Consider the following 72,089-nt stretch of genomic DNA (forward strand, 5'->3'; position numbering starts at 1 on the left):
TCCAACTCTGCCTGCCTCTCTGCCTATTTGTGATCTCTGTCTGTCAAATAAATAAATAAAATATTTTAAAAAAAGAGATTTTATTTTTAAGTAATCTTTACACCCAACATGGGACTCAAAACTTACAACTCTGAGATCAAGAGTTGCATGCTCCAATGACTGAGCCAGTCAGATTCCCCACTTTTAATACTTTTATATTTAATCCACCTGAAATTTATTTTGGGGTATGCTGTGAGTCATGGTTTAATTTCATTTTCTCCATGTGGATAGTCATCCCAGAACTACTTACTGGAAAGCACATTGTTTCTAATGATCTGCAATGTCCCTGTGTCATATAACTTTCTCTACCTTTTACTTTTTTTTTTTTTTTAAACATAGAATGTATTATTTGCCCCAGGGGTACAGGTCTGTGAATCATCAGGCTTACACATTTCACAGCACTCACCATAGGTTCTACTTTTTACTTCTGAACTCAATTCACATCTTCTTGGGTACTCCTGACACTTTGATATTTATTTTATTTATTTATTTATTATTATTTAGTAGGAGATAAAAGGAGAAATCTTCAAGCAGACTCCCTGCTGAGTGGAGGCCCTGCTGGGGTTCGATCCCAAGACCTTGAGATCATGTACTGAGCAAAAACCAGACACTTGAGAGAGGGAACACAAGCAGGGGGAATGGGAGAGGGAGAAACAGGCTTCTGGCCAAGCAGGGAGCCAGATGCGGGGTTCTATCCCAGGATCCTGAGATTGTGATCTGAACCAAAGGCAGATGCTCAACCAACTGAGCCATGCAGGTGCCCCAACCCTTGGTTGTTTTAAAGAATCTCCTTCAATTTGGTCCTTTCTGTGTCTTAGGATTACATTCAGGGTGTGCATTTTTACCAGTAATACCACACAAGTGTCATGTCCTTCACAATGCATCCTTTCAGGAGGCGAATGATACTTATTGATCCCATTACCTCTAACATAAAATTCTATCATTTTGCTAAGTTGGTCTGTCAGGTTTCTCATTGTAAACTTACTATTCTTTTTTCTGTAGTTAATAAATATTTTGTAAGGAGATATTTTGAGCTTATGTAAGTCTCCCTGCTTCTTTTCAATTTTCACTGATGAGTTTTAGAACCTCTCAGGGAAGACTGGTGTTTGTTTCCTAGAAATGGATATGCCAGGCTGTAGGAAGGGGAACCATCCCTAGAGGTGGAATATGCTGGTCGGGTGGGCTAGGTTATGCCGCCGCAACAAAGAACCCTCAGATCCCAGTGGCTGTCGGTCTCATACTCCATGTTCGTAGTGGGCTGTTAGGGGGTCTGTTCATTCAAGACACAGGCTGACTGAGGCTCATCCTGATGACCTAGGCTTTCATAACTGATGAAGTACAAAAAGGAAAGGAGGTTAATTATGCATTGTCACTTAATGCTTCTGCTTGGAAGTGAAATATCACTATATTTCACATGGCTATACCTATTATTTTTTTTAAAAAAATTTAAGCAATCTCTACACCCAGTGGGGGGGCTCAAACTTACAACGCCAAGATCAAGAGTCACATGCTCTACCATCTGAGCCAGCTGGGTGCCCCCATATATCTATACCTATCTTTAAATGGGGGGAGTGAGCACCGTCCTAGAATGCTCCGGAGAGGGGAACCGAAAGAGTTGTCAACAGGCCCAGGGACTCCAACGTCATGTATTCCAGAGTTCAGGTTTTTGCCAAAGAGAGTGTAGTAAATTGGACTATTCTTGATATTTTATCTCTTTCAGAAGACAGATTATACACTTTTTGAATTCAGATTTGGTCCTGTGACTGCTTTGACCAATGGAACATGGGAAGAATGACAGGATGCCAGTTCCAGGCGGAAGCTTTAAGACACTGGGCGTAATTCATCGCAGAGCTCCTTTGCTATGAACCGAATGTCATATCCCTGCAAAATTCATGTGTTAGAGCACTAACCCTCCATGTGATGATATTTGGAGTTGAGGCCTTTGGGAGGTAATTAGGTTGAGGTGAAGTTATGAGGGTGTGGCCTCCATAGTGGGATTAGTGTCCTTATAAGAAGCGGGAGAGCCTGGAGCCCATTCTATCTGACTCTGAGGACACGGGGAGATGGTGGCCATCTGCAGCCAGGAAGAGAGCTCTCACCAGAACCTGACCACACTGGCCATCTGATCTCAGACTTTCAGCCTTCAGAGCTGTGAGAAATAGATTTGTGTTGTTTAAGCCACTCAGTCTGTTTCATTTTGCTATGGCAACCTGAGCTAAGCCACCCTTCCTCTTCTTCTCTACCATGAGAAGAGAATGTCCCACAAAGAGACTACTTCTTCATCAGGGTTCTGGAAAGAGAGGACATGTGCAGCCAAGTTGAGCACAGCCCAGCTGAGCCCATCAGAGTTGCAGTGACCTGTAACCCCAATGAAAGGCGAATAGGAAATAAATATTTTTTCTTATAAGCCACTTGTTGTTATCAGGGCCAGGACTAGGGTGATGGGAGTAAGGCACTCTCCCTGGGTCCAAAATTCATAAAGGTTTCAAACAACTCAATAATTAAGATGAATGAGGGGTTTCTGGGTGGCTTAGTCAGTTAGGCATCTGCCTTCAGCTCTGGTCAGATCTCGGGATCCTGGGATGGAGCCCCACAATGGGCTCCGTGCTCAATGAGGAGTCTGCTTCTCCCTCTCTCTCTGCTCCTCCCCCTGCTTATGGGTTCTCTCTCTCTCTCGCTTTCACCCTCTTTCTCTCAAATAAATAAAATCTTTAAAAAAAGATAATTGATACTTTCATGCAATATTTGTGTTAAAATGTCAAAATGCAGAAGAATCCACAGTGAACAAAATATCCAAAATTTGAATACAGACAAGATGAGCAGAGTAACCTAGCAAAAGCCCGTTAAAGAACTAAAGAAGTTTTTGGTTTCTTGGTTTGTTTTGCTTTGTTTTCCTTTTATGAAGGGTTTTGATGCAACTAAAACAAATCCCAGCTAGAGTTTGGCAACAGGTAAGGAATAGAAAATCAGTAGGACATAATGAATGAATGTCAACATCAGTTAGAAAACAGATTCTGAGTTAATGATCCATTATCACATTTCTTTCTTTGTTTTTAGTGAGTTTTAAAAAGGTTTAAATAAACAAATATCTCAAACAACAGATTCGAAAAGAAGAACAAACCAAAAAGACAGAATACCAGCAAGATGCACTTTAGAAATTGAGGTCCAAGGCGTACATTCCTGGCAGGGCAAGGGGCTAATCTGGGCAGGGTGCTGCTTTAAGGACGCCCCTTCCAGCCTGAAGAGGGGCCCTCTTAGGTTATGTGGTTTTCAAAAAACAAGGCTTCCAGGCACCTTCCAGGCTTCCCTGGCTCTCAGTCAGTTGAGTGTCTAACTCCTGTTTTTTTTTTTTTTAAATTTTTTATTTTTTATAAACATATATATTTATCCCCAGGGGTACAGGTCTGTGAATTGCCAGGTTTACACACATCACAGCACACACTAAAGCACAGACCCTCCCCAATGTCCATAACTCCACCCCCCTTCTCCCAAACCCCCTCCCCCCAGCAACCCTCAGTTTGTTAGTGAGATTAAGAGTCACTTATGCTTTGTCTCCCTCCCAATCCCATCTTGTTTCATTGATTTTTCTCCTACCCACTTAAGCCCCCATGTTGCATCACCACTTCCTCATATCAGGGAGATCATATGAGAGTTATCTTTCTCTGCTTGACTTATTTCGCTAAGCATGATACACTCTAGTTCCATCCATGTTGACGCAAATGGCAGGATTTCATTTCTTTTGATGGCTGCATAGTATTCCATTGTGTATATATACCACATCTTCTTGATCCATTCATCTGTTGATGGACATCTAGGTTCTTTCCATAGTTTGGCTATTGTGGAGATTGCTGCTATAAACATTCGGGTGCACGTGCCCCTTTGGATCACTACGTTTGTATCTTTAGGGTAAGTACCCAGTAGTGCAATTGCTGGGTCATAGGGCAGTTCTATTTTCAACATTTTGAGGAACCTCCATGCTGTTTTCCAGAATGGCTGCACCAGCTTGCATTCCCACCAACAGTATAGGAGGGTTCCCCTTTCCCCGCATCCTCGCCAGCATCTGTCCTTTCCTGACTTGTTGATTTTAGCCATTCTGACTGGTGTGAAGTGATATCTCATTGTGGTTTTGATTTGTATTTCCCTGATGCCAAGTGATATGGAGGACTTTTTCATGTGTCTGTTGGCCATCTGGATGTCTTCTTTGCAGAAATGTCTGTTCTTGTCCTCTGCCCATTTCTTGATTGGATTATTTGTTCTTTGGGTGTTGAGTTTGCTAAGTTCTTTATAGATTTTGGACACTAGTCCTTTATCTGATATGTGGTTTGCAAATATCTTCTCCCATTCTGTCAGTTGTCTTTTGATTTTGTTAACTGTTTCCTTTGCTGTGCAAAAGCTTTTGATCTTGATGAAATCCCAATAGTTCATTTTTTCCCTTGCTTCCCTTGCCTTTGGCGATGTTCCTAGGAAGATGTTGCTGCGGCTGAGGTCGAAGGTCGAAGAGGTTGCTGCCTGTGTTCTCCTCAAGGATTTTGATGGATTCCTTTCGCACATTAAGGTCCTTCATCCATTTTGAGTCTATTTTCATGTGTGGTGTAAGGATATGGTCCAATTTCATTTTTCTGCATGTGGCTGTCCAATTTTCCCAGCACCATTTATTGAAGAGGCTGTCTTTTTTCCATTGGACATTCTTTCCTGTTTTGTCGAAGATTAGTTGACTGTAGAGTTGAGGGTCTATTTCTGGGCTCTCTATTCTGTTCCATTGATCTATGTGTCTGTTTTTGTGCCAGTACCATGCTGTCTTGATGATGACAGCTTTGTAATAGAGCCTGAAGTCCGGAATTGTGATGCCACCAACTTTGGCTTTCTTTTTCAATATCCCTTTGGCTATTCGAGGTCTTTTCTGGTTCCATATAAGTTTTAGACTTATTTGTTCCATTTCTTTGAAAAAGATGGATGGTACTTTGATAGGAATTGCATTAAGTGTGAAGATTGCTTTAGGTAGCATAGACATTTTCACAATATTTATTCTTCCAATCCAGGAGCATGGAACATTTTTCCATTTCTTTGTGTCTTCCTCCATTTCTTTCATGAGTACTTTATAGTGTTCTGAGTATAGATTCTGTGCCTCTTTGGTTAGGTTTATTCCTAGGTATCTTATGGTTTTGGGTGCAATTGTAAATGGGATTGACTCCTTAATTTCTCTTTCTTCTGTCTTGTTGTTGGTGTAGAGAAATGCAACTGATTTCTGTGCATTGATTTTATATCCTGACACTTTACTGAATTCCTGCACAAGTTGGAGCAGTTTTGGAGTGGAGTCTTTTGGGTTTTCCACATATAGTATCATATCATCTGTGAAGAGTGATAATTTGACTTCTTCTTTGTCGATTTGGATGCCTTTAATTTCCTTTTGTTGTCTGATTGCTGAGGCTAGGACTTCTAGTACTATGTTGAATAGCAGTGGTGATAATGGACATCCCTGCTGTGTTCCTGACCTTAGCAGAAAAGCTTTTAGTGTTTCTCCATTGAGAATGATATTTGCGGTGGGTTTTTCATAGATGGCTTTGATGATATTGAGGTATGTGCCCTCTATCCCTACACTTTGAAGAGTTTTGATCAGGAAGGGATGCTGTACTTTGTCAAATGCTTTTCAACATCTATTGAGAGTATCATATGGTTCTTGTTCTTTCTTTTATTGATGTGTTTTATCACATTGACTGATTTGCGGATGTTGAACCAACCTTGCAGCCCTGGAATAAATCCCACTTGGTCGTGGTGAATAATCCTTTTAATGTACTGTTGAATCCTATTGGCTAGTATTTTGTTGAGTATTTTCGCATCTGTGTTCATCAAGGATATTGGTCTATAGCTCTCTTTTTTGATGGGATCCTTGTCTGGTTTTGGGATCAAGGTGATGCTGGCCTCATAAAAAGAGTTTGGAAGTTTTCCTTCCATTTCTATTTTTTAGAACAGTTTCAGGAGAATAGGAATTAGTTCTTTTTTAAATGTTTGGTAGAATTCTCCCAGGAAGCCGTCTGGCCCTGGGCTTTTGTTTGTTTGGAGATTTTTAATGACTGTTTCAATCTCCTTACTGGTTATGGGTCTGTTCAGGCTTTCTATTTCTTCCTGGTTCAGTTGTGATAGTTTATATGTCTCTAGGAATGCATCCATTTCTTCCAGATTGTCAAATTTGTTTGCGTAGAGTTACTCATAGTATGTTCTTATAATAGTTTGTATTTCTTTGGTGTTAGTTGTGATCTCTCCTCTTTCATTCATGATTTTATTTATTTGGGTCCTTTCTCTTTTCTTTTTGATAAGTCTGGCCAGGGGTTTATCAATTTTATTAATTCTTTCAAAGAACCAGCTCCTAGTTTTGTTGATTTGCTCTATTGTTTTTTTGTTTCTATTTCATTGATTTCTGCTCTGATCTTGATGATTTCTCTTCTCCTGCTGGGCTTAGGGTTTCTTTCTTGTTCTTTCTCCAGATCCTTTAGTGTAGGGTTAGGTTGTGTACCTGAGACCTTTCTTGTTTCTTGAGAAAGGCTTGTACTGCTAAATATTTTCCTCTCAGGACTGCCTTTGTTGTGTCCCACTGATTGTGAACCATTGTATTTTCATTATCATTTGTTTCCATGATTTTTTTCAATTCTTCTTTAATTTCCCGGTTGACCCATTCATTCTTTAGAAGGATGCTGTTTAGTCTCCATGTATTTGGGTTCTTTCCAATATTCCTTTTGTGGTTGAGTTCTAGCTTTAGAGCATTGTGGTCTGAAGATATGCAGGGAATGATCCCAATCTTTTGATACTGGTTGAGTCCTGATTTAGGACCGAGGATGTGATCTATTCTGGAGAATGTTCCATGTGCACTAGAGAAGAATGTGTATTCTGTTGCTTTGGGATGAAATGTTCTGAATATATCTGTGATGTCCATCTGGTCCAGTGTGTCATTTAAGGCCTTTATTTCCTTGCTGATCTTTCAGTGAGGGGAGTGTTAAAGTCCCCTACTATTATTGTATTATTGTTGATGTGTTTCTTTGATTTTGTTATTAATTGGTTTATATAGTTGGCTGCTCCCACGTTGGGGGCATAGATATTTAAAATTGTTAAATCTTCTTGTTGGACAGACCCTTTGAGTATGATATAGTGTCCTTCCTCATCTCTTATTATAGTCTTTGGCTTAAAATCTAATGGATGTGATATAAGGATTGCCACTCCTGCCATCTTCTGATGTCCATTAGCATGGTGATTTCTTTTCCACCCTTCTCCTGACCTCCGGCCACGCTCTGAGCTCACCAAGCCTGTGACCGGTTCAAGGTAACCCGGAGCTGTGATCTTACTGTCGGCTCTGTCTCTGTAGCCGGTTTTCCCGTTCCAATACCCGCAAGCTCTGCAACACTCAGACACCACCGTTCCTTCTGTGAACCTGCAGGACCTTAGGCCACGCTGACCCCGTGTGGGCTTCACCCCGGTTTAGCCTCTGGAGCGATGACCCTCAGCAGAACAGACTTTTAAAAGTCCTGATTTTGTGCTCCGTTGCTCCGCCGTTTGCCGGGAGCCGGCCCCTCCCCCCGGGGTCTATCTTCCCGTTGCTTTGGATTCACTTCTCCGCCGGTCCTACCTTTCAGAAAGTGGTTGTTTTCTGTTTCCAGAATTGCTGTTCTTCTTCTCTTTGATCTGCTAATGGATTTGTAGGTGTTTGCAATCTTTAGATAAGCTATCTAGCTGATCTCCTGCTAGCTGAAGTAGTCTCAGCCTGCTACTTCTCCACCATCTTGACTCCTCCCTCTGACTCCTGGTTTTGGCTAAGGTCATGATCTTGGGCGTCCTGGGATTGAGTCCCTCGTCAGGCTCTGTGCTTCTCCTGGAGTCTGCTTGAGGTTGTCTCTCCCTCCGCTTCTGTCCTTCCTTCTTGGGCTCTCTCTATCTTTCTAAAATAAAAAAATACACAGATAAATAGACAGATGGATAACATTACATTAAAAAAAGAAAGAAAGCAAGCAAGCAAGCAAGAAAAGCCAAAACAAGTCTTCCTTGTAGGTATATCCTGGAAGAAAAGTTGCAACAGTTGTTTTCCATTTTCATTTTGGAAAGATAAGATAATATATTTAAAACAATTCAAATATATTTTAAGCAAGATAGACGGTAGAAATCATGCTTGAACCTGAGATAAATTTAAATGGCAGGTTGATTTAGCCATCCAGATATTCTGCCTGATGGACAAACTGCAGGTTTGAAAGAAGCCTAACTTCTTTCAGTGAACAGGCTGAGAATCTAGCTTCTACATTGGGATCGATAAACTAAAACTTACAGTCACTGTTATTATTATGAAAGAGACAAGTGTGAACTCTAGGAAACTCTCAAAGACAAAGCCATCAAAGTCTCAAAGTATTTCTAAGTACTTAATTTGTAGCTTTATTTTTTAGCATGACAGACTTGGCAAAATATAAAGGCTGCTGGAGATTAATTCACAGACTCTGTGGTCCACTGCTTCGCAGCACAGTAGGTACTCAGCAGTTAAGGGTTTTAGTTTTGTCAAACTCACTCACGTATCAAACTGTCAAACATATTCACGGACATAATTTACTCCTTTTTGAAACTCCTTACTTTAGCTTTAAAAGAGGACACATAAGAATCATTGCAATAAGATGATTTCAAAAGAAGTACATCCTGATGTGGGCAAGCAGCTTGGCTTCTGGTATAAATGTAGGACGCCTAGCAACTGAGATTACAAATTAAAAGAAAGAACACACTTTCCTTTCTACTGATAACTTTAAAAAATATATTCTGTTGGAGGCAGGTCCCTGGCCAGGGCGACCTCCGCCATTAAAAGATGGCGCCTGGCTAGTTGCCAGGTTAGGATTGCCTCCTGAGACTAAGCAGAACGCCCAAAGAGGAAGTAAACAGCATTGGTTGCTAGTGAAGTTGTTCGTTTAGGTGCACAGCCTGATTCGCTCCCCTGTACCCTGCTCGTTGATTGGTCATGTAAGCGTATATAAGTGTGTAGACTTGCGGAAATAAAGAGGGAGAAAGAGAGAGAGAGAGAGAGAGAAGAGGGAGAAGATGCATCCGAACCAGGGCGTCTTGTCGTCCTTGCGGGGCGAGGGCGATAATATTCTGTATTTATGCTACAGAAAACAACCCAGCTAGAGTATATAAAACTCAAAGATACATTTTTGTTGAATTGGGTTAGTAAAGTAACTAAGGTCTTTAATATACTATTTTAACTACTATATTTCTTCTACATTTCTTAGAAACAAATGTAACTAATGACCAAATACCAATCATTGGTGATATTTGTGAAAACGAATTCTCATTATACATTTAATTAATTGTATATTTATGGATGACCTATATAATAAATTGTTATTTTTATTGAGGTATAATTGACATATAACTTTACATTTAGGTGTACAACATAATGATTCAATATTTGTATATATTAGGAAATGATCACCACAATAAGTCAACATCCATCTCCATACATAGTTGCAAAATCTTTTTCTTATGATAAGGTCTATATTAAAAATTATTGATGCCGGGGGCACCTGGGTGGCTCAGTGGGTTAAAGCCTCTTCCTTCAGCTCAGGTTAGGATCCCAGGGTCCTGAGATAGAGTCCCGCATCAGGCTCTCTGCTCAGCGGGGAGCCTGCTTCCCTCTTTCTCTCTCCTCCTGCCTCTCTGCCTACTTGTGATCTCTCTCTGTCAAATAAATAAATAAATAATCTTAAAAAAATTATTGATGCCATATTAAACTTCATATTTCAGAAGTTCTCCTTGCCAGATACAGCTTTCAAATTCTTTTATTGATTAAATAATATATTATATATATAAGATTTACTATGTTATACTTTATAATTTCCTAAATTTGGAATTAGTCACAGTAACATCATATTATTTCTGCAGCAGAAATTTGCTACCTGAAAAAAAAGTTATTTTATTTAAAAATTTTGCCTAAGCCAAATATAAGTTTGAAGAGCAGCAGAAGTACAGAACTTGGTAATTTTCTGGAAGAATGGGGAGGAATAAATAGGAATTTACAGATTCTAGCTTGAGAAACAGCATGGTTAATGACACCATTTACTGAGATTAAGGTTGAGAGAAAAGAGTTACGTGTAGGGGTGTTTTGGAAGAGGAAAACAATGAATACAGTTTTAGTTGTGTAGTTTAAGGTGCATGAAAGGCATCTAAAAGGAACTGAAAGAGTCACTTTAGGACCAGTGACACAAGGAAGACCACATGTGAGAAGCCAGACAACTTGCAGCAAGTGGGACTCCAATTCCTTCTGAGAACTAATATCCCAGTGAGCCAGTTTTCAGTGGTTCCCTCTGTGATGAGCTCACTTAATGGATGGAGATGATGGAAACCCTTTGTCTACACTGTTGGGTGGTTCCATAGACCCAGTGGCAGTTAACTTGAGTAGCTTATAACCATCCCAGAAGCCTGTTTCCTCAACCAATGCACCAGGAATGTCTCAGTTTCAGCTGATCTTAGAAGAAAAATGCTGCCCCAATGTCCTTTCACTGTGCTGAGATGCCACCAAATCTATTTATCTTTCACTTTTTTTTTTTTTTTAGATTTTTTTATGTATTTATTTGACAGAGAGAAATCACAAGTAGATGGATAGGCAGGCAGAGAGAGAGAGGGAAGCAGGCTCCCTGCTGAGCAGAGAGCCCGATGCGGGACTCGATCCCAGGGCCCTGAGATCATGACCTGAGCTGAAGGCAGCGGCTTAACCCACTGAGCCACCCAGGCACCCCTTATCTTTTACTTTTAAAAAAGATTTTATTTATGTATTTATTTGAGAAAAAGAGAGAGACAGAGAGAGAATGTGAGAGAGCACAAGCAGGGGTAGCAGCAGAGGGAGATGCAGAGGGAGAAATAGGCTTCCCACTGAGTGGGAGTCCTCCATCCCAGGACTCCAGGATCATGACCTGAGCCAAAGGCAGACACTTAACTGATTGAGCCACCCAGGAACCCCTGTATTTGTCCTTTAAATTCCGCTCAAGACAAGTTTGAATGCTTTACCCCTGGACAGACAGGTCTTTATCTGAATTCTGTTAATTCTTTGTAAATATGTCTACTGGAATTCTTAGCATGAATATTCTGTAATATCTATGTAATTTTCTCTTCCATCAGGCTGTGAGCCCTTGAGGACAGAACTTTTTTCTTTTTTAATTCCTAATATTTAAGTAAATTCCTGTATGGTATGTTACAAAATATTTAATGTTTGAATGTAGTCTGCTGCCTGGTTACCCCCTTATCGCCCTCGACCCACAAGGACGACAAGAAGCCCCAGTTCAGATGTATCTTCTCTCTCTTTATTTCCGGAAGTCTACACACTTATATACGTTTACATGACCAATCAGCAAGCAGGGTACAGGAGGGAGCGAATCAGGCTGTGCACCTAAACGAACAACTTCGCTAGCAACCAATGCTGTTTACTTCCTCTTTGGGCATTCCGCTTAGTCTCAGGAGGCAATCCTAACCTGGCAACTAGCCAGGCACCATCTTTTAATGGTGGAGGCCGCTCTGGCCAGGGGCCTGCCTCTGACACCCCTGAGGTGGAAAATTCTCTGTTATTGACAGAAAAACAATCTGAAATAATGTAGTTCCATTCCAGCATTGGCCTCAGCCTGTATTTCTGGTTTAGTAAAACTTTTCATTCAGATCTTGATAGGTTCTGGAGTATTAAGCTTTAGGGACTTCAATTTTGTAATGCAAACCATCAGAACCTTATAGGCAGATTCCCAACTAATACTAGAGACAACTGATGGCTTGGAGTTGCCTCTTAAAAAGTAAGCCACAAACTCCATAGAATAGGGAAGGATGTTGGAAAACACTGGAAAATTTCTTTCTTTTTTTTTTTTTTTTTAAGATTTTATTTATTTATTTATTTGAGGGAGGGAGAGAAAGGGCCAACAGAGGGAGAAGTGGAGGGGGAGGGAGATGGAGAGGGGGACAATCTCCAGCAGACTCCATACTGAACACAGAGCCTGACGTGGGGCTTGATCCCATGATCCAAGACCATGAGCTGAGCTGAGATGAAGTTTGGACACTCCAATGATTGAGCCACCCAGGTGCCTCTGAAAAATTTCTTTTGATATAATTCACTTGTCTGTTGCCCCGTGGTCTTGCCATTCCAAAGGCCTGGCTAGCAACAAATATATTGATGCAGAAAGCATTCTTCGCAAGGATTATGGGAAGCACTAAGTACCACAGAAAGAAAGATGGTGTCATTTTGTTGGTAAAACATAATACAAAGACTTCATTAACTGAGTCAAAGGAGGATCATGTTATAACGTCGAATCTAACATCTACTCTTATTCAAAAGAAAGGCAAATGTGGACTCCAAGAGATGAAACATATGGTCCTTGTTCTGGGTAGGCTGTTTGGGTTTGGAAGTCAGCTCAAGAAACCACGGGCAAGGAGGGATGAGGTTGAAGAAAGGAGGTAATTCTGAGGATCACAAAGATGAAATGAAAAAGCAATCTCAAAATTTATGGGAGCGGGAGCTAGAAACCCATTAAGAACCACCACAATGCCCTGGGTTCAGATTTCTCTCTCCTTGAGCTTGTCCTGAGCATTTCTTTGTTGTCCCAATACCAGGTTATGGCTCCTATTCCATTACAGCCTTTCAGTTTCTGCTCCTCTAGTTCACTGTCAGGTTCTCAGTGTTTCCTAGTTCAATAAGCCTTGAACTAGCTATTTGCCTTAGTTGTTGTTATTGTTATTGTTGTTAATATTACTTTTGGGTACTAATGTTCAGGATCATCAGGAAGCCTATCAACAGAGTGTCCTTGAATAATGTGCTGTTAGCTATCACCTGAAGTGTGGGAAAAGGGGAGACCAGGTGATATACTATGGCTCCCTGAGTGCAGGGCTATTAGCGGGGTTGTAGGTTGGTAGTTTCATCAGAACCGGATAGTGTTGTGCCAGCATCATGATGTTCCAATATAATGCAGAGGTAATGTCCTTCTTATCCTTCTTATCTTCTTATCCAGGCTGCCAGACCTGAAGGTGTGGACACCTCTGTAGGAATTCTAGGTCTAAGAAAGCATAGGGGCAATTTAGACTTGTTGAATACCTAGGGCCATTATGTATGAATTATGACAAAATTGTATATCCAGGCACCTACTCCAAGAAAAGTTGAGTGATCTAAAGGTCTAACTCTGTAAGATTTATCCACATACATTCTTGACACGGTATATGATTATTTCCAAATTATGTAATTGAACATGTATTAAAATATTTAAATTTAATCTTATCAACTAGTAGGGAGTGAAAAATGAATTAGAAATTAGTATTTATTTAGCATTTACTATATATATTGGATACTTTATATATTATTTCATTTCATATTTAAAACTTAACCTACGAGGTACCACTGTCTTCATTTCACATTGAAGGGAACCAAGACTCAGGACACTTTGATGGCTTGCTCAGGTAGTAGGTGTAGAGGCAAGATTTCAACCCAGGTTCTATCTGACTCTATATCTATCTTTCCATCACAGAACACTGCTTCTAGAGTGGATATGAATGGCTCAGAAGAGTTGATAAATGTTAAATCATCTGACTTAGTAAAAGTGAGTTTGAGTAACATTTTAACTTCATTTTCAGGAGTGACCCAACAACAGAGCACTTAGTTAACACTACATACATAATCTAGGGTCTACGAGGGTACCTCAAAGAACATTTATACACAGACACACACACACACACACACACACACATACACACGTATTAGAAATGACTTTAAAAAGCAAATCTTAGCTCAAGATTTGAGCTACCCTTTATTATTCATTAAAAATGAGCTTTCTAAAATATTAGTAAATTTCTTTTTTAGCTCTCTTTTGAAGTTCTGATACCAGTGAAGTAACATTTTTCTTCTTTGAACCTTTTCTTGCAAAATGAGAGTTTTCTCTTTTTCTAAAACAGCAGGAAGTTCATTCCAGTTCTTAATAAAGATAAAGGGAGCATCCATGGACTTGAGTAACTGCAGAGGAGCATTATGGTAAACAGATGTATTTCCACAGCTGCCAGCTGTCATTATATCTTCTACCACAGGAACAGAGCCATAGGAGCAAGCCTCATATATTCTATAACATTCTGTGTTTACTCCTACCGGGCACAATGTGAGATCACTCTGAAGCAAAGCATCTTGATAATTCTTAAGGCTTTCATTTGTTTCCTGAGGCTGCCACCTAAAAAAATCAGAAAAACAACTGTCATTTTCACTTTACTAAGCATGTTTTTGTGAGGGAAAATGTCAGCTACAGGTAATGGTGGACACATTACAGAGATGACAGGCAGAAGAAAGAAATAAAATCTTGCCCAAATAGATTTCTTGAAAATATTTAAGAGTTTGAGAAGTTTACAGTGGCATATGTTTAAATCTAATAGTCACCATGACATTTCTGAACGAACGTTAATCTAGCCAATATATATATATTTTTTAAGATCTTATTTTTAAGTAATCCCTACACCCAGTGTGGGGTTTGAACTCACAACCCCAAATTCAAGAGTCTCATGCTCTGCCAACTGAGCCAGCTAAATGTCTTCTGAGGGCCAGGTCTTCTTTTTCTAACCCACCCTCCAACACTGTGTTCTTACAGAGTTTACATTCTAGTGCCAGTGATGGAGATGGATAGCAAACCAGTCAGTATGTTCTTTAGGTTTAAATATTATGAAGAAAAACAAAGCAGAGAAGTGAGGAGGGGGTTTCTGAACTAGTAGTCGTGGTTTTAAAGAGGTAAGCGGGGAACGTCTCAATGCAGGAGCATCTGAGCATACAGTGGATGTGAGGCAGCAAAACATGCAGACATTTCAGGGGAGAACTGAGTGAAGTGTAAGTACAGTGTGTGCCTGGCAAGGTCAAGGTCAAGGTCAAGGAAGAACAAGGAAGAGCCAGGCTGGTTGAAGCAAGGTAACTGAGGGGGAGAGGGATGGAGGATAAAGTCAGAGCATTCCATCGTGGAAGGCTGTGTTCACAGGGTGACTGACCTGATCCACGTTTTATCAGAATTAATCTGGCCTTTGTGTTGAGAATAGACTGTACAGGAGCAAGGGAAGAGGTTGAGAGACCTCTAGAAAGCTTCACATTCTCTCCCGACTGTTCCTATTGTCTCCATGAAATAAGCAAAAGGGTCAAAGGAGAGAAGAAGAGAAGAAGGTATAAAACAGTCTTGTAGGAGAGGGGAAAATATATGGATAAGGGAAACACCTGATTGCTGGGCACTTGAGAGTCAAGATTGTGTATTTAAAGCAAGGTCTATTGGCACGATTCTGTGTGTGTGTGTCTGCACGGTGCAGGTATGGTGCAGGTTAAGAGAGCTGGATTTAACTAGAGTTAGGGTTTGCTCCATTAGGGAATTAGGAACTATGTGTATCAGTCATAGTTGACTATGACATTTAAGTGGGGAGAAGAAGAAAGTAAAGATGAGGTGAGCAAAGGCCAATGAAAAGGTAGTAAGAACAATGGATTATAAATCCCAGCTAACCTGTTGGAGTCAGATATTTACAGTGAGTGAGCTGGAATGATAGAAAATGGTGGTTAGAGAGAGATGCTGGAACCTGAGATCACAGAGAAGACGGAGTGTGTGTAATGATAAAGTCTAAGAAATGAGCATGACACTGAGTGGCCAAGGCCAACTGTTGGACCAGATCATTGGAAGACGGGGGTAAAGGACTATAAGACCAAGGTGAAAGAAGGACCATCTACGTAGATTGGGAATCACCAAGAATTAGGTTGGAGTAACGTGGGAGAGAGTGAGAGTGTGCCAGAACTAAACTTTTCACAGAGCGAAAGAGATAAACCCCCAGGTCAGTAAATGACTTCAAAGAGGAAGAACAATGGATGGTTTTGCTGGATGGTTGTTTGCTGATATGATATTCAAAATGGGAGGTTTTAGGAAGGAAAAAAGGAGAAGGGTCTGAAGTAGCAATGCGAAAGAAGCAAGGAGGACACCCACTCGACCTCCAGGCGCAATGCTGGAAGAGGAATTACAAGAAGAATTCTATTTCTACAATACTTTGATACTTTCTACTGTCCTCATTCATCCCTTTCCTGGTATACTGTCCTCCTGTGGCTCTTCACATTTGCTTTCCCTCTGCCTGGACTACCCTTCTCCTAAATAGAAATGGAGTTCACTCCTGCAGCTTCTTCCGGCCTGTGCTTCATACTGGAGCTTTCCTCAGCCATTCTAAAACAGCAGATGCTCCACTCCTGATGCCTAGTCCTCTCTACATCCCTCCTCTGCTCAGTTGTTTTTACATGGCATCTATCTTCTTCTGACACACAATATATTTTACTGGCTTGTCTCCTCCAACAAACATTTCAGTTTTAGGAGGGCATAGAATTTTGACTGTTTTGTTCCCTGCTGTATCCTTCAGGGCTGAGAGAGTTTCAGGCATATAGCAGTTGCTTGAAAAACAGCTGGTGACTGAATGGATACAGTATGGTTACACTCACTCTAACTCTGTTGTTTGAGTTGGCAGTTATGACTTCAAAAAGAGAGTATCTGCTACAATTAATATATTTCTAGATCTGGAGGGACATTTTTAAGGCATTTCTTCTCTGATGACGCTACACATGAAACTACATTTTTTTATTTAAAAACAAAAGGAATAATTCCAAAATTTCTCCTTTACTCCATGAACTGTTTTCATGATTACCATGCAAAAGATGGAAGAAAGTTAAATTCATCCATCCATCCAACCATCCATTCCCCACTTATCTTAGGCCTATTTTGTGTAAGGTCCTATGTTAGATCTGGGGATTCAGAGAATAGTGTGTCCTGCTCCGTCCTCGGGGTGCTGTCAGTTCTCTAAGGAGTACTTCATGCCACTCTTGGAACACTGAAACTGGTCTGCCAAACATCTCAGGGATGAACCTAAGGTCTTACTGGCATTCATAATCACTTATGTGTCAGGTCTAACTAACAAATATTGGGGGAATCTTGAACAATTGACATTTGCATAGGATAGTTACTAGCATTCCTCTAAAGGATGGACTATAGCTATAGGAGATTGTCCCAATTTTAAACGCATACAACCCAGTTTCTACAGAGCCTTATTTACTGATATATCTTCTGCAGGAAGACTGGTATTAATGAAGCTAACAATGTCTCTTTGGAGACCTGTGCTGCTGCATAAAGCAACTCATGGACTGGAGAACAAAATGGGTGAATCAAGTAAACATAGAACTTACTGTTCTCTTGCTGAAACCCAACAAAGCTTATCATTCCCATCTTGTTTCAAAATGTTCATCAGTTCTTGTCTGGATGAATTTTCATAAACAGTTCCTAAGAAATTACATAAGTAGGGCCTTTCATTATGCAGCATTGACCAAGTTGGCTCCACCAGAGGAAAATTCCTGTATCTATAAAAATAAGTACATATGAGTTAATAGTATATGACAGTAGGATTGGCAAATTATCGTATAACCTAACAACTTAGGTAGCATGATGATGCAGAGAGGAGAGATTTCAAGTATGATTTTCTAAACCTCAAACTATAATTTTCCACACTTACTTTGGAAAAGTCCCTGAATCCACTAATTTAAAAAAATAACCTCACATTGACATCTTTTACAAAACTGCCATAGAGATTAAGTGTCTGAAATGTTTTTTTAACACTCTTCAACTTCCATAACTTGTAGTTATAAGGAAGGTTGCATTCAAGACCTTCAAATTATAAATAATCCACATTCATAATGATGATGATTTAATGAATGTTTTAATGATGGAAAGATTATAGAATACACATTTCTATAGCAGAGAGCTCCAATTTCCCAAAGGCTTTTAAAGTAGATTTTTAAAAAGAGCTCTTACAGGCTGATTTTTTTTTTTTTTGAGATTTTATTTATTCTTCTGAGAGAGAGAGTGAGAGAGAACATGAGAGCTGAGAAGGTCAGAGGGAAAAGCAGACTCCCCATGGAGCTGGGAGCCCGATGCAGGGCTCAATCCTGGGACTCCAAGATCATGACCTGAGCTGAAAGCAGTTGCTCAACCAACCGAGCCACCCAGGCGCCCTTATAGGATGATTTTTAAAAAAGATTTTATTCTTTAATTTATTTATTTATTGGGGGAGATGCATGCATGCAGGGAAGGGAGGGAGCAGAGAGAGAGGGAGAGAGAGAATCCCAAGCAGACTCATGCCAAGCGCACAGAAGTCCAACGCAGGGCTGAATCCCAGGACTCTGAGACCATGACTTGAGCTGAAATCAAGAGCTGGATGGCCAACCAACTGAGTTATCCAGGTACCCCTCAAGTAGATTAAAAAAAATTGGGGTGCCTGGGTGGCACAGTCAGTTAAGTCTCTGACTCTTGGTTTTAGCTCAGGACATGATCTCGGGGTTTTGAGATAGGGCCCTGAGTTGGGCTCTGCACTCAGTGTGGAGTCAGCTTAAGACTCTCTCTCTCCTTTTCCCTCTGCCCCTTCCCCACACAGTCTCTCTCTCTCAAATGAGTAAGTAAATCTTAAAAAAAAAAAAAATAACTTACCTTTTAAAAAAATAACAAAAAATATTTTTAAAACCTCTCATGGCATATCAAAGAGGCCTTTTGCAATTGACCTATTCTTATGGGCATTTGGAAATATTAGAGACCTAACTGTGTGCCTGAGATATAACCTTCCTATAAGGGTGAAGCTTTATATAATATTCTATAACAGGTTCTTTCAACCTTTGCGTTATTGGCATTTTGGACTAGTTCATTTTTTGTTGTGGAGGCTGTTATCTGCCATGTAGGCCATTTAGCAGCATCCCAGATGCTATTGTTGCCTCCCCCTTCCACTTGTAACAACCAAAAATTATCTCCAGACATTGTCAAATGTTTCCTGGGCAGCAAAACTGCTTCTGGTTGAAAACCACCAGATCCATAAAAAGGGTATTGGTCTAGTCCAACAATAACAGAATTACAAAGGGTTTTCATCATGGAAATTGTATGAATAGGCTACATAGAGTTACTGTGAAAGAGTAATTTTGTTTCAGAGCATTTTATGAGTATGAGCTCTACTCAAGGGATGGAATTTTCAGAGTCTTGTATCTTGCTATACCTAATATAAAAAATTTTTGTCTGATGCTACCAAAAACCTACTAGATTGGAGTACTATAGGGTGGGCCCTCAAATATGTCTTGTTAATACACTTCTCTGGTGATATTTGTGTACCAACTAAGCAATAGTTTAAGGTCCCATCTGGTAACAAGTGATGAGTGAATAAGGAATATCTGATTCAGAGAGCATGTTAATGAAATTTCTTGTAATTCATCCATTTGACAAGTATTCATTGTCTACTCTGTGCAGGCTTGGTTTTAGACTCTGCCAATACAGTGAACAAGAGACAGAACCCTGGGGTTTATATATTAGTGCTGGACATAAGTTTAACTTCTCTTAAAGTCAACTAAACACACTTCATTAACAGAAAGATAAAAAAATAAGCTTCAATTTTATAGAAAGATGGTACAGACATATTTAAAAGCCTTTGTTATTACTTAACCCCTCTTATTAAAGAAAAGATTTGTGCAAGTTCAACAAGTCTCAGTGGCAGTTCTGAGCATATTATGATCTTCCCAAATCCAGGGGTATGGAATCCTTCTGACTTAATACTGCTTTTCTAAATTAAAAAAAATATTTTATTTATTTGTCAGAGAGAAAGACCGAGAGAGAGAGCACAAGCAGGGGGAGCAGAAGGCAGAGGGAAAAACAGACCCCCCAGTGAACAGGGAGCCCGATGCAGGGCTCAATCCCCAGGACCCTGGCATCATAACCTGAGCCGAAGACAGATGCTTAACCACCTGAGCCACCCAGGCACCCCTTAATATTCAAGTAAGATCTTTTTGTTTGTTTTTACTATGAATTATATAGATTGTATAGTTGTTTTAAGAATGTGTGCCTCTCTGTCATTCTCTTTTAGCCATCTCTTTATCACTACTGATAAACTTGAAATTCATCCTATGCCTTGGAGATTTAAAATACAAAAAGCTAACTTATCTGCTCTCCTTATAAAATGCTAAAATACTCTGGGGGCGCCTGGGTGGTTCAGTTGGTTAAGCATCTGACTCCTGATTTTGGCTCAAGTCATGATCTCAGGGTTGTGAGATTGAGTCCTGGCCATGGAAACTGTTTAAGATTCTCTTCTCGGGTGCCTGGGTGGCTCAGTTGGTTAAGCAACTTGCCTTCGGCTCAGGGTCATGATCCTGGAGTTCCAGGATCGAGTCCCACATCGGGCTCCCTGCTCTGCAGGGAGTCTGCTTCTCCCGCTGACCTCTCTCCTCTCATTTTTTCTCTCTCTCAAATAAACACAATCTTTAAAAAAAAAAAAAAAAAAAAGATTCTCTTTCTCCATTTCCCTCTGCCCTTCTTCCCCACTCACTCTCTATAAAACCAACCAACATCATTATTATTATTGTAGCATGAGACCAAACCAGACTTTTTCCATGGAAAAGATTGTACGTGGCCTCCCAGATGATCCCAGAACTATGTTTATTACAAACTTAAAGTTCAATATTCCTGATTCAGAAATTCAGGTCTTAAAGAATCTATAAGTACCTAATAGTATTTTGTACTTACGTTGCCACTCCTAAAGGCCACTGAAAGATATCCACATCATCAACCCAGGGGCTGTCATATATTATGAAAAGCAGCTCCACAAAGCCTCCATTTCTTTTGAGGAACTGGTTTATCCATTCATTATTACAATGTTCATTTCCAAGCAACACAACGGCAAGATGCTGGAGTTTTTTAGTTTGCACCAAATTTTGTGCATAAAGTAGCCACTGGGTGGCATAAAAAATCTTAGCCTTTTCTCTCCCATTTAGAATCAGTACCACGTTATTCACATCTATGGGAAAGTACCCTGGGACTACAGCTGGGCCAGTGATGAAGCTGTTAAAACAATACAACAAAACAAGAGCATGAGACAAAGAACAAAGGTATTTGATATCAGAATTTTTTAAAAGATTTTACATAAAAGCTACAGTGAGATGTAATCTGTATTCTTTCTAGAAACATAATTTCTATAATGCAAGTTTTCCTGAACAGGTTTGAATGATAGAGCATGGATGTAAATCAATGGGAAGCTTTGGTTGTAGTAAGATCAACTGCATATGATAATCAGAAATGTGGTAGCTTTGTTGTTACTTTAACCATATTCAAAATACGTGCTGGCCAGAGTTTGACCTGGTAAACTATTCAAAGCTGAATTGTGTGAAACTCTGTATAGTTTCTCCTCTGTATAGTTTAAGTCAGTAGTTCCCACCTCTTTTATGTGGGAGTTACTGTTTCACTCTTTATCTGAAGGAAGGGTAAGTGATGAATTGGAGGTGAGAAAGGGAGGTTAAGTGAGAGACGGAGGGTGGCATTATAAACATCCACAGAGGTTAAGTCTCAAAAAATATGATAATTCTATGTATATTTGAAAGTACAATATAAAAAATTGTGCTTAAATCTAGTATAAGTATAAATATAAAAATATGAATGGGAGGATACACATACACACCAGAATCATTACAGGGTTGCCTTTGAGGAGGAGCAAGAGAAAAGGAACTTGAGAATAGTACAAAGAAAGCTTCCCTATTACTGGGAATATTTAATTCTTTTAAGAGGAAAGTTAAATGTTGGGGTGCCTGGGTGGCTCAGTGGGTTAAGCCTCTGCCTTCGGCTCAGGTCATCTCACGGTCCTGGGATCAAGCCCCATTATCAGGCTCTCTGCTCAGCACAGAGAGCTTTCCCTACCCCCTCTCTCTGCTTGCCTCTCTGCCTACTTGTGATCTCTACTGTCAAATAAATAAATAAAATCTTAAAAAAAAAAAAGGGGAAAGTTAAATGCCTAAAGGAAATATGACAGAGAGCTAGAATTAGTTGGTTCTTCATCATGGGTAAATGAGAATATGTTCTATTATTCTCTGTGAAAAAGCAAGAAACAATATTGCATCTATAGTACAATTTTAATGACATAATGCTAGACATAGAAAAAAGACCGGAAGTAGACATAACGAAATGCTGTCTAACCTTGTTTTTGGAATTCTGGGCACAGTGGGATTATGAGTGATGAAAATGTCTTCTGACTTTTCAAGTTACTATAATAACCACTTATTAGTCTTTTAAATTATAAACCTATCTTAAAAAAGGAAAGATGTAATAAAAACTCTGTTTTACTTTAAACAACGCTATCTCTTTATTAACTACGAGCAGGACTGGCCTGCAAAGGGCAGTGGATGCTCTGGGTTCAGGGTCCAAATAGGATGTGAGGAGGAGGTGATGATTGGGAGGCTGCTTTGAAGGAAAGGGGGTGGTCTGGAGGGCAGGCCCAAGAGGCCCTTAGGCCCTTTACTTCCTTGTAAAGGAATCATGGAAAGCTATGACCAGGCCATCAAAGCAGCAGAAATTCCGGAAATCTAGCTGCCTATCATCCATTTTCTTCATCATGTGGTCAAGGACACCAGAGTCCTTCCAGTTCTTTGTGAAGGCAGCCAGTTCTGTATTCATAAATGTTAGGAACTCTGTCTTGGAGACCGTGCAGTTGTTACCCCCTTTCCAGCAATCAGAGATTTGATGCACTAGGTAGGGCTGGACATTTTTGCCATGTCTTCATGGAGTGTGTGAGTGACTGTGACCCTGCAGCAGTGGCACTGCCAGAAGTTTATTTATTTTTAAGTAATCTTTACACCTGACATGGGGCTCAAACTCACAATCCTGAGATCAAGAGTCACATGCTCTACCAACTTAGCTAGCCAGACCCCCTCGCAGGATTATTTTGAAAACTAAATGCATTAACAGATGTACAGTGCTTAGAACAGAACCTGGCACAAAGGAATCACTATAGGAGTCTTGCTGCTGTTATTAGTTTTATTACATTTACTATTACTTAAATAGGTACTGCAACATCTCCCTACCTTCCCTTCTCCTTTCTGTTTCCAGAACTGAATATTATCTCTCCTTCATATACCTTCTCAGAAACCTTATCGATACATTCTTTATATTAATATGTTCAGTTAGGTTACAAGCAAGCCTGCGTTTCATTCTGTCTCTTAAAGGAACTTTGCCTATTTCTACTCATATCTATCGTATATTGATTTACAGTTTAATTTCATAGGGCAACTTCATTTTTAATTTCTTAGGAGGAATCTTACTTTGCTCATCATGGCCTTTGCTTATCTTTAAAAGACTGCCTTCTGAGTCCTGTAATGTCCATATGCAGGAATTATCACAAGATATGAAACTAACTGTCCATCCATTTGAGAAAACAAAAGCTAGATGCCACATTATTTAATTTATTATTATCAGAGCTCAATTATGGTATTTCAATTAGCATCTGCTGTTTTAAGAAAAAGTTGAAAAAAAGTTGAACTTATTTCTAAAGATCATGACAGAGTAAGTTTTAATTTACATTTCATAAAATTCACCCATTTTGGCTCAGTTGGAGAAGAGTGTGACTCTTGACCTTAGGGTCAAGAGTTTGAGCCCCATGATGGGATAGATGTTACTTAAATAAATAAAATCTTAAAAAATATAAAAACCTGTTTACTTCTCAAGAAAAATTACTTTGAAAAGATACATGAAATGAAATTGCTTTCCACGTGTGTAAAAAGTAAACAAGAATTAAAGGAGAAGAGAAACTTCAAACGAAATTGAGATTAACCATAGCTTTTCTTTTTGATTTCTGTGGGAAATAACTGGAATCCTAATAGAAACCTGAATCTTTAGTTGACATTTTTCCCCCTAGTAGTACAATTGTTACATGAAATAATTTTGTTTATTTATTTGACAGACGGAGATCACAAGTAGGCAGAGAAGCAGGCAGAGAGAGAGGAGGAAGCAGGCTCCCTGCTGAGCAGAGAGCCAGATGCTGTGGGGCTTGATCCCAGGACCCTGAGATCATGACCTGAACTGAAGGTAGAGGCCTTTAAGCCACTGAGCCACTCAGGTGCCCCTGAAATAAGCATTTAAAATAATTTTTATTTCAACAAGAAAGCAGAATATAATAGAAAATAGCACTCTTTCATTGAGCAAAATTACCGCATTTTTTCCTTAAGAAAATAATCATAATTCTACCTTCATAAAAATTTTTAGAAAATGTGGAGTCATAGGTAAAAGTTTTATAAAAATAAAAACTTAAGATGTCTTAATGATACATTGGTTTTACTGAATCAGGAAAAAAAAAAAAACAAAAAGGGAGATTTCTGGGGGACCCTGGGTGGCTCAGTGGGTTAAGTGTCTGGCTTTGTTTAGCTCAGGTCCCAGCTCAATCCTGGGATTGAGTCCTGCATTAGGCTCTTTGCTCAGTGGGGAGTCTGCTTCTCCCTCTGTGCTCTCTCACTCAAATAAATAAACAAAATCTTAAAAAAAAAAAATTTCCGAGTAACTGCATTAAAATGGCAATATATACCATCAAATCATGAAAGAATTCATATATAAGCATTTTTATAAAATTTTCACAAGTCTTAACAATAACTTTGCTACCACTTGAGTATTATAAAGTATGTGAACATGACTAACATCTGAAAAAGAAAAATGAAAATATTTTTAAGACTATATATTATTCCTTCAAGGTATGGCATATTAAATGCTTATCAACAATCAAATGTTATAAAATTTGGAGCATGAACTTTCCCATAATCAGAAATGTTTTGATAAAAATGAAACAGACAAAATTAAAAAAAGGAAGTATCTTGTAAAATGTTCAGGTAAGCTGTAAATACAATATATATTCATGAGATTCATTTTTCTATTCACAAGTGGAAGTGGAAATATTGTCTCTAAATAAGTTTTCCTCTTATTTTTCTTCTCATATTTACATAAAACATTGTATAGAAACACCGTAAACCTTAATGTTGCACAATTAATACCTGTAACGTATTCTTCCTACAACTGAATTTCCTTCTCTCCACTGAGCAGTCACATCAGTGGGATCAAGTAAGCCTTCAAAAATGTGCTCCCAGAGATACAAACCTGGTAATTAAAAAAAAACAACAAGAACAAGCCAATTTACTATCTGGTTTACTATGGTGTGTGATGAGTTTACATTCTGCTCATTTATATAATTTATAAATTTATATAATTTATAAAATTTGACCAGGAAAACAGACTGTATTCCTTTTTGGTCCTCTGGCAGGCAGTTCTGCCAAGCAATAGCTCAAAACCATCAATATGGCGGTTAATATATGACAGAATTCAGAAGTCAGTGTGAAATGTGGCAGAATGCAGGTTATATTAAAGACAATAACCTCTCTTACTCTAAATCTGAGAAACCTATTACTACCTATTTTATCCCAACATGTGTTATAATGTTAGTTACTACATGATTAGAATGTTTTCTGTATTACAATAAACTAGGGGAATTCACCATTTTTTGCAAAACACCACTAGAGGAGCTCATGTATCTATGCATACAGTGAATATATTAGGGAGATAGTAACTCCTCCTCACTTAAACACACACCCCTCACGGCATCATGTTCTCTGCAGACAAAAGCCTTCGCATCTATCTCCTTAAGGCGTCTCCTGATATTTTACTGTCATTTCACCGGAATGAAAGCTCTGAGAGTAGAGGAAAGCAGAATGAAATAATCTGAGAGCCCTGTTTTACTTACATTGTCAGAAGTGCTTTGTTCTGGTCTCATTATGCCCCAGTACTAAAGGACACCCACAAAAATAACTATTTAAACACCTAGCCAAACAGATAAAGCTTTCCACGTGTGGTGGCCAATAATGCTTCCCTGTCCACCCAAGATATCCAGAGATGTAATCTCTAGAATCTATGAATACATTATCCTATATGGCAAAATAAACTTTTTTTTAAAGATTTTACTTATTCATTTGACACAGAGAGAGAGAGAGAGAGAGAGAGCGCACAAGTAGGGGAAGTAGCAGGCTCCCAACTGAGCAGGGAGCCCAATGTGGGGCTCGATCCCAGGATCCTGGGATTATAACTCGAGTCAAAAGCAGATTCTTAGCTGACTGAGCCACCTAGGCGCCCCTGAAAGAAATTTTCTGTGTGATTAAGGATGCTGAGATGGGAGGTTATCCTGGATTATCTGGATGGGCCCTAGGCAATCATAAGAGTCCCTATAAGGATGTAAGGGTGTCAGAGTGAGGGGAGGAGGTATTAGGATGGAAATAGAAGTTGGAGTGAAGCGGGGCCAGGAGTCAAGCAATGTCACAGAAGTCAAGGAAACAGATCTCAAGAAGCTGCAAAAGTCAAGGAAAGAGATCCTCCTCTAGAACCTCTAAAAAGAATACAGCCCTGTGGACACATTTTAGACTTCTACCTTCAAAAATGTAAGACTTAAGTTTATGATGACTATAGTTAATAATACTGTTTTATATATTTGAAAGTTGCTAAGAGAGTAGATCTTAAAAGTTCTCATCACAAGAAAAAAAAGTATAAGTGTGTGTGGTGAAAGATACTAATTAGACTTGTTATGTTGATAACTTCACAAAATACAAATATCTCAAATCATTATGTTGTATACCTGAAACTAATATAATGTCATATGTCAATTACATCTTAATTTTTAAAAAGATAATAAATTTGTATTGTTTAAATTCACTAAAGTTTTGGTAATGAATTATGGCAGCTAAAGGAAACCAGAGATTATGGTATCTGGAAATGAGATACTACTATAATAAATATTTTAAAATCTGCAAGTGCCTTTGGAATTGGGCAATGGGGACAGGCTAGAAGAACTTTGAGGAGCATGATTTTAAAATGTCTTAGACAGGTTATAGGTAGAAGTATGAGTGCTAGTGACTCAACTAGTGAGAACTCAGAAGAGAAAAAGCACAATAGAAATAAATCCCATACTGGATTTTATAAACATCTAAGCAGACTGTGAGTAGAAATATGCAGGTTAAAAGTGTTGCTGGTGAGGGCTCAGAAGGAAATGAGGAACATATTATTAGAAACCAGAGAAAAGGGGATCCTGCTTATAATAGCACCAGAATGTTTAGCTGAATTATGTCCAGAAGTTGTATGAAAAGTAGAATGTGTAAGTGATAAACTTGGATATTTAGCTAAAGAGATTTCCAGGTAGTGCTGAAGCTGTGGTCTGGCTTCTTCTTGCTAATTATAGTAAATGTAAGAGGAAAGAGTGATTGAGGGAGGAACTGTTAAGCAAGAAGGAGCCAGGACTTGATGATTTGGGAAAGTCTCAGCTTGTTGAATTGCAAAGGGTGGAAAACTAGGATATTCCCTGTCAGGAAGGCATGTTTCTGAAAGAAGGTGAAGGATGTAGCTGAATATTTTTTGCTAATGCCTCAAAAGGATAAGAAGGTTAAAATATTCAGTCACATAGGTATTAGGTGTGTAATTTGTGGGTCTTCTCAGCTATCTCAGCAGAAGCCAGAAACAGAGATGAGATTCTCCAGGAAAGACCTGGAAGAGTTCTTGTTTAATAGAGTTAATCCCTGTGACATACATAGGAGACCCACAAGCTTCTTGAAAATGTTTTATCAGCAGAAACACTGCTGGCTTGGATGAAGGAGATGGAGAGATGTTGAAATGAAAGAAGGGTACTGATTCCTAAATCCTACCAGCAGGATACTGGCTGATAAAACCACCCAGCTGCAAGCACATGCTACCATTCATGACAAAGAAAGGATGACTGCAAAGGTAGAGCTGTAAGACCAGAGGCAAAGTTTTGAGCCATAATTCCCAGCCCTTGAAACCTAACAGTTTGCCTGGCTGTAATTTAGAATTGAGTGGACCAGTGATTTCATTCCCACCTTCCCCGCTCCTTTTTTTTTTTTTTTTTTTTTAAGATTTTATTTATTTATTTGAGAGCAGGAGTGAGAGCAAGAGAGAAAGAAAGAGACAGAGAGAGTACAAGTAGGGCAAGGGGCAGAAGTGGAGAGAACTCTGCACTGAGCACAGGGCCCAACATGGGGCTTGATCTCACGACCCTAAGATCAGGACCTGAGCTGAAATCAGGAGTCTAAGAGTCTAATGCTTTATTGACTACACCACCCAGGTGCCCCCTTTCCCCTCCTTTTTGAATAGGAATGGAATTGGAATCCCATGTGCCTGGGAAATAGACTGATGAAAAGCAGTGTTTGATAAAACTCATCTGTCACTGTGCTTACTGAATGCAAAGCGAAAAGGCTGGAAACATGAAAACCTGTTAAGATGTAGAATTAATTAAAAACTAGAATGGGGAAGTAGGAACTTAAAGGATGTAATTAATATTAGAGATTTTTTAAGGAAAAACGTTGCTAGAACCTGATGATTAGAGCCTAGATCTAAATACTTGAAATTTGGAGGTCAGTAGTGGTCTTCAAGGATGCATATTTGATGCAAGCATGAATGAATTTATGAAACACTAAGGTCAAAGCATCATTCTCTGATTACTTCCTTCTCATCTGGTCCTTTCTACCATTATCCCTTATTGTAGATAAATTCAACTCATGTTTAAAGGTCTAACAAACCCCTTTTTAATTCACTAAATTCTTTCTGACTCTTGTAACCCTCATTTAGGGTCCCATTCTCTAAGCATAATATATAACTTGGAACTCTAGAATCTCATGATACTCAGAGCAAAATGCTTTTATGGGTATTCAAGTTTAATTAGCTATACCCTATATCCCCCTTACATATTTATAATGAACAGTGGCATATTAAGGGCTCTTAGAATGGCCTGGAATAAAGAACCTTGTTTAACTTTGTTCATTTCAATGTTTCCCAAACTTGTTTGGCCATCAAGGGGAGGGGTCACATCTTATACTTGCGTGTCAAGTGTCCAATAAATACATAAATTCATAAAAATTCAGTTGACATAGGCATTTCTATATAATGATGCTTATATTCTACTTTGTATCTACACATAAAGCTGTAATCTTCTCAAGACCCACAACAGATTTTTGTGTGTGTGTATTTATATAGATATTGTCTAACAGAAGTCAGAAGTGAAAATATCAATGAAAAGTAAGAAAATGTGTCATGATGCTTTAATTAACAAATGAAATAAATAATGTATTAAAATGAATTGAATTTAATATTAATAAAGTACATTTAGGATTCTTTTTACATGTCTTAGCTCTATACATTAACTTACCAATGGCAGCTTTCCCCCAGATTTGCACATGGAAGTCGGTTTTCCCTTTTGTGGATTTATTTAATATCTGAAGGCTAGTTTTAAATCTCTGTTGTTGCTCATTTTTTTCATCTCCTTCCCAAGGATTCCATTCTTCACTTCCCAGACTAGATTGTTCTGTGTTGTAAAAAGAGTTACAAACAATGTTTATCAGTAAGGTAGAGCTGTAGTTGTAGATAAGTTCAAGCCATTTAAATTAGGTGTCAGAGAGTGCTAATTTCAGCTTTTCATAGAGCTAAAGCAACTGAATTTGAACTGATTAAACACATACAATTAAAAAAAAGAAATCAGAATTTAATTTTTATTAAATCTTTATTCTGAAAGATCTTAAAATGTTAATAGGAGACACAAAATTATCTCTCACAAATGAGACCTTCTAAAATAACTGGATAATAGGTATCGTTATAAGTTTAACATTTGCTATTCTTTATAGATTGTGTATACGGAAGCTATACATAAAAACTTGACTTCAGAATGGAAAGTGTCCAACAGTTTTATTGAGAAAAATTCTGAAAAAAAGGGAGAGCTAAGTCTGACTCCGATTCTGACATAGGTCAAAATACAGGACAGATGACCACCATCTGGAGGTAAGGCACCGAGGCCTTCCCAAATCAGGACAAAATTAGAGAAGGCTCTTTGTTTCAATGAGGAAATAGAGGTCTTCAACCCAGCGGTCTTCCCAGAAATCTCTGGCATTCCGTGACAACGCCTTGCAGGTTCAAGACGTGTTTCACAGAGTGCGCGCCAGCCCGCTTTGAAGGTGGGGAGTGGGGCCGGCGTGTGAGATTCGGGCGAGGACTGAGACAGCCGCACACGCTCCGAGCCCGAGCCCAGGGCCGGCTACCCAGAGCTGGAGGGGGCGAGGCGCACCCTGGAATGGCCCCCGGACCCGCGAGGCGGGTCAGCTGCCGCCCAGTGTCCTACCTCGGCCGCGCCTCTCCCGCGCCGAGGCCGCCCCCTTCCTTAGGCCACGCAGAGACGCGGCCGGTGGCCGGCGGCGGCGCCCGAAGAAGACGTGGTAGGCGGCGTAGAGGGAGAAGAGGCAGTACAGGGCGATGAGAAACGAGCAGAGCCGCTTCCGCGTCAGCCGCATCCCACTCCGGCTTCCCGTCCGCCACCACCACCCTGGCGCTGGGCCGGAGGAGAAGCCGGCGCTCGGGACCGTGGCCCTGCGGCTTCAGGGGCAGGCCAGGCCGGGCGGGCTGGGGGGCGGGGGCGAAGTAACCAGAAATGACCCCGCCTCCTTTCAAGCCCCGCCCCGGAGCTGCCCCGGCGCCTCCGCCTCGCCCCTCGCGCCGCCCAGCTCAGGCCCCTCCCAAGCCGCTCCTAGGGCTTCGCCTCGCCCCGCCCCGCCCCGCCTTAGGCGTGGCTTCTTCCCGGGCTTTGGTAGCCTGTGGGCGTGGGTCTTCTAAACTGGACGTTGGGAGATCTCATCTTAACAGCGCTCTGCTCCTTGACCTCTGTAGTTTACCGCGGACCTCTTTCAACCCTGTCCGCCTCCCCATGTACAGAAAAGCTTACCTGTTATCTGGCCGTTAAAAAAACAACAACAACAACAACAACAACAAAAAAACCCAAAACCAACAAACCCAAACACTACCACCCACCATGATCCATGACGTCCATGTGAAGGCATGACCCATTGTAGTTTTTGTTCCCATGGCTTACCAGGACTGCCACATTACATGTCTATTTAAAACATGATATACATGTTTGATGATATACATGTCTATTTACATGTCTATTTAAAATGATATACATGTCTATTTAAAAAAGCTAAGTGGTGGAGTGCCTGGCTGGCTCAGTTGGTGGAACATGGGCTACAGGTTGGGGGTTTGAGCCCCATAGCTGGGTGTAGAGGTTGTTTAAGAATAAAATCTTTAAAAAAAGAAGTTAAGTGGTAACAGTGGCACAACATTGTCAGTGTAATTAATGCCACTCAGTGGTACACTTAGAAATGGTTAGAATAGCAAATTTTGTTATGTATATCTTACTACAGTATTTGAGAAAATTAAGTTTTATTACTGATAAGACTTGAGTGCACACAGGCATATAGTCTTTTGTCAAATAAAGGCTGTAAAATTGAATCCTGTCAATAAACTTTCTTTGTCAAGTCCTTGTGATGTTGGGCTACAATTTTTTGTCAGTTACATTTAGCATTTTTTTAAAAGTAGTATCTTTGCCCAACATGGGGTTCAACTCATGACCCTGAGATCAAGAGTCACATGATCTACCGACTGAGCCAGCCAGGTACCCCTGAGTATTGCTTTGTCCTTCAACCTGTTTGGAAGTCTTGGTAGCTAGAGAGTTGTAGAACACAAGTGTGGAGTGGGTCATCAGAGCCTTCCACTGGCTGTGTCTTGACTGATTCAACCCTCTAAACTGATTCAGTCTTCTTCTTAACATTTCTGGATAAAGGTTCCATCTCCTCCATTAGCAAAAAACTTACCTTTCCAGAATTTTATGTTCTTGGGGTCAGGTCTCTGTCTTCTATCTTGACGTGTAGATAATTTGATGAGAAAAATTTTATGGCTGGGAGGAAATTTAGGTCCAGCGGGGTGAGGTGACTTGACCAACAGCTCATACTTTTTTGATATCTGACTAAAATTCCTACATCTGTTCTCAGTTTTGTGTTCCTGACATTATTGTAGTTGTGTTCTGGCCCCTCATCACATCCTTCTTTTTTAATATGAATTTTTTTTTTGTTTGTTTTGTTTTGCTTAACAATATCAGAATCTAATAACAAACTGCTTGAGTTTAATCATAGATCTTAATGATACAATTTCCAATTTGATTCTGAATAATGTTCATTTGTTCCTCTAAATTAAATATATTATCAAAGAATGACTCTGTACCTGTACCACAGCTGAGCATATAAAACAAGGTAGTACAAAAAGGGAGAACAAAGAAGTTTCCAAAGTACTTTGAGTACAATCAATGGGATAATAATGTATATCCAACCAAGCTATTTTCTTACTCAAAACTGCCACTAAGTGAAGAGGTGAAAATTCCTTTACTTACAGATTCTCATTTTTGGTCTTTTCTCCAGAGAAATATGATGTGCTTTTTGTTTCATTTTGTTTCAGGTTTGGCTTTTGTTGTTGTCATTAAGAATCTTTAGAGTGGGGTACCTGGGTGACTCAGTGGGTTAAGCTGCTGCCTTTGGCTCAGGTCATGATCTCAGGGTCCTGGGATCGCGAGTCCCATGTCGGGCTCTCTGCTCAGCAGGGAGCCTGCTTCCCTCTCTCTCTCTGCCTGCCTCTCTGTCTACTTGTGATCTCTCTCTGTCAAATAAATAAATAAATAAATAAAATCTTAAAAAAAAAAAAGAATCTTTAGAGTGATATTTTAAAAAGAAAACAGAGCATTTTGAATAGAAATAAACTCAATGATTTGAATTTGAAGGTGTTGCTGTTTTCAAACAGTTAAGACACAGTACTGAGGAAGTATCAGCTCTGAGCCATAGTGAGGAATCAAAGAAAACTTCGTAATTTTCTAGCTGGAAGGATGGTGTTACTGCCTTTTTTTTTTTTTTTTTTTTAAATAGGCCCCACACCCAATGTGGGGTGAGATTAAGAGTCACCTGCTTTACCAACTAAGCAGCCAGGTGCACCCACTGTTACTACTGATGTAGAAGGAAAATATGAGATAGCCATTTTCTTAGGGGTGGATGATTTGTCTTTTTTTTCCCAGTAAAATTTAAAGGCAACTCAGTAATTTAAGTCAAAATGAAATGTTTATTAGCAGGATTAGAGGAGACTAGAGTAGCAGGAATGCCTTGTCTTCAGTGACTAATCTTTAGTGTATCACCTGAAAGCTAATAGATGCTAAATATGTGTTTGTAGATGATAATGCATCACCAGCCTTGGATCACTCTACAGATTTACTTTTCATAGTATCGCTGGTGCCTACTACAGGCTCTGGCATATTTTAGGTGTTTAGTAAATATTTGCCAGTTGAATTCTTTATTTTTTTATTTTTAGAATTTTAATTATTTGAGAGACAGACAGTGTATGAGAGCAGGGGGGAAGGGGCAGAATCGGAGGGAGAAGCAGACTCCCTGTTGAGCAGGGAGCCCAATGTGGGACTTGATCCCAGGACCCTAGGATCGTGACCTGAGTTGAAGGCAAATGATTAACTGACTGAGACACCCAGGCACCCCTTCTGGTTAGATCTTATTAGTATTAAAAAAACACTAGGTAGATCTACTGGGAAAATTGAGATCACCTGTAGCCACATAGCTTAAGTATCAGAACTGAGAACCCAGGCCATCTACACTAACATGACTTTTCTCTTGTAGTAAATTCTTGCCAAAGAGGCTAAGGTCATAAATTAATAACTAAATTCACTGTTTATTTTAGCTAATTCCTGCAAACTAGTTAATCTGAACAAAGAGTTCAATCTTCATGGCAAATATTATTTAGCTGAAATAGATGGTTTATCTGGGCAAATACTTCACTTAGGAAACTCACGAAATTCTTTACTTATGGAAAAACATCTTGGTTATCAAGACTTGTTTCAAAATCATCATAATGGTGTACCCACCTATTAGGGTGTCCACTTGTCTTTGTTTGCCCAGAACTGAAGGGATCCCTGGGATGAAGGGTTTTCAATGCTTAACTCTGGGGTGCCTGGGTGGCTCAGTGGGTTAAGCCGCTGCCTTCGGCTCGGGTCATGATCTTAGGGTCCTGGGATCGAGTCCTGCATCGGGCTCTCTGCTAGGCAGGGAGCCTGCTTCCTCCTCTCTCTCTGCCTGCCTCTCTGCCTACTTGTGTTCTCTCTCTGTCAAATAAATAAATAAATAAAATCTTCAATGCTTAACTCTGGGAAAGTGCCAGAAAACCAAGGACAAATTGGCCACCATACCACCAGCCCTAAGTTATGATGTCAAAAACTCTGCCCAATCCCCCCCCCTCCAAATTCCTTGTCTTAAAAGAGTTGTCCTAAGCCATTTTTACTCAGATGCACGTAACCTATAAAGTATCACTTGCTATCTTCCTCCTTCTGAGACTTCTAAGTTCCTGTGAAAGCCCTGGTCTCCCTTATTGTAGTAGACTTAATAAATTTAGCTTTCTTTAATCACCAGGTTATTCTGGTGGTCTCTTGGGGGAGACGAACAGCAGATAGCAGCTGTTGTATGTTGTATGTATGTATATATGGGAAGGTATATATATATTATATATATAATATTGTATATATATAAAATATATATATATTTATTTATTTTATAGCTTACATAAAACACCCACTGTATCAATGTACACTCAAGTGCTACTAATGGTTTTATTATAGAGAATGATATGCAAGTTACAACTACTATGGGGTTGAGGTTGTCTTGAATAGGGGAGAGGACCATACATATGGAAGTGTTGTTTTGCTTCAAACTACAAGTGACTGTACAATTTGAAAATAAATTTTGGTGATGTATTTAGGTTACAAAGGAATATATCTTTGAATTGATCTCAATATAGCAGTATTCATTTTTCTTTCTCTTTGCTTTCAATGTGTGTGCTAGGGCTGAGAGCTACTTTCTGTATATTACCGGAATCTCCTCAGGCTGGGATGGGTGAGAGGAGAGAGAAGGAAAGACAAAGAAAATTGGTGGGGAGGTGAGCAGTGTGGAAAAAGAAACCAAGTAAATAACGTTGAGTTTGGAGCTCCGGGGATAGGGAACCAGACCTGGGAAGGTAAAAGGTGGGAGGGAAGGTATAGATAAAGGAACATGAGGCAAATTAAACTAAAGCAAGTCTAAACATTTTATTTGGTGAAATGTTCTTCTCTGTCTGCAAAAGGAAAAATTATTAATCAACAAAATATTAAGAAAGAAGTCCCAATGCCTCCTGCCAGCTGCCTCAGAAATAGTACACATTTATTCTTAGAAATCCACAGTACAAATATTTTGAGATACCTGGCCAAAATTCTTCCCTAAGTTTATCAATGTTTCAGTAATACTCAAGAAATGTATTAACTACTTTAAGAGATTTTTTTTTTACAGCTTGGCGGGCCAGAAGTCTTTGCTTCAAATAAAGTTGTTGTTGTTGTTGTTATTTTACAGTCAGATACTTCTGGTAGGGGGTGGCCATGTAACAACTTATAAGTCATTAACTATATAGCTATATTAAATTGATAAGAATCAATCCCAATAAAATACATTTTTTTCTGTGTAAGTATGGCGATGATACAAATAAGTGAAGAAAGTCTACTGAAATTTATTGACATTGGGAAATAAGCAAATTGTAATTTTTTTTTCCTTCTGAAGATTTATTTATTTGAGAGTGAGAGAGAGTGCAAGCGAGCGGGCTGGGAGGGGCGGAGGGAGAGGGAGGGAGAAAATTACAAGCTCAGAGCCAGAGGCAGGGCTTAATTTCACTACCCCCCACCACACACACACACACACACACACTCAAGATCATTACCCTGAGCTGAAATCAAGTGTTAGACACTTAACTGACTGAGCCACCCAAGCACCCCAAACTGTAATTTTTTTTTAAAAGATTTTATTTATTTGACAGACAGAGATCACAAGTAGGCAGAGAGGCAGGCAGAGAGAGAGGGGGAGCCTCTCTCTCTGAGCAGAGAGCCCTATGCAGGGCTCCATCCCAGGACCCTGAGATCATGACCTGAGCTGAAGGCAGAGGCTTAACCTTCTGAGCCACCCAGGTGCCCCTCTTTTTATTTTTTTTTAAAGGTTCTATTTATTTGACATGGAGATAGAGAGTACAAGTAGGCAGAGCAGCAAGCAGAAGGAGAGGGAGAAGCAGGCTCCTCACTGACTAGGGAGCCCCATTTGGGGCTCAATCCCAGGATCCTGGGATCATGACCCCAGCTAATGGAGGCCACTTAACCAATTGAGCCACCCAGGCGCCCCTGTAATTTCTTTTTAAACAGCCAACTAGACAATTAACAAAAGCCAAAAAACACAATTAGACTATAAAGACAGCAGAACCATGAAGTGACATGGAAGGCAGATGAATAGAAACAGGTTCTGTGGAAACATGGCTTCTTTCGCCCATCTTTTTCTCCCTCCTGCCCCCACCCCCAGCAACCTCTCACCTTGATGTACAATTTCATCACTGCTGCAATGTTTCATTACAATATTTGTTTGTGTAGGACATGTAATCTGCTAGCTTTAACCAAAAGCTATTAAAGATTATTACTTTTATATGCATAAATGCTACGGATATCTGTGGACCCTATCTTACTAAGAGCTCTCTGGGTGGGCGTCATAGCCACTGAGAGTGATTCATAACAGCTAGAACCCATACGGCTCCATCTCTAATTTACCACTCATTTCATTTGCATTTTTAGTTTCCTAATAATAGCTTGGAGAAGTCGACTGAAGAGCCCTAAGTGTGATATAACTGTTTCAACCTCTTTTGGTGGTTATTAGTTAAATCCTTCTGTGCTTTTTGCTCCTCTCATTTTTGTGCTTGCAAGAATGTTGATATTCGGTAAATTCCTCAATTTGACCTCCCCTCACAAGGTCTTGATGGCTGGTTCATTTTCCTTTAAATTCATCAACTTCTCACATTTGTATTTCTATTAACTCACCTCGATCTCTTCTTTCCCAACAAAATAGACACTACAGACTAATACTGCACATCCAATAGTCTGAAGTTTACGTTTATTGTTTACAAAAATAAAAAAATTGACTGTGTTTGTTTTATACCAGGGGTTACTGCTAGTTACCACAAATGGATTGGATAGCAGTCCATTTTTTCTTAGGACCTAGAACAGTTTATACAGCATAGAAAATACCTAATCCTTGATAGGTTCATTGTACTTTCTGCTAATATTCACTGGCCTAGAACTATTTTTAGAGATAATTCTTTAATAACATTTCATTGGGCTTACTCATGTTTGTAATACATCATGAGTCTGTTTTGGTGATTTTAATTTTCCAAGAGAACAATTTATATCATTAGGATTAAAAAATACTCAGACATATCCCTTTTCTAATTTACAATTTCTTTTTGGGGAAGTTTTTTTTATATTTAAATTTTCAGATTTTATATTTGATTATTTTATTATTTGCTTTTCCCTCCCTTTCCAGCCATCTTTAGATTTATTTATCAGCTCTATTTTTTATCTATTTTGCAATTACTGGATTGTACATTATTTTTTTCTTTCTTCTGTTTTCTTGTGTGTTTGAACTTTTCACTACTAGTTTTTTCTCTTTCTTTCTTTCTTTTTTTTAAGATTTTATTTATTTATCTGACACACAGAGAGATCACAAGTAGACAGAGCAGCAGGCAGAGAGAGAGGGAGGAAGCAGGCTTCCTGCTGAGCAGAGAGCCCGATGTGGGGCTCAATCCCAGGACCCTGAGACCATGACCTGAGCGAAGGCAGAGGTCCAACCCACTGAGCCACCCAGGTGCCCCTTCCCTAGTGTTTTCAATTGGAAAGTTGGTTTAAAATTTTTATCATTCCTCCTTAATAATGAAATCATAGACACCTATTAATTTATCTCTACAGCACTGGTCATATTCTGAAAGTGCAATATTTTTAATCTTTGATGTTTAGGTTTTTCGTTTAATCTAGTAGTGATTATAGAAGACAGTGGGTATTTCATTTATTTATTTACTAACATTTTATTTATTTATTTTAGAGAGAGAGAAAGAGAGAGAGAGTGCTAAGGAGCTAGGGGAGGAAGAGAGAATCTGAAGTCAACTCCGCACTCAGCACGGAGATGACCCAGGGCTGGATCCCATGATGGTGGGATCATGACCTGAGTGGGAACCAAGAGTAGAACTCCTAACCAACTGAGCCACCCAGGCACCCCAAGAGTGTGGGAGTGTTTTAATTACCAAGTGGTAAACATTTAACTTGGCTTTTTGATTTTACCAGTGTGGTGGCTGAAATGATATTCTGTTGTTTTAATGAAAAATTCTCTGGTTAATAGTGAGTTTAAATATCTTCTGATGTGTTTATTTTTATTTTCCTCTTCTGTAAATTGTCTATATGTTTTGAAGAGTTTTCTATTCATTGTTTATATTTTACTTTTGATTGTGGGACTTCTTTATTTACTTTATATTGCAATCATTTGTTTTTGATATATATATTACAAATGCATTATTCTGATTTTTGGTTTGTCAATTACTTTTATTTATACTGCCTTTTATTATAAAGGCAGTCTAAATTTGGATATAGCTAAATGTATCCATTATTTCTTTTATTGTTTGGTATTTGTGTGTCTGACATGCATTCCTCTCCCCTTTTTTATGATCTTATATTAAGTAATTTCTACACCCAGCATGGGGCTTGAACCCCCAACCCTGAGATCAGGAGTTGCACGCTCCCCTGACCTCGCAGCCAGGCACCCCTGCATACTTGCATTCTTTAAGAAAAACTTCTCTGGGAAGTTCTGTTAATTAAAATTGTATTGGATTTCTACAATAATTTGGGTAGAGGTGACATGTTACAATCTCAAGTCTTTCTACGTTACAAGCAATCCCAATAACACTATGGATAGACCTTTTTTTTTTTTTTTTAAAGATTTTATTTATTTATTTGACAGACAGAGACCACAAGCAGGCAGAGAGACAGGCAGAGAGAAGGGGGAGAAAGCAGACTCCACTAAGCAGAGAGCCTGACGTGGGCTTGATCCTAGGACCCCAAGACCATGACCCAAACTGAAGGTAGAGGCTCAACCCACTGAGCCACCCAGGTGCCCCTGGATAGACCATTCTTAAATGACTGATCTGTAATGCTTCTCCTTCAACTGCAGGCTTTCTTGTGTGTGTTGCTCTCCTTCTGATTTCTCTGCTTTTCCCGTGTTGTTCACTAGAACTGTAACCAACTCCGTTACTACATACTCCCTATCTCAGAACTACAGCTTTATGTTAAGTCTTCTCATTTATAGGGCAAGTCTCCCTAATCTGTTCTTCTCTTATTAAAAAAATTGTCTTGGCTATTCTTGGCCCTTTGCTTTTCTCTGTACATTTTAGAATTAGCCTGTCAAGTTTCACTAAAAAACCCTCTTGAATTGTAATTGGAGTTTTATGGCATTTATAGAATAATCTAGGGATAATTGACTTTTTATGAAGTATTGACTTTTTAAGTCTATTTATGGGATTCAAATTGTGCCCAATTTAAGTCTATTAAAAGCAATACTGTAGTGTTTGTTCCCTTATGGCCATATGTGATGTGTTTTGGGGTACAGCTCCTGATATACACATGTCAATGGAGGAATGTGAAGAACATAATACTGAGGGACAAAAATGAAGCACAAAAGGAAGTGTATAGTAAGATGCCATTTGTGTTCTAACAAAGCATTATAATTTTATCCATAAAATTTGCATATCTTTTATAGGTTTTGTTTTTGTTTTTTAAAGATTTATTTATTTGAGAGAGAGAGAGAGAGAAGGAGCAAGGGGAGGGGCAGAGGGAGAGAATCTCCAGCAGACGCTCTGCTGAGCACAGAGCCCAATGCAGGCTCCATCTCATAACCCTGAGATCATAACCTGTGCTGAAACCAGGGACCCCCAAATAGTAAAATACTTGAAGGCCTTCAGGACTGTTGTACTGGTTTACATCAGTAAGAGAATCTGTTTTATATGGAGTAAAAGAAATGTGTTCTTCTCCAATTACAGTTTTTTTTTTTTTTAAGATTTTATTTATTTGAGAGAGAAGGCAAACATAATCAGGGGTAGGCACAGAGGACAAGGGAATAGCAGGCTCCACACTGAGCAGGCAGCCTGACTCTGGGCTCCATCCCAGGACCCATGAGATCATGACGTGAGCCAAAGGCATACACTTAACCGACTGAGCCACCCAGGTGTCCCTGCAATTACAGTGTCAAGCTCCTGTTGGCCAACTCTGTCAGAGGGAGGCCACAAAGCATCATCGTCTGTAATTTCACTATCATCAATAATTCTTTTCAGTTCCTCCATTATATTCTTGTGCACGTAAGCCTCCTTTCTGGTCATGACACCATTTCTGTAACTACTGTTGTTGGCATACCTAAGCTTTCTCTCCAGAAACTCATGTCCAAACTTGCCCTCCTGCTCTACCTTGTAGCGCAGGTGGAAATCACTGGCCATACCATTTCTGTTCTTTCTTTTTGTTTGTGTTTACAATTTAAATCACTCATTTATTTTTACCTTTTCTGTTTTACTTTACTTCAGGTTTGTGCCTTCAAGTGGTACATAGTTGGTTTTTACTTTTACTTTTATTCTATTTTAAAGATTTTATTTATTTATTTGACAGACAGAGATCACAAGTAGGCAGAGCAGAGAGCCACAGCTCTCTGCTGAGCAGAGAGCCCGATGCACTTGCTAGATCCCAGGACCCTGGGATCATGACCTGAGCCGAAGGCAGAGGCTTAACCCACTGAACCACCCTGGTGCCCCTGGTTTTTACTTTTTAAATAGTATTTGCTTTTCATCATGGGACTCTAAGCCTTTTGTGCATGTGGTTATAATTTCTATGTATAGTCTTCTGGTGTCTTGCTTTGTATCTTTTATTTAACCTTGCTCTTTCTTTTGTTTTTTATCTTTGGCATATAGATGTTCTTAAATTTGTTTTTATCTTTTAAGATTTGGAAACAATTCTGTAACTGTTTTTAATTTTATAATAGTTTTTATAACTGTTGTTTTTAGTGAAAATAATTTTTAGCATATATTTCTACAATTGTCAAAGAAAAAAATAAATGACATATTTTGCTCCTTTTCTTCCTAATTTTTGTGAGAATAACCTGGGTTTAGACTCAGATGTCACTGAATGACTGATTTGACATCCTACATCTATTTTTCAGTACATGGTGGTAGTAGAAGGTATTATTGTTAACCAATATTTGTATCCCTTCCCAGAGGAGAATATATACTCTTGCCCTGTTGATTGACTTCAGGTGTGAATACAGTTGGCTTTGGCTAATAAAACTTTGAGCAAAAGCATCATGCAGGACTCCCAGGCAGAAGCTTAGGAGGCAGCAGGTGCCCTGCCATTCTCTTCCTTCTGTCACCCTGACTGGCATGTACTGGAGGGTCTCTTTGCCCTCATCGTGGGCACTGCTGGACTGAGGGTGACTATTATGCAGGGCCCCACTGTTGATCAGTTGAGGACACATGCTGTTGTGAGAAGAACTAACCTCAGGTGTTGTAGGCCATTAAGAGTTTAGGATTATTTGTTACCTCAGCACGATCTATCTTCTCCTAAGGAGATGTTCGGAGAAGTGTCTGACGAGTGATGTTCGGAGAAGTGTCTGACAAGATCTTGGAAGTTTGTTTGCCTTCAGAAAATTAATCTGGTAAAATCTATCCAGTGTGGTGAATCGTCTATTTTGGTAGTCAAGCAAGTGATTGTAATTGTCTTCTGGAATATCCAAGAACTGTCTTGGGGCAAAGCAGTTCTGCCTCACAGTTCAGGGATTAGTAGTTTCCTCAAGAGTTATAGGTAGAGAGGCCCCTGAGAACAAAGTATTCAAATTGAAGAGTTTTGCCCTTATCCTGAAAGCAGCAGGAATCTGGTGAATGGTCTTAAGCAGTCATTTATTCATTCAACAAATACATATTGGCCAACGACTCAGTGCCCCTCACTATTTTTAGTGATGACACCAGCTGTGAGCAAAATGAGTTCTTGCCCAAATGGACCTTCCTGTGTCTAGATGACAAGCCATGTCCCAGACACTGTGGTAATACAAGCATAGCCTACTCAACAGTTTCTGACAGGACTATTCTTGTTTATTGCCTTAAAATTTACTGTGAGAAAGTTTTGATCAAGTTTTGGTGGTGTAATCCATCCCACAAGTATGTATGTGTATGGAACTATGTGAAAGATACCTAACAGTCAGCCTAAAAAAACAGCATCTGAATGATTTGGGCCAACTTTCCAGTTTAAACTAAAAACATTATAGGCTTGAAATGTATCTTGTGATTAAAATAAATGTTGATGAAAGGAATTGAAATAATCTTTGTAATAGGTTTTGTGCTCTTTGCTCTGACATTGTAGCTGCTTAATTTAGCAAAACGAAATAATGTTAGGTAACAGAAATGGAGTTCTCTAAAGAAAATCTCCTGGAAATTTTGGAATAAGCAAATACTGCCAAAGTGAATTATTCTAAAAGACAGAAAGGAAACTGCATTTAAAGAAAGTGAACAGAGGAGGGAGCTGCAGATAGAATTTCAACTATATGAATGCAACTGTTTTTGTATTTGAGATTTCTGATATATATTAATATAAATGAGCATATTCATTAAAAATTATATTACACATAAAAATGACATGTTTCTGTATCTATGAATTGGTAGTGTTTGCTCAGAGGAAAAGAATGCCACAGGGTCAATTCTAGATTTGTGATGAAAGATAATTACATTTAGAACTGTTTCTTTCATGAGGAAACCATTTTTCCGAGGTTACTCTGATCTGGGGGGCAAAACTGAATAATAATAACACTTTAAAAAGAAGAATGATTTCTCTGGCTTTGCCACCATCCAGTCTGCCTGGACGCTTATCTCTGAAAAGGCTTACATGTGATACGTTATGATATTTATTTGCCTTCTGTTTCACTGGTTTGCTGATGATACCTTCTGTGTGCAGCACTGGGTAAGGCCCAGTGCTTTCACTACTGGTTCTGGGAGATGTCTACACTGAGAAGGCTCTGCTATATTGCAATAGGTGTTACTAATATCTTCGCTAAGGGGTCTTTTGTCACTGCCAATACTGCTGGCGTGGTATCCATTGACTTTCCAAAATATTGTCACCACTGCCATTTTTCAATAGCTCCTTTATCCTCTACTCATTTTTCATCCTAAGTAGATCTCTTTACCCTAATTTCCATCAGACCTCAGAATAGGCTCAGTCTGGCTTAAAACCCAGAATAAAAGCAGTTTAGAATCAAACTCAAATCTCAAAAACTTTTAGGATAATTGTATTGTTATCCTTTGCAAAAGTCAGAGATACTGGTGAGTATATCTGAGAAAATGTCTAGTCTGAACTTGCTCATGGAAGTAAGATACAAATACTTCCCATAATTATTCCTCTAATAACACATTATCTATAATTTTTCTCATGTACATTTCAAATGTAAGCTTGTAGGATGATCTGTTTTTTAAGGTTTTTGAGCCCTGATCCCTTTCAGGGGAAAAAAACCCAAATCTGAGATTCTGTTACTTTGAATACTTTTCACCACATTCAATCAACATTATTCATATGATGTGGGCTTTAGGTCCATGAGTAATAACTGACATTACTTCTTGTACCCAAAACACATATTACGTATGTTTTACTAAAAATACATTTTGTGCAATCACTTCTGTGCTGGAAAGCAGACACTGTCTCTAGAGCAAAAGGAACTTGCCGTGGATGTCAGAGGAGGAACAATTCTCATCAGAATTCCTCACAGGAAGAAGATGAAGGCTAAAATCTTCTACAGGATTTGTTCTGCTGATGTTGCTATCTTAGGAAGAAATGCTGATAACCATCTGTTTCGCATTAAGATATACATGAATCTTGAGATGTGGAAAGTTTTTTACAATTAAATTTTATTTTGTTTCTTGAGGAGCAGGTTTGTAAACTTGTAAATTCCCCCTTGTTGGCAGTGAGATGACATGAATGAGGAACAAAATCGGTGATTTTTCTGAGGAAGAAATGAAAAATACTTCACAGAAGTTTTAACAAATTGAGATATAATTGACACATAACATTGTATTAGTTTTAAGTGTACAACATAATGGTTTGATATATGTATATATTGCAAAATGATTACCTGAATCAGTTTAGTTAACATCCATCACCTCACGAAGTTACACACTCTTTTCCTATAATGAGACTTTTTAGATCTACTTTCTTAGCAACTTTGAAATATACAACACAATATGGTTAACTATAGCCAGCATGCTGTACATTATAGCACTTGGCCTTATTTATCTGAAACTTTGTATCTTTTGACTATCTTCACCCATACACCTCCCACCCCCATCTCTGGCAACCACTAATCTGTTCTCTATATCAGTGAGCTTCTTTTTCTTCTTCTCCTTCTCCTCCTTCTCCTTCCTCTTCTCCTCCCTCTCTTTCTCCCCCATCTTCTTCTTCTCTAGATCCCACATATAAATGAGATCATAAAGCATTTGTCTTTCTCTGTCTTATTTTACTTAGTATAATGCCTTCAATTTCCATCTATGTTGTTGCAAATGGCAGGATATCCTCCTTTTTTATGGCAGCATAATATTCTACTCTAGTATTGTGCACTATTGGTGGGACTGTAAACTGGAATACCCACTATAGAAAACAGTATGGAGGTTCCTCAAAAAATTAAAAAAATCGAATTACCATATGATCTAGTAATTTCACTTCTGGTATTTATCCAAAGGCAAAAACGTCTCTAACTCAAAGAGATATCTGTACCCCATGTTCATGGCAGCATTACTGACATGAGCCAAGACATGGAAACAAACTAAGCATCCATCAGCAGATGATTGGGTAAAGAAAAAAAAAAGATATATATACACATACAGACATACACACACTGAGACACAAAAATTCACTTTATTCTGATTGTCACACATAGTCACATACTGTTAAACACACATCATGCCTTATCCAGAATAATGATCATGTAATAATAATTAACATATGACCAAACTACTTTCCACATTTTTTGGTAAAAGACACTGGACAGGAGAGTATAAATATATTTATTGCTTGGCAATGATTATAGGATTTAACAAATAAGTGTTATCTTTCAGGGATTTGAAGTGGACATCTGTGAATAAAGAGATTTTTCTTCCTTGGTCTTTGAATGCTATAAGAATTAAGTACTCTAGCTGGAAAGCCTCAGTTCCAGACATGTGTGATGGTTGTTGTCAGAATTATGGCCCCTAAGAAGATTCATAGTCTCTAATCCCTGGGACTATGAATATATTACCTTACATATCAAAAGGGAAATTTGCAGAGATAATTAAGGTTAGTAATCATTTGATGCTAAAAAAGGGAGATTCTCGGTTTTCTATGTAGATCCAACATAAGCACATGAACCCTTAATCCAGAAGAAGACAGAAGAGGAAGTCAGAGATGCAAGAGAAGTCAGATTGGGTTGAAACTCTAGAAGGATTTGGAACACTGTTGCTGGATTTGAAGGAGAAAGCATAAACCAAAGACAGTGGACACTCTCTAGAAGCTGAGAATGACACCTGCTTGACAGCCAGCAAGGAAATGTGGACAATTGTGTCAGAAAACTGAATGAGCCTGGACATGGATTCTCCCTCACAGTCTCCAGAAAAGAGTCCACACCAGCCAGCTTGCTTGCTTATTTATTTATTTATACTTTAATTTTATTTTTTCAGTTTCCAAGATTCATTGTTTATGCATCACACCTAGTTCTCCACACAATATGTGCTCTCCTTAATATCTACCACCAGGCTCACCAATCCCCCCAACCACTTCCTTTCCAAAACCTTGAGTCTGTTTTCCAGAGTCCACAGTCTCTCATGGTTCCTCTCCCCTCTGATTTCCCCCGTTCACTTTTCCTTTCCTTCTCCCAATGTCCTCCATGTTATTCCTTATGCTCCACAAGTAAGTGAAGTCGTATTAGAATAGACTTTCTCTGCTTGACTTATTTCACTCAGCATAATCTCCTCCAGTTCCATCCATGTGATACAAAATTTGGGTATTCATCTTTTCCGATGGGGGCGTAATATTCCATTGTATGTATGGACCACATTGTCTTTATTCATTCGTCTGTTGAAGGGGATCTTGGCTCTTTACACAGTTTGCCAGCCAGCATCTTAATGAGACTTTTTTAACATAAGGATTCATCTGAGTCCTCCTGGAATTCTGACCTCCTAACTGTGAGAAAATAAAAGGGTTTTGTTTTAACTCACTAAATTTGTGGTAATTTGTTATAGCAGCAATCAGAAACAAATGCACTGGCCATTTGTGGAGGTTGGAAAGATAGTGACAGGAGATGTCATTACTAAGTTGCCTTCTAAGAATGAACTGGGTTTAAGAGAAGAGAGAGTTGGAGTACTCAGAGTTTTCCTTTGGCAGTATGTCAGTGGCAGAGGAGCAAGACAACATTGAGTGTATCTTGGTGTGTATCTACTCAAATAGCTTGCCAACTCAGCTCCTTGGACTCATGCTTAAACCTTAGTTTTTAGGGGTGCCTGGATGGCTCAGTTGATGAAGCGGCTGCCTTTGCCTCAGGTCATGATCTCGGGATCAAGACCAGTGTCGGGCTCCCTGATCAGCAGTGTGTCCCTGCTTCTCCCGTGCCCCTCCCTCTGCTCATGCTCTCTCTCTTTCACAAATAATAAATAAAATCTTAAAAAAAATTTAAACCTTAGTTTTCAATGAAGAAGTAGTTTAAAAAAAAAGAGGTATTTCACAAAAATTTGTACAAGACCCTAAAGCTCTCCATGCTATTTTTTCCCCCTGTTTTTTATTTTTTATTTTTGTAAAGGTTTATTTATTTATCTTAGAGAGAGAGTGAGAGCACAGGAGAGGGAGAAAGAGTCTTAAGCAGACACTGTGCTGAGCCTCGAACCTGACACCCTGTGGGGCTTGATCTCATGACCCTGAGATCATGACCTGAGCCAAAATCAAGAGTTGGACACTTAAGAGACTGAGCCTCTCAGGTATCTCATGTTGCTTTTACTTAAATTATATAATTTTCTCAGATAAACTAAAATTACTGAACAAGAGGATATCAAAATCTGTATCTCCAAACCTTAAAATATATGATCTGAGTGTAGATTGGGCTTCATGCCCTAATTCACATTGAAAGATGTTGGAATCCAGCATTACTTTAAAATTTTTTATACTGAAGTAATTACATATTTTGGTCTAAAGGGGCTTCTTTTGATTCAAAATTTTGTATTTTCCCAAGGGTAATATAACTTAGCTTAATGCTATTTATATGTTGAAATTGGGACTATAGAAATTTCTTTTACCAGAGTAAGAGGCATTAAATAGATATTGAAAAACCTCACAAAGTCCTCAGAAAAAGATCTCCAAGGTACATTATGACTTCCATGAAAATCTGGAAATGATTCGTTAAATTTTGGCTAGGTTATGAGTTTATGCATGCAAACTTTCCTAATCTCTACTTTACTGTTGTAGGTTGCTTCTGCCAAAAGTTGCAGAATAAAAATTATGTATGTGGACTAAGGAGCTTTCTAAAAATGTAGCTTCAAGTAGAAGATGATTCCAGCGAAGAGTGGAACCAGGTAGAGCTGTGTAAGAAAAGTGGAGACATGAAGAAAGCATGGGGTATCTGGGAAGCAGGGAGTTAGCCCCTGACTGCCTTGCAAAGCTTGTGTTGAAAGAAATGAAAGGTATTAATGGGGCCAGGTAAATCATTAGTTAGGGTTCAGTGTAGGAAACAGAAACCATCCTAGATAATCAAAGCTGTGAAGAATTTCAAACAGGGAATTAAGTATTTCAAAATTTTTAGAAGAGTCAAAGAGAAGATAGCAGCCTGGGTCTCCAGGAATGTCTTTGGAATAACAGAGAACTGGCACATAGGGGACAAATTGCCTTAAAGAACCAGGAAGCAGGGTACCTGGGTGGCTCAGATGGTTAGCACCTACCTTCAGCTTAGTTCTTGATCCCAGGGTCATGGAATTGAGCCTGGTGTTGGGTTCTCTGCTCAGTGTAGGGCCTGCTTCTCCCTCTCCCTCTGCTGCTCCCCCTGTTTGTGCCCTCTCATTCTCTCTCTCTGTCAAATGAATAAATAAAATTTTTAAAAGAAATTAAAAAATAAATAGCTAGGAATCCCAAACAGTCATTTCAAAGGTAATATTTGCTAGCAGACCACCAGGAATTGACTAGATGGTGACCTTTGACTGGTTTCTTTCCTTTGAATCTTGCCCACTGTCATAGCTTGCACACAAAGCCTTAGGTCTAAGGGAGTCAAGAGTAATAATTTCAGCTTTCTGGTTCTCCAGCTATAAGACAAATGGAGAAGACTTTTACACATTTCTCAACTTCATGGAAGGCTGGGACCACAAAACTAAGGAATTAAAATCAATCTTAGAAAGAAGAATATCTCGCCTATATTGAGTGCTTACCATATTTCATGAATTCTTCAAATCACTTATATATATAGTATCTTGTTCAATTTTCTCAAGAATCCTATTTACACAAGAGGAAACTGAGGCACAGACAGGTTAAATTACTTGACAAGGATCACAGATGCAATAGTTGGAATTCATGAGTGATGTTCCTTGATACCATATTATATTGCTTCTTTTTTCTTTTAAGATTTTATTTATTTGACAGACCTAGAGATCACAAACAGGCAGAGAGACAGGCAGAGAGAGAGAGGGGGAAAGTAGGCTCTCTGCAGAGCAGAGAGCCCAATGCGGGGCTTGATCCCAGGACCCTGGAACCATGACCTGAGCCAAAGGCAGAGGCTTTGACCCACTGAGCCACCCAGGTGCCCATATTGTTTCTTGAAGACAGAATCAAGGTTGGATACCTAGAGGTGTTAATGTCTCAGTTAAGTATTGAACATGAATAGTAGTTTTCTAGGTGAGAGAGATAGGGAAAAGCTTTTAAGGGAAAGCTATGGAGATATGGTGGAGTATGACTTGCTCAGTAAATTGCTGGTAGTTTTGTTCAGCTGCTCTGTATGGCATGGGCTAAAGTAGCAAAAGATGACATTGCAAAGGCGAATTAGATCCTAATAGGTCTCTGAATTCTGCCAAGACGTTTGAATTTTAAACTGATTGGATTTTCATTTTTGAAAGACTAATACAATTACATTATAGAATATGACTTAGATGGGGACAAGACAGTAGTTGTTTAGGAACTGATATTGTCTGGAGGAGAGATGAAGAGAGGGGAAAGAGCAAAAGGACAGAAGGAAAATGCAGGCAGTAGGATCATAGCATACACAGAGCACAGCATACACATACATAGCAACCAATGGGAGGTAAAGGAAACAGTGTGGGATTATCCCCAGATTTCTGGTTACAGTACCATTCATTCAGTCATGGGGTGGGGGGGGGGGAGATCGGTTTCATTTTTAACAGACTGAAATTGAAGTATCTGTGGGATAGAAATGGATGTGGTTGGAAGACCCCTGACTCCAGCCACTGAAAGTGAAGAGCAGAACCAGAAACTTTCTGACGTTAAAGCCTCCTCTCTGGATAGGCCCCCCCCCAAAAAAAAAACAAATTTCCAAGGAATCTGTGGCCGAATGTGGTTAGGCCTTGCTCAGACACCTTTTCTCATTGTGGACAAAGAGAGATATTCATCATTTCTCTGGAGAGCTATGAAAGCGAGATACAGTCATTATTTTTTAGTTAATGAGAGATGTGTGCCTTACATTCTTGGGGAAACTTTCTCTGTAGTCTTTTGCTTGACTGAGAACTAATCTAATGGACTTGGGGCAACCACCCTAAGACGGTCACTCACAGGGTTTTCTAAAAGAAGAGGATTTCTTCCCACTACCTCCATTGCCATAAAATAGGATTAGGATGGTAAGTACCTAGTGTTACGTTGACCACTGTAAGGATTAGAAAGAATTTTCACTTTAGCTACTAATAACCGAGAACTGACTATAGTGATGTAAACACATGAATACTTTTTCTTTCATATAAAAAAAGTCCAGAAATTGATATTCCTGTGCTGGTGAGGCAGCTTCCTGAAGTCTTCAAAGACCGCACTTTCTTTGAACATTTTCAACTCACATTAGTACATGGTTTTCTTCTATAAAATAGAGTTATGGTCCAGATAGCCCTTGGATCTCTAGCCATTATATTTACATTTCCAGGGAGCAGGCAGTAGGAATAGTTGAGGGGCCAAAAAGGGCCTGCCCAATAACCTCTGTTTACATGTCACTGGCCAAATTGGGGCACACACACAAACCAACCAGTTACAAAGAAGGCTGGGAAATGTAGTCTTTTAGAAGGCCCATTACTATTCTGAATAAAACTAGAAAAAAGTGAGAATGGATATCAGGTAGATAACCAGCAGTCTCTGATACAGACTGATCTCAAGGATCAATGGTCTTTGCAGTTAGGCAGTGATGAACCAGAGACTGAGAAGACTGAGAAAACAAGAAATGTGAATTTTGAACAAAAAAAAATAAGTAATTTTCTTGTATTTGATAACGCCTTTGTAACTAAAAATTAGGTCATTAAACGAAGGGTCTGTGGACCCATGTCTCCAAAATGGGCTTTATGGGTTTTTTGAAACTCTTGGGATTTTTTTTGAAATTTCTGTGTATAGCAAGTAATTTTCTAGGGTAAGAGTTCAAAATTTTCTCAGATTCACTAATCCATCAGTGCATGCTGAAAGGGCAGAAAAGCTGTCCTAGAACATAAAATCCAAGCAACTGGAAAATTCCTTCCTACTTGGATCCAAAAATATTTTTCTCCTGTCTCATCTTCTCATGTCAATGATTCAGCACACAGAAAATAATGCATTTTGATTATGGAATCATCAAAATGATGATTCAGTTCTCTCTCAGTTCTCTCTCAGTCTAAAATTCCCTCTGCCAATGTTTTAGTTAGTGAATGGCTACTTAAGCCCTAAAAACAGTCAAAATATCCTCTTTCCTGGAAAACCTTCCTTAACTCCACACATAAAATTTTTTTCTCTTCTGGGATTTTATAGTAGTGATAATTCCTGAGATAACATTAGAGAGAAGGCTGTTACCACTAAGAAAGCTGGATGGAGGAGGTTGGGGTTAGATATGGAACAGACGGAAATCAGATGAAGTATGGATGCTGCTAAGAGAAATGGGAATGAGTATGGCTTACATGGCTGAAAACTGCCAGTCTGATAAATTTTTAATGCCATTTGGGCATTCTCTCCCCTCAACACTTTTATTTTTTATTTATTTATTTTTTTAATTGCTCTTTATTTATTTTTTTAGTTTATTTTCAGCGTAACAGAATTCATTGTTTATGCACCACACCCAGTGCTCCATGCAATACGTGCCCTCCATAATACCCACCACCTGGCTCCCTGAACCTCCCACCCCCCGCCCCTTCAAAACCCTTAGATTGTTTTTCAGAGTCCATAGTCTCTCATGGTTCACCTCCCCTTCCAATTTTCCTCAACTCCCTCTCCTCTCCATCTCCCTATGTCTTCCATGTTATTTGTTATGCTCCACAAATAAGTGAATCCATATGATAATTGACTCTGCTTGACTTATTTCACTCAGCATAATCTCTTCTAGTCCTGTCCATGTTGCTACAAAAGTTGGGTATTCGTCCTTTCTGATGGAGGCATAATGCTTCATAGTGTATATGGACCACATCTTCCTTACCATTCATCCGTTGAAAGGCAGCTTGGTTCTTTCCACAGTTTGGTGACTGTGGCCATTGGTGCTATAAACATTGGGGTACAGATGGCCCTTCTTTTCACTACATCTGTATCTTTGGTGTAAATACCCAGTAGTGCAATTGCAGGGTCATAGGGAAACTCTATTTTTAATTTCTTAAGGAATCTCCACACTGTTTTCCAAAGTGGCTGCACCAACTTGCATTCCCACCAACAGTGGAAGAGGGTTCCCCTTTCTCCACATCTTCTCCAACACACGTTGTTTCCTGTCTTGCTAATTTTGGCCATTCTAACTGGTGTAAGGTGGTATTTCAATGTGGTTTTAATTTGAATCTCCCTGATGGCTAGTGATGATGAACATTTTTTCATGTGTCTGATAGCCATTTGTATGTCTTCATTGGAGAAATGTCTGTTCATGTCTTCTGCCCATTTTTTGACATGATTATCTGTTTTGTGTGTGTTGAGTTTGAGATATTCTTTATAGATCCTGGATATCAGCCTTTTGTCTGTACTGTCATTTGCAAATATCTTCTCCCATTCCGTGGGTTGCCTCTTTGTTTTGTTGACTGTTTCCTTTGCTGTGTAGAAGTTTTGATTAAGATTCTCTTTTAAATACCAAAAGAGCAACAAAGATCATAAAATATACAAAAATACCTTTTAAAGACGCGTAGAGTGTGGAGAACTCTGAGCAGGAATGTAACTACAACACCGGAGAGAATATAATGAACATTAGGAGAAAGTCCAAATAAAGTAAAGTGGGATTGCAATAGGATTCATATTTCAAGATTTCATATTTCAGAGTGGGAATCATGAAATTTTTATTAAGGAGGTAATAAGTGAGACAGACTTTCAAGAATGAGCCAGATTTCCAGGAGCATAATGTTGCAGATGATCCAGAGTAAGCATGAGTAGAGAAACAAAGTCAGTTTTTAAAACCAACCATGATCATCCAGCTTGGTTGAACTACAGAGAATGGGTGGAGGAAGAGTGGAGACAAGTCTTGAAAACTTGCTTGAGTCATATTTTGGAGGAACTTGAATAATAAGACTGAAGAGTTTGTGCATAACCTGAGAAGTTGTAATAAAAATAAAAAGTAGCTGGTATTTGTTGTTCATTTCGGCTGCCTAGTACTTGGACCCTTTTCTTTTTGGGAATGCTCTTCCTTATGGGTCTTAGTGAAGGGCAAAGACTTAGAGCTCATATAAATGTTAATTATTTGCTTTTCCAGTCTCTCTTACAGTGTATGTAGTTATGTGACCCAGCCTCTACTGCATGACATCAGACTTTATCTCAGAAACTAGTGCCATAGAAAAGAAGGGTCGGGAGCCTCTCTTTCATCTGGCAGGCACAAGAGCAAGGCTGCAAGAAATGGCGGTGGTAATGGACAGAGTGCCAGTGTAGAAGCTGGAGTGCTGTGAAAGGAGCAGCTTGGGGTTGGGGTGGCAGCGCTGTTTCCTGCTCAGACAGCTCTGGGGGGCTTGTGCATTTTGTTGGCAGCTTTGCTTCAAGTCCTCTCAATGTCTCAGTCAGCTCACCAAAATTCTTTACCAACATTTCATGACAGAAAATTTCAGACATACAAGAATAGACATCAGATTCAGTTTTGATTTTTGACAAGAATACTTTATAGGTGGTACTTCCAATCACAACAAATCAGGAGACATAAAATGATCAATTTTTGTTATTGTTGTTAACAATCAGTTGAGTGGATTTGGGTGTTATCAACCTGGTCTGTTTAGAGTTAGGTTCCTGTTGGCTGTCTTCCTGGTAGCATTGTTGGCATTAAATGTTGGTGTGGCATGAATAGGAAATTAAGGTTATCCAAGGACAGATTTGTGGAACAACTTATATCTGTTTATTATGTTTTTTTCTGAGCCAATTCCCTTCAGCTCTTTGGCTTCAGAAGTTGTGGCCTGTCCTTTGCTGTAAATGACTCCTCCTTCAAATGTCAGACTGAGTAGGCTGCCCTAGAAATCTCCAATTAATGGGGCACCTGGGTGGCTCAGTTGGTTAAGCATCAGACTCTTGGTTTTGGTTCAGGTCATGATCTCGAGGCTGTGAGATCAATCCCTTGGGATCAGTGCCTTGCGATATATATAGACGTATATATATCTATATCATCTATATATATATCAATTGCATCTTTATCCATCATTCATCAGTTGATACACACTTGGCTGTTTCCATAATTTGGCTATTGTAGATAAATGAATGACCTTTAAAATGTATTGTTGTATTCAGGTTGCTAATATTTTGTTGAGGATTTTTACATCTATGTTTATCAGAAATATTGTCCTGTAGTTTTCTTCTTTTTGTAGTTTCTTTACCTGGTTTTCATATCAAGGTAATGCTGGCCTCATAGAATGAATTGGGAAAGTTTGTTTCCTCTTCAATTTTTTGGAACAGTTTGAGAAGAGTAAGTATTAATTCTTCTTTAAATGTTTGGTAGAATTCATTTGTGAAGTCACCTGGTCCTGGAGTTTAGTTTCCTGGGAGTTTTTTGATTATGATTTCAATTTCATTGCTGATAATTAGTCTGTTCAAATTTTCTATTTATTTCTGGGTCCGTTTTAGGAGGTTAAATGTTTCTAGTAGTTTGTCCATTTCTTCTAAATTGTCCAATCTGTTGGCATATAATTTTTCATAATATGAAAAATTATGGGATTATTACTACACCAGGTTTTGTAGAGGAAATAATATAGTATAAGGACTTGTCTTTGTTGATTAGTTGCCCTGGGAGTACCAAAATACATGTAAGAAATTGCAAAATTGTATTCTCTATGCTTTGTGTCCTATATTAAGGGGAGATGAGATAAAAATCTGTTCTGGGGTTTTTTATGATCCCTATTTTTTTGATCGGTAATCAACTATAAAATGTAGATATTTTCCTCATTAGTATAGTAATGCATGCTCATTAAATATAGGTATTACAATTGAAAAATTCTAACAAGCAAAAAGAAGAAATAAGACTATTCATAACTGTGTGACCTGGAGACAATAACTTTTTAATATTTTTGGTGGATGTCTGGCTCCATTTTTCTAAGTACATTTTCCCCCTATAGTTGAGACACTTGTGAATATAAGACACTTGGAAAGTACTTGATATGTCATAGATGTTCAGTAATGGTTAACTATTGTTTTTGCCATATGCTATTTTAAATCCTCTCTCTTAACTTTATTTGATAACAAAAATATTTCCTCAGGTTATAACTAATGCCTTATAAATGTATTTTAAGCTATGGCCATCCATCGTGTGAATGTGATATAATTTATTTAACCATTCTTTATTTTTTGATATTTAAAGGATCTTCAAATTTTGTTTTGTTTTACATGACATTATAGTGGCCTATGTGTATAAATCAGGCTTCTTAATCTAGAATCCTTGTAATGTTTAGCAACCAAGCCCATACCCTATGTGTAGGGTACTCTGTCCCTAGGGAAATTACTTTTCTTAAGTGAAAATCACTTATTTTGGCAGTTCAACCTTCTGGAATGCAATCCAGGGGTAGGAATTCCTCAGTAAAATTTTCTGAGCAGCCCAAGATGATAACATTCAATCTAAGCACCAAAGTTACTATATTCAGCTTCTGAGAGAGTACATAGGTGCTTTCTCAGACACCATTCATTTTCCATTTGTGTGCAATTCAACCACTTTCCAATGAACTCCTTACTGTTAACAAATAAGATGTGGGAAATTTGGAGGAGATTTAATTTTTCATTTAACTTTTTAAAAGATTTTATTTATTTGACAGAGAGGGAGAAAGCACAAGCAGGGAGAGTGGCAAAGGGAGAAAGATAAGCAGACTCCCCACGGAGCAGGGAGCCAGATGTGGGGCTCAGTCCCAGGACTCCGGAATCGTGACCTGAGCAGAAGGCAGACACTTAACTGACTTAGCCACCCAGGCGTCCTAGGAAGCAATTTAAGGAAAGCTAGCAGCTGGAGGCCCGTTGAAAATGTCAAGTAGCTGTGATGGGTAATAGTGCCAAAGGGGAAGGAAAGATTGTAATTTCAGATAAAAGAACACAGAAACACATAACAATATCATTTAAAATTAATGTAAAGAATTGTTTGTTCCTTGATCATGGTGTGTTACTGAGTCATTAACAGAATCAATAAATATTAGTTGATTTACTTAAATATTGTGTCAATAGTAAGGTCAGGAATTCTATTTAAAGTTTTCTGAATCTTGGGGTTCCTGGGTGGCTCAGTGGGTTAAGCTTCTGCCTTCGCTCAAGTCATGATCTCATGGTCCTGGGATCCAGACCCGCATCAGGTTCTCTGTTCAGCAGGGAACCTGCTTCCCCCCCCCCCCCCCCCCCCCCCCGGCCTGCCCCTCTGCCTACTTGTGATTCCTCTCTTTCTGTCAAATTAAAAAAAAAAATCTTTAAAGTTTTCTGAATCTCAACCGTGAAGTATTATGTTAATTTACTAATCCATTTTGAATGATGGCTTCTAGCTCTTCATAGTAGGAAAGCAAAGCATTTATTAGCCTTTAGAGATTTATATTGATGGGGTCCATGAACTGAGATTGATACAAAGCGAAGGTCAAGCAAAGCTGTATTTCACACCAGCACCAAGAATCAAACTGACTGGTCAGTCGGGGCCATCTCCTCAGAGAGAGCGATTCCTCCAAGCCTCAGAGACCAGCTTTTATAGAGCAAAGTCCATGTGGTTGAGCCTGGCCAATGAGACTGTAGCACACAGAGAAAGTTGCACAGTCATACTAGGTCACGAACGGGTGATGAAGTGGATTACAATTTACCCTATAGTAGCTCTTTGAACTAGCCTATCACTTTGGTCAGAATTGGCTCCTTAGTTTGGCACCCAAAAGACAAGGTTTACATTCTTTGGTGGTTAGGGAGGTAGTAGGTATGCTTTACTGATAGGATGCCTCCACCTGGCCTGGCTTGTCCTTGCATCTGGGCTCTGTTCTATCTTGCCTGACATGTCCTGGTATCTGGGCTCTTTTATCAGGGAGTGGTTGGCCATATTTTACTGGTTTCCCAGACTTGTTTCTAAGTAAGTTCCTCTGGGGGGGCAGGCTCAATCTAAGTTCACTGCATAAACAACAAAATGGCTGTTCTACCAAGATGGGGTCGCTCTGGCTAAATAGGCCCTTACAATATGAACACCCTTCTAGAGGAAAAAATTATCATTGTACCCTATCTGGCGATGCCATAGTAAGGCTATAGTTTCCCAGGAAATCAGGGGAGAAGTTGGTTCTAGTAGTCGTTAGCTTGCTATGAAATTTTGCACAGGTTAATTTAAAGTCTTTTGACCACTGTCTTATTACACTTCGAATAAGAGCAGAATCCAAATGCTCTTCCTGACCTAAGAGCACAAACAATGCCACATGAATGCTCCAATTATGATGGCTCTTATCATGCCTTGCTCATCCAGGATCCTGTCTGCAACCCTGCAAAGTCTCTGTGGCCTATTATTTCTGATATCCCCAAGTGGTCAAGTGGGAAGACATCTCAGATGTCCTCTTCAACAAGTCTGTTCTAGTTTTCCATGATCTCTTCTTGCCAAGGTGCATTAACAACACTTCTTTTGCCAGTGCCCTTCCTGAGAAGGATGATTCCCAGACCATGTATTGTTAATGTTTGAGTCCTCAGGCTACCCCAAACTGCACTAAGCCCATGCATGGTAGAGTGAGAATCAGTCATGGCCTTCTGCACGTGCTGTTCAACATTTTGTTAACACAACACAAAAAGTACTCTCCATACACTCTTAGACTCATGAAGCCTTTCATTAAATTAGCTTCTTAAGAATCTACCCCCACATAGGATCAAATCCAGCTCTCCAGACCACTAGCAGCTGGCTGTTATTCCATCCTTCTTCACCATCTGTCTCTCACCTCTTCCTGGAACTTTTATTCTTCTTTCATACCCTCTCACATCCAAGACAAAAACCAAACTTACCCAGGAACTCATGGACACACAGATGATTCAAAAAGAATTGATCATTGCAGGCAGTCTCTGCTCAGTAAGGAGGTTATATAGGTAGTTAACACTAATTTGTAAAGGAATGATTTCATTATTTATGTTTAGTTATTTCCAGGATATGTAAGAGAATAAAAGATTGCTATTATCCTTAAGTCCAACATGGGCCCCTCACATCATATGTGTGTCATATCACATAGCACCCATCAATCCTATAATCTAAGTCATCCCAGACCTTTATACCATTCACTATCAATGATTAAAATAGCCACCCATGATGTCACTTCATTTCCCCAAGGCTGTTGAAACAGTGGTACAAACCAGAGATTTTTGACATAGCCCCATGTGAATATAGATGTAAATTTTTATCTAGTTATGGAGAAATACAAATTATGAATTGTTCAGTTCATAATTTAAAAATTAATTTAAAAATTTGGTCTGCAGAGCAGCCCTCTTTCCATTCAGCACCAGCAGTCCAATTACCCTGCACTAATCCTGATTTCTAGTCTAGGATCTGCTCAACCCGGTTCCTAAAGTATTGAGCCAAAGAATATTTAAGGTTTCATCTAGTTCTAAATTGCACGATAATATCCTCAAGGCATCTATATTGTGGGGATGATAAACACAAACAAAATTAAAGAGAAAAAACAATGTTATCTATTAAGTGAAGGAGCAAAGAGGAAGGAAGACATCAGGGAATAATTACTGGAATCATGGCTTTGGAGCTGAGATGTGAAAGAGTAGGTTTGGCTGGGAAGATCTGGGGTAAGGGCAATCCTCAGAAGAGACAACCATAAGTAGTGCCTTTCAGGGAAGAACATTTTCTGCTCTGATTCTGTTGGATCTTTCTTGTTCTTCTTTCTTCTTCTTCATCTTCTTCTTTTTTCTTCATCCTCTTCCTCTTCTTCTTCTTCTTCCTTCTTTTTCTTGGATTTTTTTGCAATTTTCTATCATCAGTTACTTTACACTTAATGCTATCTTGTCACAAATGAATTAGTGTTGCAAACAAAGCAATTTATTGCTTGACCACTGAGCCAAATACAACTGGGCTTAATTGATTAACATGGATATTTGGTCTTTGCTTAATGTTGTTTCAAAAATTAAATTTTCAATCTGATTTACTATTCTCAGAAATTTTCATAAGAAATAATCTAGTGCTTTAAGCTCGTTGGAGTGTGAAGAAGCCCATTAAAACTAATTGAATGCTTTCTCTAATGAGCCCTGTTTATATTCTTCTTCTTCCATCATGCTTGTTGCTTATGAAATTCACTCTTTCACTTGTCACTTTCAGTTATGGAAAAATGGAGCTCACTTTGTGCTCTTTTAAAAGCAAACATCTAAATTTGCTTCTTGTAGTATAACATTCATTCTGAAGTGAATTCCTTAGCCTATAAGCCAAGGTTTCTGATGAAGTTCTAGACCATAGGTGAGGTTCGGTGGGGTGAGGTCTGGGGCTGATGACCAAGAAAGAATTCTTGAGACATCTTTGGTGCAAAATGGTGGTTTATTAAAGCATGGGGACAGGACCCGGGGGCAGGAAGAGCTGCTGCCCCGGGGTTGTGAGGAGTGGTTTATTATATACTTGTAAGTTGGGAGGGGATTAAGGATAGCATAGGTGGCTAAGGAATTTTGGAAGCAAGATTTCTAGGACCTTGAAGGGCTAGCTATTGCCTGGGGAAAAGGTTATTCATTACCAGTAATAAAACCTTCTCCTGAGACCTTTTAGATGTATATCAGTGGGTCATATACTTGGGAATGATTGTCAACACTATCTTGGAGGTTTAGAGATAAAGTTTCCAAAGGAATTGTAATGTAGACTTACAGGATCCTGGTTGGGGGTAGGCGGTTGGTCAGGGTAGGATTGTCCTTTGCCCTCAGCAAAGCCTCAAGGTGAGGGTAGTTGAGTCCCTAGAGGAGAGTCACTCTGCCTATTTCAAGGGCTTGTCAGTAGGTAAGGAAATTTAATAGTTTTTCTTCTGCCTCTGTTTCCCTCATCAGTTTCTACTTCTATAATCAGAGATACTTTGTTAAACATCTTTTTCACCTATAGTAACCAAGCTTGGGATAGAATATGTAGAACACTGAATGGAAAACTACATCAGGCTAACAAAACCCAGCCCCATTTCAATTTTGCATCAGATTTAGACAATTTCCCCATGCAGGTACATAAAACCTTGAGTCCTAATAGTCTCTTCATTTTCACCATCATTCTTGTTTTGTTGGTAAGAGTGGTGGAGAGTTAATGCATTTCAAAAGATTTAGTTTATTCTTTTAATCTTTGTTGTTTTTGAAAACATAGCTACTTAGCTAGGTTAATTTTGTGCCCTGGGATCAAGTGATATACAATTTGATATTATAAATTTTTGCTTGGTGACTGGACGTAACTGTTTTAGGTACATGAAATAAGTTTATAGAATTTTGAATATGAACTTTATTTAGTATAACCAAGTTGGTGTCACTTTCTTTGTGGAGCCTTCCCTACTATCCTGGAAATTCACTTTCTCCTTTCTAATCCTGTATCTTGTGTAGCCAAATTGGCACACATCATACTATATGGTAGTTGTTGTCCGTTCACTATTGAACTGTAAGCTTCTTGATGACAAGGAGCTGGGCCTCATTCATCCTCAGAGGCAACAGGGTGAAACACGAGTGAATAAGATACAGGCTCAGAAACCAACAAGCTGGGTTCAAATCTGAATCCAGTTGAGGGAATAGAAGGCTGGCTGAGGACAAAGCAAAAGCTGACACCCTCCACCTTTCCCCCACTCCAACTCCTGGGTGGGACATATGTGACATTCTTTAGGAATCTCCCACCCATCTTAATGTTTATACCTTGCTAGAGGGCAAAACGACCTTGGCATTGTCAAGGCCTCTGGTATCAGGTATCTTTGTAGGCCCTCTTTACCATATGAAAGTTCTATTGAAACCTCTCTTTTCCTTACCTCCCCCTAACCCCTCACAACCCTGGGCAGCAGCTCTTTCTGCCCATGGGTCCTGTCCCTGTGCTTTAATAAACCACCATTTTGCACCAAAGATGTCTCAAGAATTCTTTCTTGGTCATTGGCTCCAGACCTCACCCCACTGAACCTCACCTATGTTCTAACACTTCATCACAATCACTTTTTCTACCTCAGTTTTCCGAGCTATAAAGTGGAGATGACAGCTTCTACATCAGTGTAGTATGAAATGAATTACTACATGTAATTTGGATCAATTCAAGTTTTATGGACCTAAAGTTTAAACAATTTTGTGTCACTCCTTAAGAGAGGAAAAAAACTTAGCATGAAAATAAATATATTGAAAACGGGAAAGAAATAACAAGTTACAAATTATGGAGCACTGGGTGTGGTGTATAAACAATGAATCTTGGCACACTGAAAAAATAAAATAAAATAAAATAAAACAAATTTTAAAAAACTGGGGTATTAAAATATTCAATAGCGTCCAGAAAAATAACAAAGTACTTTAAGAAAATAAATAGCCTAACACACTCTGTAATATTTTCCCCCCACTTTTTTTGGCTATATGTTCCTTGATTGTTTTCTCATGTAAATGATTTTGTATTATCTATTGAGATCATAGAAAGGTTGTTTTCTCTAGCATAGTTTGGCTGAAATTTGTCTTTTGTTACTGATCATTCAGTAATGTTAATTTCTGCTTCATAACTCATTGGTGTTGGGTCCAGGGGCTCCAGAAGTGCAGGAGGAACAAAAGAAATGATCACCAGGTCATCTTCCAGCACCCCCCCACCCCTGCCCGCCTTTTCCTTAACCCTTGACTCTCCCGCCAAAAGGATGTATGCCTAGGTCACATCTCCATAGGTACCTCCGATACCTATGCAGGAAACAGATAAAAGACTCCCAACAACTCCCTTTCAGTGCGACTTCCTCAACTTCCCCTTTCCGAGTTGTGGAACCTTGCCTGAGAGTGCCCACCTCCTCCCGGCACAACTTTCCTGGCTTCCCTTCTCCTGAGCCCTGAAACTTTGCCAGAGAGTGCCTTTAATAAATCTTGCCTTGCGCCCACCTTGCCTGGTATTGTGTTTACGTCACCTGAGAAACTTTACAGTTGGTAGTGTCATACACATTTTTGGGATTATTGTCAAATTTGGGAAAGTCTTTATCAAGGTAGTTTCTGGCGTACAACTTCATGTTGCAATGCCTGGTGAGTTTGCACAGTGGGCATTAGCTATAGGCCAGCAATATGTTAGCATTATAAGGGGTGACCACAGAGCCATACGTATTTTCTGAATCCAGCTACATATATGCTTAATTTCCCCTTTAAATTCCCATGGCTTCCTCCGACACATGAATACTTGCAAAATTGAAATAAGTATTTGATCAGGTGAACACATCACTAGAAACTCTCCTAGGGCCTTGAGAAGGGCCAGTGGAAGTGAGGGACTCAACTTAAGCTTCCTTAGCTTCATAGCAAAGCCACCTTTATTTGTAATAAGACCCTGGAACGAGAAGTGAATATTCCAGCACAGACGGCATAGGACATGAGCAGGGGTACATCAAAGACCCAAACCACTACATGTTTTTCTTCTTTATCCTGTTTAAAAGTTAATTCTTTAGGGAGCACCTGGGTGACTCAGTTGGTTGAACGTCCAACTTTTGATTTTTGGCTGGGGTAATGATCTCAGGGTTGTGAGATTGAGCTCTGTGCAGAGCCTGCTTAAGATTCTCTTTCTTGGGCACCTGGGTGGCTCAGTCAGTTGAGCATCTGCCTTGGGCTCATGTCATGATCCTGGGGTCCTGGGATCGAGCCCCACATCAGGCTCCCTGCTCAGTGGGGAATCTGCTTCTCCCTCTTCCTCTGCCCCTGCTTCTTTTCTATTTCACTCTTTGTCCGAGATAAATAAATCTTTAAAAAAAAAATTCTCTCCCTTTGTCCCTCCTACCCCCCACTTATACACATACTCTGTCTCTATCAAAAAGAAAAAAAAAAAGAATTCCTCAATGTGGAAGAATTAAAGACTGATACCTGCCTTCCTTAAACCCCTTCCAAGCCCCTATGACTAAACTTCTCTATCACTTCACCCTCTGTGCTGCTCCGTGTATGTACATTACACCTTTCAGAAACACAAGGAAGAAGGGGACTGTAAGACATAGCAACATAACTTTCAAATTAACTTTCCCATAGGGATACTGAAGAGAATATGATAAAATTGCAAGGGCAAAGAAGTAATTTTGAAATATTGATTCTTGTTTTTATAAAAAATGAAGTCGTTTGCTTTATCCATTTACCTGCTTAAATTATAAGGATTAGATAAATTTTAGATACAAAAAGTGAACATGTGTATCAGAAGCATTCAGAAGAATGAATGTCTATTAAATAGAAAGTTACAAGTGGTTTGTGTCTGTGTTTAGATTTTTAAGGATTTGTTGTTAATCTTTTACTAGTAAATAAAATCAGCAGAAAAATTACCTTTTATGAATTATTGAATAATGTTCCAGTAAATAACATGCTAAGATATAATCCATCAAAAGAAAGGTTTTGTTCCTTTTTTTTTTGGAGTGACTTTTCCCTAAGACAGTTATCAATCTGATTTTTAAATGTCATGAGTTTCTGATTTCTACTCTTTCAGAATGTGGTGAAAATAATAGGATATTAATTTACCCATTTCTAAGATACAAAGTCAGGGGCACCTGGGTGGCTCATTCGGTTAAGCAACTGCCTTTGGCTCAGGTTGTGATCCTGGGGTCCTTGGATCAAGCCCTGAGCAGGCTCCCTGGTCTGGCTCCCTGCTCATGGAGAAGTCTGCTTCTCTCTCTCCCACTGCCCCTCCCACTGCTTGTGCTCTCTCATGTCCTCTCTCACTCAGATAAATAAATAAAATCTTTAAAAAAACCCGAAATGCAAAGTCAGCCTATAAATTTAGTTTTCTTTTAAGTCCATGAGTAAGCTATAATGAAAGGTACTTTAGGTGAGGTTATAGGTCTCCCCTGTTGCTCATCCCTTCAGGTAATATGTCACAACTAAATCACATACTGCCACACCAACAGGTATTTTTTATCACACTGGTACAAAGCAGTTCTGCAACCTGTTCCCTAGATTAGATAAGTTTTTGCTCTCGGTTTCTTTGGCTGTTTCAGAAGAACCATGCAGGAAAGTTTCTCTCAAGGCAACCAACAGTGACAATATTAAGTGTCAGGGTTTGGTTGTCTTAGTTTGAATGAGGTGACAGAAATCATCCAATGTGAGGGATAAATAAGCTGTTATTGTCATTGTCTTAGGCTATTAAATTTTGGGTTTATTTGTCACACTTTGGTGAACCCTAATTCACAGATGAGGGTCAGTTTTCTCATACTTTCTTCATTTATCAGAGTAGGAAGTGAATGATTAGAGCTTCATGAATGGCATACATGAAGAAATTTGCCAGGTATGAAGGGATGTATGTATATAGGTACATCTAATTTTACTATGTGTTGCTCAGTCATATACACAGTTACTTTCCCTTAGGAATAGCATGGTTCATAGATGACATTATTAAAGTGTTCCAGAAGATATATATGACATCTGTAGTCAGTTTCAGACTTATCTAGGAGAAAGGCTATATTAAAAATGCTGAGTCCTAAAATATTCTGAGTTCTTAATTTTGTGTCTGCCATATAATCTTCCTCTCATCCTTCCGTAGCAGGAATCTATTCATTCATTTGTTTACTTATTTATTTATTTAGCCTTAGATTCATTTATTTTAGTGGCAGAGAATGCATGCATTAGTAGTGGGGCAGAGGGAGAGAATCTTCAAGAAGACTCCCTGCTGAGCATTGACCATGGAGCCAAGGTGGGGCTTGATCTCCCTTCCCATGAGATCCCGACCTGAGTGGAAATCAAGAGTTCCATGCTTACCTGACTGAGTTACCCAGGGGCGCCAGCAGGAAAGTATTCTTAATTAAATGCAAATAAACATTTGAATCCTCAAAGTATTTTGCTTTTCCTTTACTATCCCATTAAACAACCTTATTTATTTTCATTAAAATTGACTAGAGGGAAGAATAAAAAAGTAGGTTAAAAAATGATGAAAAAACCTAAGGCTTGGGAGCCTGGGTGGCTCAGTTGGTTAAGCCACTGCCTTCAGCTCAGGTCATGATTCCAGAGTCACAGGATCGAGTCCCACATCAGGCTTCCTGCTCCACGGGGAGTCTGCTTCTCCCTCTGACCTTCTCCCCTCTCATGCTCTCTCTCACTCTCTCTCTTTCTCAAATAAATAAATAAAATCTTAAAACAAACAAACAACCCAAGGCATTGTAGGTGATACTTAAAGTGACTTAGTGCCATCATCATATCTATGAAAGTCTTTTATTAACATTTTACTTCAAGAAGATGTTTAAGCTATATACTGATTCTTTTAGTAATGCATGGAATTTGATGAAAATCCACTAATATGGTATTGGAACAGTTAAAAATTAATCAGACAGATATACTTGAAATACTGGGGAATCCAAATTAAATGAAAATTTCACTTCTTTCTTTAGGGAATTTAAATATTTTTACACTGTTTTTTATTTTAATATTTAAATATTTCATGTGTGACTCTGAGTGTAATTAGATCACAAACTGCTTTTCATGAGCCATACCCATTTCTGTTGGATGTGGAGGCAGCTTGATAATCCTATATCCTGATACTCACATTTTTGTGTAATCCTCTTCCCTCGAGTGTAGACTAAACCTAGTGACTTTTTTCTAACAGAATACAGAAAGAGTGACAAGATGTCAGCTCTTGAGATTAGATCGTGAAGAGATTGATTTCCATCATTCTTATTTTCTTCTCTCTCACTTTCATGGAGGACAGATGTTGCATTGTGAGGTGCCCTATGGGGAGGACACTGGGAGAGAGGGAGAGATATGCAACTAAGGGAGGCCTCTAGGCAATACCCCAGGAGGGACTGAATCCTGCCATTAGCCATATGAGCTAAGAAGTAGACCCTTCCCCAGTCCAGCCTTTAGATGATAGCCAGCACCTTAACGGCGGTCTCATGAAAGACTGAATTTTAGCACCTGGCTAAAGATTCCCAACTTATTGAAACTGTTACCAAATATTTATTGATTTAAGCTGCTACATTTTGGGGGTGATTTGTTAAGTAGCAGTAGATAATGAATATAGCAGATAAAAATATAGATGGAAAGGTGAAGTTTATAAGGCTACTAAAAATCACATGTAGGTAAATCAACGTTGGGAGAGTAAATATAAATGAAAAAACTTTTCCTTTAAATTATTTTCATGGATCAAAAAATTGTTTTCATAGATCAGTGATGCTATAAAAAGTATATGGTGACTACTGGCAGCATGACTAAAGAGTGTATAACTTGATGGTCCCAAATTCATGAGGATGTCTAGGTCAGTACACAAACAAGTATACAAATTGCATTTATATTGCCTATTTGTTTTGTAATTCTTTGGCTGTGATATTTTCTAGGCTGAGTCGTGAACTCTTAAATTCATTCACCTTTCATGTCTATGAAGATAAATTCTAAGAACAAATATTACTGACCATCTGATTAAAATAATTTAAAAGAATAGTATTAGGTTCATCATCTGTCCTTGAAAGTAATACATGGGAGGACTGATATTTTGCTTAAACATTAATCTCCTCTTGGTTTTGTCAATAACAACAAAAGATCTGAAGAGAATGACTGAGCTGTATGGTGGTTGTCTAATTTCAACAAATAGCAGACAACTGATTTAAGACATCCTATTTCATTCCCCAGAGGTCTAATACTTCTGGCAGTGTAATTCTGATGGTTGCTTTATGCTTTGCACAGCTCCTCAGTGTTTTAATGAGTGAACAACTCATTCTATAGCAATACAACTCTGACTTATGGGATCCATTAAACTACTCAACCTTGTTCATTCAATTTAAGCAATGACTGATGACCACATTCAGCTGTATGATCAATATAACACAGTGACTAAAAAGTTTGTACCATTAAGTAATATATTTGATTTGATTTGATTTCTTTTCTCAAATATATTCCCCTCTTTAATCGGGGCCACCACAAAGACAGAGAAAGCACAGGGATTTCTTTTCTTTCCTATCCTGGTATAAATAATTGATTTTAGAAATCTGTAAGTGTTAGGTTCTGTAATCAAAGGAGCAAGCCTGATACAAAGCAAAAGTCAAGCAAGGCTTTCTTTCGCACCAAGCATCGAGAATCAAACCAACCGTTCAGGCTGCCTCTTACAGAGAGAGCGACCCCTCCCTGCCTTACAGACTAACTTTTAAAGGGCAAAGGCCATGTGGTTGGGCCTGGCCACACACAGGTGGCCAATGAGATTGCAACACACAGAGAAAGCTGCACAGTCATGCTAGGTCACACACAGGTGGCCAATTGAATTATAATTCACCCCATAGTAGCTATTTGAACTAGCCTATCACCTTGGTCAGAATTGGTGCCCAAAAGGCACCCAAAAGGTGGGGCCCACACTCCTTGGTAGCTAGGGAGACAGTATGTGTGCCCCACTGATTGGATGTCTCCACCTGACTTGACCCGCCCTTGTATTTGGGCTCTGTTACCTGGGACTGGTCAACCATATTTTACTAGTTTCCCGGACTTGCTTTTAAGTAAGTTCCCCTGGTGGGGAGGGGGAGGGCAGGGTCAGTTTAAGTTTTACTGCATAAACAACAAAATGGCTGTTCAACCGAGATGAAGTCACTCTGGCTCAATAGGCCCTTACATAAGTAATAAGCAGGATAAGACAGTTAATATGATTATTATCCCAAAAGTTGTATTATTGTCCATCTAACTAGACTTAATGTAAAATTGAGAAGATGCTATCAGATATTAATTAATCACCCAGAAGAGATTTTTACTGATTAGCCATGACAGGATATGGATATCGTTCCATCAGGTTTTCTGGGAAAAGCCAGATCCTGGCTTCCTAAGATAACCCCTGGAAATATGGCTGCCAGGATCCAAAGACATCTGAACTGTCCTTCAGATCACTTTACTTTGGTGCGGCAGCAGCTTCCTGCAATGTCTCTCTGGATCTGGGCTGAATGATCTCGAGTTAGTAGTTCACTTTTCATTAACCAGGTGACTTTTGCTAATAGGAATCTTTGATTTCCACAGTGTGCTTGATCTTAGAGCTTGTACTATCTTTCCATTAGAAGGAAGGGTAAACAAAGTAGCATATTCCATTAGAAGGAAGGGAAAATAAAGTAGCATGCAATTATCACGACATTTCTGAGCCCACTTTTCATCTACAAGCAAGGGTAAAAGAGAGCCTTTGCCAGGAGATGTGCCTACTCTGTGCCCTCACTGTTACTACTGATGCGGATCTTGCTTCAAACGAACTTGCCACAAAACCTGTGTCTAATGTGTCTGACTTCTCTGCCTGCCTCCAAGAGTGAAGAGTTTGAGGAGATTATCAGGTGGATGCTGATAACATGTGTAGGGGATGAGAGCAGAGAGATCTAGATACATAACTTTGTTTACAGCATTGCTCCTGCTTGGAATCCCACTCTTTCTAAAATACTCTAAGTGAAGCATCTTGTGGTGATGCCATAGAACTGGGAGTCAGATAGATGGAGTGCAAATCCAGGATTTGTTAAATACTAGCTCTTTGACCTTTGGCAAATTACCAAACATACAAACAAATCTTAGTTTTCAAAATTTTATTAAAAGGGGAATAATTATACTTAACAAAGAGGACTATCATAAGATTCAAAAAAATTTTTTTTTAATCTGGGACAGTGCTTGGTGTATATTAGGCATTCATCAAATGTTTGCTTTCATACAGAATTGCTCACCCCATGAAACTCCTGACCATGCTTAGCTCACTGTGATCATTAGTAACTAGTATTTGTGTAGGGCCTTGCAGGTTATAAACTTTGAAAATCTGCTTTCTTATTTGCTGCAGCAGGAGTGAAGGGGCAGATTCTTTGAGAAATGTACCCATCACAGATAGAAAGTGGTGGAGTTGGGTTTCAGGAGTGCAATGTCCAGCTCCAAATTCTGTATATTTACTACAATAAAGCATGGCCTCTCAAGTATGTTTTTACTACTCATTTGGGCCTCATTACCCATTGCTTTATACTTTATATTTATAAACTTTATATAATATATGCAATATATTATATATATATAATATATACTTTATTTAATTTATATTTATATACTTAATATTTACATATGCTTTATATTTCGTGGGTCTTTCTGTTCTCCAGTGAGTTAGAAATAGGCACGATGTTTTATGAATCTCTGTAGCCCTCACAATACCCTGCTTAGTGTCTGCTCTGAGAAAATATTCAATAAAATTACACTGATCTATCAGTGAGGGCTCTTTGGTTGTAAACAACAGAAAACATGATTGTGGCTAACCTAAACAGGAGGGAATCTACTGAAATTCTTGCATGCTCTCATAATTTATGGGAAGCTGAGAAACGAAACCAGACACAAGCTCACCTGGAGCTGCTCTGGAGATAGAAGCACAACATGGGGCAAATGTGTTCAGGACCCTGCTACTTGGGGGAAAATCAAATGGTAAACATTTCTAATTTCTGTTTCACCAGCTCAAGGAGAAAGAATTTAAATGGCCATTTTGGGACATGGGTATGTCCCTTGTCTAGGGGAAGCTAGGGCATCTGAATAGAGTTCCTCCAGACCATATACAGTGGGGTAGAATTAATTCCTCAAAATGAAATTTGGGTGCTATTGGAAAGGAGAAATGGGTACTGGGAAGCTAGTCTTTCAGCCCTCAAAATCATACAAGGAGTCTCCTACAAGTGACTAATTGAATTGTTTTTAAAAGCCTTGCTCATTGTTTTCAATTCTGCATGGATCCGGGAAAGTAGAATGAGGAAACAGAGGCAAAACAAGATTAAAGGATTTGCTTTAGGCTACTCAGAAGTTAAGTAATTCAGTTCAGATTCAAATCCAGACTAGGAATCTCAGATTTTTCTCACTAAATCATTCTGTATCTTAACATCAGGGACTTTATATCATAACTTAATTATGAATTGAAAAATACAATATGGTGTGTTCAAAGCATATTTCAACATCTTGTTCCACTTGCAAAATACATTTCAGAGCCTAATAGCAAATGACTACAACAGAAAAAAATACTACTCATTAGTATATGGTAATTGACTTACATGGAAAAAATGAAAGGATATTCCTGCCACAGATATAACCATAAGTGATACATCATATGAATAATCTAAGTGCTATATATTTCTGAATCTATAGAAAGGAAAAAGAGTTTTCTCAGTATATTTAAAAATCACTTCAAAGAAACCATAAAGCTGGTATAATAGATTTACATATTTATAATTAATAATAATATGGCAATTTTTCATTCATGTGTCTAGGTAAAAAAATCATATTTGCATAAAGAGATTTTATGTTATTAACAAACTTTTCAGTAGGGATAATTAATGATTTAAAACCTACTAGCAATCTTTGTATCTGAGACTCTAGACTTCTATAACCCAGCTCAAGGAATCAATTTTCCTAGAGTTTTGAATGGGAAAAGACAAATATTTCCTCATATAACTAATGCAATGACAGCCAGGGACCTCTGCTTGATGGGGGACTTAATTTTTTCAGGGGACCAGGAGGACAGCTAATACTGTGAACATAGCAAAAAAAACCACCACCAGCAACTAATGTCTGTTGGATGTTCAGCTACACATCTGGTAAGCTCTTCAAAGAAATCAGTGCCTCCAACACTCATGATGACACCATTGGCTTTGTATTTTAAAACTATACTTAAGAATCTTTTTTGTTTCTACTTTGAAAGAGAGCTCTGTACAAAGACCATTGAGAGTGCTCAGCACAAAGGCAGAGGCTCTGAGCTTCCTTTAAAGGCTCTTGGATGATTTAGGGATGCGGAAGGAAAAAGATAGAAGCCTTAGTACATCAGAGTGCATTCCTGAAGATGCTCTACCTTGGGGCTGGTTTACATCAAATTTTGAACATTCTCATTTATGTGTGTCCAGTAAGTAGAGTGATAATCAGGACACTGGGCTCTGGGTGCTAGCTCCAGAACCCTCCACACTGGGTGGAGTTCTATCTTTTTCATTTGTCCATAGGATGTACCCCCCCAACTCCGCCCAGAGTTGTTCTGTACTATGGGTCTTCTGCCTTCACAGATGTTCTTATTCAGTGCTTCATCTGTTTCTTATTTTCTCTAGGCACTCTCTTATGCTCAACCTATAACTGATGGGTTTTTAAAATTCAAGTATAATTAACATATGATGTTACATTAGTTTCAGGTGTACAATATAATGACTCAATAATTCTGTACATTTCTCAGTGCTCAAAATAAGTGTACTTGTAATTTCCTTTATCTCCTTTATCTATTTCCTTCATCTATTATCTATTTATCTATTTATCTTTATCTATTTATCCTTTATCATCCTCTCCCTACCTCTGCAACCACCAGTTTGTTCTCTGTATTTTAGAGTCTGTTTTTTTGTCTCTTTTTTCTTTCTTTGTTTATGTAATTTTTTTGGCGAGTGCTATTCTTTGTTAGAGTTTTAAATGGTTCAGAGAAATGAATATGTACATTTATCACTCCCAAAGGAAAAGAATACACATTCCATCTAATTACACACACACACACACACACACACAAAGTGTGTGTGTGTGTGTGTGTGTGTGTGTGTGTGTGTTCACCAAAGGAAACATTGCCCATTTTATGGATGAGGAAACTTGAGAACTTGAGGTTAAGTCCCTGACCAAAGTATAGCTAGACAAGGATAAATTTGGGATTTGAATCCAGGTAGAGTATATCTTTGGTGAAGAATGTCCTTAGTGATTTAAATAATGAACAATTAATTTACTACCAAATAGCAAATGAAACACACATGAAGGATAAGACATAGAAAAAAATAATTCTTAGGGAAATTTCTGTTTTATACTTAACCATTAGGTTAAGTAAACACTAACATTAATACTCTTAACCATTAGGTTATATCTTGAATTCTTAAAACCACACAAATGAATGAAATCTATAAATTCACTCCCACAAAATGAGTGTGTAGGGGTATGTCTGAAGCCTGTGTGGGGGTTTAATAACTTCTCAACAAACTCTGAAAAATTAACATGAAGTATGTTGTACATTCAAGTTTTCATATCACCGCAAGAAAGGCTTAACTCTGTGATTCCCGGAAATATCTATTCAAATAACTCTCTAATTGGCAGCTACAAATCATGATACACTGGAATGCTTCTGAGAGAACGCTCTTCTTGGAAATAGTTTCTTAAAAGAAAGACTGTTTGGGGGCACCTGGCTGGCACAGTCAGTAGAGCATGCAACTCTTGATCTTGGAGTCATGAGTTTGAGACCTACATTGAGGTTAGAGTTTACTTAATAAAAAAAAACTAAAAAAAAAAAAAAAAAAAAAAAAGAGACGTAGTCTTTGACTACCAGTTCAATTAAAAAAATAAAGACGTTTTATTGATGAAAATTAAAGTTAAGTCTCAAACACATGGTTTTTAATTTTAGGTTGTATCAATACCTCTAGGAGGTAAGCAAGTTTGGTGTATTTTTAGGTGTACAATACAATACAATTTTTAGGTGTATTACTCTGATGAAGAACTAATTTTCTAATAACAGAGGGAGCAATGAGCAGACATTTCTTTTTCTCCAAAATGAGCATGGATATGGTATGCATAAAACAAGTAAGCTTTATGACGTCATCTATCCTGAGATCTATTTAAGCAGTCTACACTGCTTACATAATTTTATTCCTTACTTTCCTGTTCAACATTATGTTGTGAACATTTCCTATATTGGTATAGTCCTTTAAAAATAATTTATTGAGGGGCACCTGGGTGGC

The 72,089-nt window shown here is 38.8% G+C and overlaps 2 protein-coding genes across 2 annotated transcripts; both read right to left on the reverse strand.

The window, feature by feature from the left end:
- Window positions 1-13,807: 13,807 nt before the first annotated feature.
- RXYLT1 (ribitol xylosyltransferase 1) lies at window positions 13,808-30,358 on the reverse strand. The gene is made up of 6 exons (XM_059404936.1): window positions 30,046-30,358; window positions 29,083-29,238; window positions 24,881-24,983; window positions 20,604-20,918; window positions 17,243-17,413; window positions 13,808-14,237 (listed from the first exon to the last, which is right to left on the reverse strand). The coding sequence occupies exons 1-6, from the start codon at window positions 30,212-30,214 to the stop codon at window positions 13,820-13,822; spliced, it is 1,332 nt and encodes a 443-aa protein (XP_059260919.1). The 5' UTR covers window positions 30,215-30,358; the 3' UTR covers window positions 13,808-13,819.
- A 7,186-nt stretch (window positions 30,359-37,544) lies between these two features.
- Window positions 37,545-40,163, reverse strand: LOC132020390 (protein mago nashi homolog). Its single transcript, XM_059404544.1, has 3 exons — window positions 39,920-40,163; window positions 39,585-39,716; window positions 37,545-37,609 (listed from the first exon to the last, which is right to left on the reverse strand). The coding sequence occupies exons 1-3, from the start codon at window positions 40,161-40,163 to the stop codon at window positions 37,545-37,547; spliced, it is 441 nt and encodes a 146-aa protein (XP_059260527.1).
- Window positions 40,164-72,089: the final 31,926 nt, after the last annotated feature.

This window comes from Mustela nigripes, chromosome 6 (assembly GCF_022355385.1).
Source record: "Mustela nigripes isolate SB6536 chromosome 6, MUSNIG.SB6536, whole genome shotgun sequence".
In the NCBI taxonomy this organism is placed as follows: domain Eukaryota; kingdom Metazoa; phylum Chordata; class Mammalia; order Carnivora; family Mustelidae; genus Mustela; species Mustela nigripes.

Bases quoted from the DNA above. Each gene is read 5' to 3' on its own strand.
- RXYLT1 (XM_059404936.1), bottom strand. From the start codon at position 30,214: ATGCGGCTGACGCGGAAGCGGCTCTGCTCGTTTCTCATCGCCCTGTAC. The intron at 29,239-30,045 runs GTAGGACACTGG...TTTACAACACAG, and splicing joins GCGGGAGAGGCGCGGCCGAG to AACAATCTAGTCTGGGAAGT. The intron at 20,919-24,880 runs GTATTAATTGTG...TTGTTTTAACAG, and splicing joins GTAGGAAGAATACGTTACAG to CTTCATCACTGGCCCAGCTG.
- LOC132020390 (XM_059404544.1), bottom strand. From the start codon at position 40,163: ATGGCCAGTGATTTCCACCTGCGCTACAAGGTAGAGCAGGAGGGCAAG. The intron at 39,717-39,919 runs ACACTGTAATTG...TAAAAAAAAAAA, and splicing joins AGTTGGCCAACAGGAGCTTG to AAACTGTAATTGGAGAAGAA. The intron at 37,610-39,584 runs GTTATGATCTCA...TTGCACTTTCAG, and splicing joins GGTCCCTGGTTTCAGCACAG to AATATGACCAGTGCTGTAGA.